The 72,089-nt window shown below is 40.0% G+C and overlaps 4 protein-coding genes, 2 long non-coding RNA genes and 1 pseudogene across 6 annotated transcripts in view; 4 read left to right on the top strand and 3 right to left on the bottom strand.

Annotated features, from left to right (window-relative positions):
* LOC121053232 overlaps nucleotides 1-2,519 on the top strand; it is a 4,616-nt pseudogene extending 2,097 nt beyond the window's left edge.
* A 123-nt stretch (nucleotides 2,520-2,642) lies between these two features.
* LOC102712208 lies at nucleotides 2,643-4,372 on the top strand. Its single transcript, XM_040529080.1, has 3 exons — nucleotides 2,643-3,221; nucleotides 3,335-3,505; nucleotides 3,963-4,372. Exons 1-3 carry the CDS (start codon nucleotides 2,687-2,689, stop codon nucleotides 3,983-3,985), a joined length of 729 nt encoding a protein of 242 aa, XP_040385014.1. The 5' UTR covers nucleotides 2,643-2,686; the 3' UTR covers nucleotides 3,986-4,372.
* A 23,983-nt stretch (nucleotides 4,373-28,355) lies between these two features.
* On the bottom strand, nucleotides 28,356-29,620 carry LOC102713679 (TPD1 protein homolog 1B-like). The gene is made up of 2 exons (XM_006662872.3): nucleotides 29,492-29,620; nucleotides 28,356-28,954 (listed from the first exon to the last, which is right to left on the bottom strand). The coding sequence occupies exons 1-2, from the start codon at nucleotides 29,550-29,552 to the stop codon at nucleotides 28,614-28,616; spliced, it is 402 nt and encodes a 133-aa protein (XP_006662935.1). The 5' UTR covers nucleotides 29,553-29,620; the 3' UTR covers nucleotides 28,356-28,613.
* Nucleotides 29,621-39,420: 9,800 nt separating this feature from the next.
* LOC107305271 lies at nucleotides 39,421-42,343 on the bottom strand. The gene is made up of 4 exons (XR_001551406.1): nucleotides 42,229-42,343; nucleotides 42,030-42,161; nucleotides 40,359-41,945; nucleotides 39,421-40,285 (listed from the first exon to the last, which is right to left on the bottom strand). It is a non-coding gene; the product is annotated as an uncharacterized LOC107305271 (long non-coding RNA).
* A 1,143-nt stretch (nucleotides 42,344-43,486) lies between these two features.
* Nucleotides 43,487-46,003, top strand: LOC102711926 (monosaccharide-sensing protein 2-like). Its single transcript, XM_015842299.2, has one exon. It carries the CDS (start codon nucleotides 43,599-43,601, stop codon nucleotides 45,843-45,845), a length of 2,247 nt encoding a protein of 748 aa, XP_015697785.2. The 5' UTR covers nucleotides 43,487-43,598; the 3' UTR covers nucleotides 45,846-46,003.
* An 8,828-nt stretch (nucleotides 46,004-54,831) lies between these two features.
* On the bottom strand, nucleotides 54,832-59,287 carry LOC107305289. Its single transcript, XR_005812784.1, has 5 exons — nucleotides 58,779-59,287; nucleotides 57,981-58,443; nucleotides 57,086-57,268; nucleotides 55,834-55,919; nucleotides 54,832-55,177 (listed from the first exon to the last, which is right to left on the bottom strand). It is a non-coding gene; the product is annotated as an uncharacterized LOC107305289 (long non-coding RNA).
* Nucleotides 59,288-67,657: 8,370 nt separating this feature from the next.
* Nucleotides 67,658-72,089, top strand: part of LOC102711653 (stemar-13-ene synthase-like) — a 6,438-nt gene continuing 2,006 nt past the window's right edge. The window contains exons 1-10 of the mRNA XM_040528537.1: nucleotides 67,658-67,711; nucleotides 68,013-68,298; nucleotides 68,538-68,718; nucleotides 70,302-70,519; nucleotides 70,670-70,790; nucleotides 70,889-70,986; nucleotides 71,091-71,302; nucleotides 71,388-71,500; nucleotides 71,588-71,683; nucleotides 71,862-72,077. Of these exons, the coding sequence (XP_040384471.1) occupies nucleotides 67,658-67,711; nucleotides 68,013-68,298; nucleotides 68,538-68,718; nucleotides 70,302-70,519; nucleotides 70,670-70,790; nucleotides 70,889-70,986; nucleotides 71,091-71,302; nucleotides 71,388-71,500; nucleotides 71,588-71,683; nucleotides 71,862-72,077 (1,595 nt within the window). The remainder of the gene's footprint in view (nucleotides 67,712-68,012; nucleotides 68,299-68,537; nucleotides 68,719-70,301; nucleotides 70,520-70,669; nucleotides 70,791-70,888; nucleotides 70,987-71,090; nucleotides 71,303-71,387; nucleotides 71,501-71,587; nucleotides 71,684-71,861; nucleotides 72,078-72,089) is intronic.

Here is a 72,089-nt window from a genome sequence, read left to right as displayed (position 1 = left end):
CAGTTAAGTACTTATCTATTGTTTTAGCTGAAGGAAAATAGAGAGATGGGCATTGGCCAGTGGCAATTGTCAGCTATCTTAGAGAGAGATCGGGAAGAGAGGAAGAGGAAGATGCTGTGGCCAGTTATTTTTTACTTTTTCTGCTGACTAGATTGCCAGTTTGCCACGTAAACGCTACCTACATGAATACTGAATGTTTTGATAGTTGAGGGCATTTCAACCTGATATTACAAACATGGTAGTTGAGGGGAGTAACCTGGATCATTCTTTCTTAAAGATAATGTACTATACACATATGAATATGTCAAATTTAAATAATGGAATCCTCTTGTAAAAAATGCAACTCGGGGTTCTATTCAATCCGTCCAATATGATCCAAGATTTGTGCAATGGATTATTTATATAAATCTCTGTCTTGTGCCACCGTCTAGCACCGGGTCTGGCATATAACCCCATGTTCATTATTGCCAATACAAAATATTGACAATCAATGAATCAACATATTAGTTTGCATACTTAAAAAATTATTCCCATACTATTGTTGTTCTTATTTAATGGATCAAGGTGACTATATTGTGAACTGATCATATTTGTATAAATTCTATGATTACTACAGGAAAAGTTGAATTTCTAGTGGCAATGGTAGGTCCACCTTTGACAACTTTTTGTTTATTGATTGAAGGATATCATCCTTGGAGTTAATGATCCTTTTTGCACATCCAGTGGCTTCTTGATTGCATAATAGTTTACTATTTTTCATAATTCACATGTAATTATTTTGCATATTGGTCTATATTAGCTATATATTTGATACAAATAGATGTACAATGGATTACTTACATTCTGTTCTCATTGTTGACTTGGTGCAAATTCTATTCATGTTTTCTTGAATAGCATGTGCCACTAGCTCATTTTTGTAAGAAGCAATAATTATTTTTCTTCGAGTTCAGAATGTTTGGTATTAATAAAAATACAAAATGTTGTCACAATGAGAGTTTTTCTAAACTTGTATATATGAAAATATAAACTACATATATGGGTAGTACTAAATAAATTTATGGGTTTAAATTGCCTTCAGGTTGTCCTAAGTGAGGTCGATGAGCCTGAGATTGAGGCGCTAAAGGATATTGGAATGGAGATAATCGAAAAATGTGATGGTTTGCCACTTGCTATCAAAGTTATAGGGGGCCTTTTGTGTAGGAGAGAGAGAAATGAAGGTGTTTGGTCAGAGATGCTGAGTAATTCCACATGGTCAATTGATGTAATGAGCGAAGAGCTAAACTATGCACTGCACCTTAGCTATGAAGATCTCTCTCCTCATTTGAAGCAGTGCTTCCTGCACTACTCACTTATCCCTAAAAGTGTTGTCCTTGGTTCTGATACGATTATTGGTATGTGGATCAGTGAAGGACTTGTTCTTCAAAGCACAAAAGAACTAGAAGAAACAGGAAGAGATTACTACAATGAGTTAATCATGCGGAATCTATTAGAGCCAGACACAGATTATGTTGATCAATGGCATTGCACAATGCATGATGTTGTCCGCTCATTTGCTCATCATGTGGCTAGAGATGAAGCATTGGTAGCTCAGAGTGAACAAATTGATACCAGTAAACTTCATTCACAGAAATTTTATCGTTTATCCATTGAAACTGATGAATTAGAGTGGAGCCTTCTAAATCAGCAAAAATCACTGAGAACAATAATATTTATGGGTGACATCAAGCTTAAGCCTAGTGATTCATTAGGCAACTTTTCAAGTCTGCGGATTTTGTATATAGATTCTGCAAACCTTGTTCATCTGGTTGATTCTGTGTGTCAACTGAAGCACCTAAGATACTTGTCCATAGCAACAGATGAATCTAGATTGCCAGATGACATTGGTAAGATGAAGTTTCTGATGTACATTGACCTTGATGAGTGCACAAATTTGTTGCAACTTCCTAATAGCATTGTAAAGCTAATACAACTGAAATATCTAAGCTTTACTGATACAAATATACATGTAATTCCCAAGGGGTTCCATGATCTGTCAAGTATTCGGCAATTATATGGTTTTCCAGCTCACATGGGCAAGGGTGGTGTTTCATCAAGAGATTGGTGTAGTTTGGAAGAGCTAGGGCCTCTTTCTGAGCTCAGGAGGCTAAGACTAAATGATATGGAGAATGTGTCTGCAAGCTTTTATGCTGCAAGGGCTTCACTTTGCAACAAGAAGCATCTGACCTATTTAAAGTTATGCTGCACTACTAGACTGGGAGATGATGGGTTGGTCAAACAGGAAGGTGTATCTGAGATGGAGCAGCAGCTGATTGAGGAGGTGTTTAATGAGCTTTGTCCTCCACACTGCTTAGTTAATCTCGAAATTTCTGGATACTTTGGATCTTCCCTCCCAAATTGGATGATGTCATCAATATCCGGAATGCCTCTTAAGAGCTTAAGGTATCTATTTCTTGATGACCTGGCTTGTTGCACCCAACTACCTGATGGTTTGTCTCAGCTCCCTCATCTGCAGCTCCTAAGAATTGATCGTGCTCCAGCCATCAAACGTGTTGGGACAGAATTCCTGCAATGCCATCATCACAGCCATCCTTCCCTGATGGCAGATGTGTTTCCCAAGTTGCAAGTGCTAAGGTTCTCAGGGATGGTGGAATGGGAAGACTGGCAGTGGGAGGAACAAGTAGAAGCTATGGCTGCCTTGGCTGAGCTTCTGCTTGACCGTTGCAAACTGAGGTGTCTTCCTCCTGGCCTAGCCTTCCATGCAAGGGCTTTGAAGACTCTAGGTGTATATGAGGTCCAGAAACTCAAGTCTATTGAGAATTTCGATTGTGTTGATGAACTGTCTGTTGGTGAAAACCCTGACCTGGAGAGGATATCTAATTTCTCCAAATTGCGGAAGCTTGAGATTGTGCTCTGCTCGAAAATGGAAGTATTGGAGGGTGTTCCAGAACTCAGAAGCCTCACACTCGAGGATTACAGTATCAAAGCACTCCCTGGTTATTTCCAACAAGTAAGCATGAGGAATTTGCTTCTGGATTGCAGCTTTGAGCTTCTCAGTTCCATAGCCATGGGAGATACCGGTCCTGAGTGGAACAAGATAAGCCATATTCAGCAAGTGAAGGCCTATGCAGATGATGGAGACGATGAAAGAACATGGTATGTCTCCTACACACGAGATCCCTACAGCTTTGAGACAAACATCACCGAATCTTCGAAGCCCACTGGTATATTATTTTTGGGTTGCTTTGTTCATTTAGTTTATTTTTCTTAGTTTGCTTTGTTGATTCAATCTGTCATCTGTTTGTTAGAGTGGAAATTAATTTTCTTGTTTATATAGCTTTGCTGCATCAGAATCAGAGGATGAGAAGTAGTATGTTCTCACAAGAACGACAGCAGATGTTGCAGTTATCTAGGAGAAAGGCTACGATGATGTCCCCATGCTTACAGAGAAATAGGCGATTGTTGGGTCAATCTTCTCATACCAGATGCTCGGAACAAAGTTTTACAGGTATTTACAGGCACTCTGTTACCAGGCTTCCATTATTCTAACTGTTCTTATTTTCAAGGTTTGGTTGTAGAATGCCTGTTCCCCGGCGTAAACTGAAAAGTTTAATCTATGATAAAATGAAAAATAACAGAGGTATATATGTTGACATTTGTCTTATACATGATACCTTAGATAAATCCAGGTAAATATAGATTATTGTTAAATCATGAGTTGGGCAAAATATGTCTGAATGCATCAACCGGCAATAAGATGGTGATGCAAAGTTGCACAAAAAAAAACCCCCATTAATTCAACTCTTAAGTTACTTCCAATAAGTATATATATATTTTAACGGTATTTTCTACCACTAGCTAGGATGAAAATCCCTTATGCCTCTATCTGGATCATTCAATAGCATGACTAGGATTGATTATCTACACCAACAACATAGGTAAAAAGAGCTGCCTTAATCTCGCAGATTCCATGATCATGGAGGGATGATTCAAGTAGCGGGAAATAATGGAGTTGGAGTCGGATGGGGCCACCATCTACTGCTTGTTGGAGGGTGACTAATTCAGTTTTGCGAAGAAGGAAAAAAAAAACTCTGCATTTCAGTTCAGTGACCTTTTCGCTATTGCAGTTTGCATTTTAGAAACAAATTAAAAGGCATGGGTGTAGAGCTGGCTGTCCTGTCCCACAGGAATCAGATTTATACCCATCTACTTCAGAGCTTACCCTATATGTTGCCTACTTCCTGTCTTTCTTGCATCAATGTTCTTCTGTTTATGTTGGGGGGAAATGGTTTGTGATTATATACAGGTTTTCTTGCTGAAAGTGCAGCTGTTCCTTTTGTCTCAACATTGGTGTCGAAATGAACACTCACTAATGTTGCCGAGCTGTAAGAAGCATGCGTTTTATAGCTGTTGCATAATCCTGCTGCTGATCTGCTCCTTTTCCGTTCATATGAAGAATCTAGAAACATGCTTTCCTTCTCCTCAGATAGGTCATGCATTTAAAAAAAAAGATATGTATATGCAAAACCTTGAATGATAAGTTATTAGTTATATATGCCTTGCATCGACTCAAAAAGTCCAAACGCCTATAGATTCAGCTTAAACATTAGTAGTTTCTGCTGTTGCCTGTTGAATTTTGTTTGCAGTGTGTTTGTATTTTATTAAATTTGTAGAGAAACGAGTTTGTCTTTCAATTCACTCTCATGCCCTCTGTTCTGCGAAATGTACATTGTATAAAAAAGGATATTTGCTCACATCTACATTTATATATGTACACATTAATTAGAAAAAAAATGAATACATGTTCGGTGGGCTGTCTTATCATGACTACATATAAATACATTTTCTTAGTTCTTCTTAAAAAAAAGTCGTGTCCATCTTTTACTATCGAGTAAAACATATTCTTAATCTAATTCCAAAATTCAGAATTAACAATTAGCAGGATGTAATTGGGATGCAATCTTCTTATAATCCCAACCAAAACTAGCAACACATTTATCATACAATTAACTTAGGGGGTGATTGTTTGACTTTTTCATTGGGAAAACCAAACGGTATATTAAAAAATAATTTGTGAATAAAATATTTATATACGTATTTTTAGCGATCTAAAAGCTAACAGATAAAAAATCTCTAAAATCAACTCTAAATTTAAGGATTAAACTTCAAATTTTGGTTTATAAATATAAGCAGAAGCGAAAAGACGATGTGTCAACATTTATTGCATCAGATCAGAGGAATTTGTGTGTAATATATGGGCTAGTGATTAGTTTATCTGGACAGCCCGAGGAAGTTCTCAAGTAAATCAGAGCAAATTTTAAATGAATCTAGCCAACTATTCCTTCTGTTCTGTATTATAAGACTTTCTGTATTTATCTAGATTTATCCATGCATCAATATATATGTTTTGTATATAGTCTAAATTCATTAGCACACATATGAATCTAGGCAATATTAGAGAGTCTTATAATATGGAACAGTGGGAATATGTCAGACCGTCTTTATGAATCTTTCCTATAGTAAGTTTCATAAGAAACCACTCCACTTTTAGATGAGACCGAATTATTATAACATAAGAAATCCACTTTTGTCACAACCCGCCTATTACTATTATTAATTTTAAATTTAGGACACAATTCTTTAAAGTCAGGGGGGTTGCACATGTTATTGGATGTAGCTATATAGATACTACCGTTAGTGAAAAGCAAGTATTTACTTCGTTTCAGATGATAAGGCGGGTGGTTGTTTGAGTCCTTTGTGGAAAAAGCCAAATGATATATTATAAATAAAAAATAATTTGTGAATAAACTTTTATATATGTATTCTTATCAATCTAGAAGCCAATGCTGAAAAATAAACTTCAGTAAAAAAACTTAACATCAACTCTAAATTTAAGGTTGAAAATTTAATTTTTGACATGTAAGACTAAGCAAAACCGAAAAGACGAGGGTGAAGATGTTCTCGGACGATAAGCTTCATCTTCCCAAGTACTGCCTTGCTGTCCCAGTGACGAACACAACTTTAAAACAGATAGGACGGAATATTCGATTAATACAACTAAACACAACACATACTATCGACTTGGAACATCTATCAAGGAACATCTATCGACTTTTGATGGCATCATCCACTCTTTTCAGTGTTAGAAGGAGTTGTTCACCAAATAGCTTCTTCTACATATGTGTAGAATGAAGGATCCCTTAGAACAAAGTGTTTTTGATTGGTTATAAACTTTATAATTTTTGAGTTGTTGAGACCCTGCAATTATCTTGTAACGTTTACTTAATGAAAATTATTGACGAGCAAAGCCATGTTAGTCTTACTGGTCAAAAAAAATATCTTAATGTCTCCACCATATCTTCATGTTTGGTATGTTTCCTCATTGATGTCCTAATATTTCTAACATCCTTTTACATCCTTTTTTATGAATGGTATGTTTTGTAATGTACGATGCAAATCACCCAAAGTTGATAATTATCTTTTGATATGCTGCTATGATATCTTAAGAATTAAGTTTAGATACATACATTGGAGGTTGATTATGTTACAGATTAGTAATAGTTACAACCCATTTGTCATTTCGCTTTATAATCATCATCCGAGCTTTGCAACCTGTTTTTCTTAGTGATTCGTTTTCCTTGAGCCACCGTTAGTACTTGATATCTGAGAAAAATTCTTGTTCAATCACTCTAAATGACAAGCAAATTCGTACATGTTATACTTTTTTGTTACACGACTTTTTCTGGTGTTAGAGACCTTAGTGCCAAAACCCCAACTCTTTGCACAGTCATTATAATATTTTTGAACTTTTTCTTTTGAAAAGAATTCCATGCCAACATGAGCCTCAACAGGTTGTGATTAAATGTCTTGACGACAAGTAAGCGCGGTGGCACGGAGTTACCGCCACGACGATGAGAAACATGAGGGTAAGATGGTTGGCGCAGATGAGAAATACGCCGTGTTTTATTGGTTTATTGTCAGAATTGGAGGTGCGGGTGATGATCCCATTATATTAACGGGAACGGTAGGGTACCAGCCCCTTAAAAAATATATTTCATTTCTCTATGTATCCACAATCTAGAATTTTTTTTAGACAAAGGAAATCCTAGTCTCTGCTTTAATAAAAGCTAAAGCATATGAGAATATCACGTATAATAATAAATAAAAACTAATTAGTATGACATATAAAATTTGAGTTTATTTAAATTTAATATATAAAAGAAATGAGTAAACATTATTACCAAAAAAGAAATTAAATGAGAGAACATCGTACAGAGATATTCTCTACATAAATGACATCTAATGCTAAACATTGGATATATCTTAAAATGCAGATTGACATATATAAAAATTAGCCCATGCAAATCTACTTCTTATTAATTATAGAACACAGAAGATATATATACCCATATCATATTTATAGGAGCATCCATCTATAACTATATGTCTATATGTTATTAATTGCATACCAATATTGCTAGTTGGTGTAATATATATATATATATATATATATATATATATATATATATATATATAGAGGGGAGTTTCAAACAGAACATCAAGTTTGGTTAATTTCCTTCACCAACTCAGTAGTCTCCATCTGTCACCATTCTGATAGCCAGCCAGCAAGCTCCATCGATTGGTAGCTCATTTGGCACCGCCGAGATGACGTGGCGTCGCAGAGCAGCGCCTGCTGCGAGGCGGTGCGCCGGGTGCGCGACAGGAACATGCAGTGCGTCTGCATCCTTCTCTCGCGCGAGAGCCAGCGCACCAGGAGCCTCTACAGCGAGGAGAAGATCCTGCGCCTCGAACGCCTCTGCGTGCCTCCTCCGCCTCCTACCGCTTCTGCTGATGCTCATCGTCGCCACGTAATACTCCCTCAGTTCATTTTTATACGATATCTACTTGACTTTTGAATATATACTTTTGTCTTATTTAAAATTTTTGTCGAAGAACTATAAGCCATGCTTACGGTTTTATAATAATAAATCATGTTATAACAAAATAATTAATAATTATATAATTTATTTTATATTAGACGAATGATTGAACATGTACCTAAAATAGAATTTGCTGATCAATTTTGATATGCTTGTAGAGTCCGCCTCTACTCGTTCGGATAAGCTATAGTAAAAGGGAGATTAGTTCATCATGCTTAATTGCTTTTCTTTTTCTACTCAGGTTATGGCGTGATTTGTTTAGGGATGCCTGTGAAGAGATAACTGTAGTTTGGTGGGAAGATGATCAATGTAGCTAGCTATATACCGGGAGTTAATAATGAGGTTGTGATCGGCATGATATTATTGTGAGATGTATCTTTGATAAGGAAATTATAAGTGTGTGCTCAAGATTTCTAGTAACGAAATATTCCCCCCATTTTGCATTATTATCTATCGTACCACATCAATTCAATTTCAATGCACCAACAATGGCTATACTAATATTTCAAATTTTACCAAACACATGCTAACCATCTCACCTCTAAGCATATGTATGAGAACCTTACTATTTCTATTCTTTTGAGTATTCTTGTCTGAAACATGTATCATATATTTGACATTCTGTGACTTTAAATGAAAATGCCACCAATTGCGTAGTTCTATATCTCATTAATATCTATAACTTTGATATGGGGTATGTCTCCATCTATAGTTGTTTTATAAATTCAAAATTATTTTCCTTAAAATCTCATATTAACACGTATTCAACCATGTAAACAATCTCAAATGAAAAATAGTGTCATACAAAGTTGTTGATCTAGTTGACGTTTTTGGTATAGGTCATTCCTTCATTTACGGTCATTTGAGAAATTCAAATTTTGTTTTTCAAAATAGATCCTATCATTTATAACGCATATATATTCGGGCATGTAAACGATCTGAAATGAAAAAAATGTTAGTTATGAAGATGTAAATCTCATCGAGATCTATTTTGATATAGGGAAGGTTTCTTTATAAGTGTTTTAAAAAATAAATATTTACTCATTTTTAATAGTCCGTAATTGTGCTATGACCAGTCATAGGTGATTTCACACTTCTGTGATGGATCGTCTTCCATAGCCATATGTCCAACGGAGTACCTTTTTACGGTGTCAAAGATGAATCATCTTAAATGGGTCATGTGGACCTACTATGGCCGCGTACGGCGGAGCAGCTAAATGATGTATTTTTTGGAAAAAATTTCTATAGAAAAGTTATTTTAAAAATCATATTAATCTATTTCATATTTTTTAATAATTAATAATTAATTAATCATGTACTACTCTATTACTCTTCTTTCCGCGCTGGGTAAGTTAAGTTACCTCCTCCCCCACCGAACGCCGCCTATATATGACCGTTCACAAATGTCTAAATCTGTAGTACAATAACTACGGCTGCGTTTGGCTCTCCCCTTAACTAGTCCAGATTCTCTTGTTTTTCACGCGTACACTTTTTGAATTACTAAACAGTGTGTTTTTTAAAATTTTATATAAAAATGTTGTTTTAAAAAATCATATAAATCTATTTTTATTTTTATATTTAATAATTAATTAATCATGTATTAATTTATTATCATGTTTTCCACGTCGGATAACCTAGCCAATACCGAAGGCGGTGAACCGGCAAATCTAACCATTCGATTTGAGCAAATTATTTTAGCCGTGCTCACCTATTCATTTATTTTGCCCAACTCCTGCAGTAGTGACATCTTACATGCCGTACAACCGTGAACTCAGTACAACTCTAGCACTTCAAGGGAAGCACGGGCACACACAAACCACACATAAAACATCATACCCATCCGTCTGCAATTTTTAACTGGTAGCCCTTCTAAAAAACTTTAATTATAAATAGACCCTTAAAACACTTTAACAAAAATAGATCTTTTAGCTCGGCGTCATCGCCATTGGCATTATGGTCCAATGTCTCGGCACCAAAGACGATGACGTCAACAAACTTGGCCCCCAAGATAGCTAAGTCATTAACTTAATATAAAGAAGGACGGTGCCAATGACATTGGCACCGAGGGTCTATTTGCAAAAAAATCAGGAAAAATGATATATATTTTAGAAAAAATATTTACAAATAGGTCCGTCCTCGGTGCCAATGTCATTCGTGCCGAGTATTTATTTATCAATATTTTTTCTTACGGATTAATTCTTTTTTAGAAACTTTTTTGCAAATAGGTCATTGGCGTCGATGTTATTGTCACCGTTTATTCAAAAGGACCAAAATGTTTTGCAAATAGATCCTCGGTGCCAATTTTTTGGCAAATAGGTCCTCGGCACAATGATATTGACGTCATCTTGTTCAACGGTGGTGGATCATGTGCTTATAATTTTATAGGGTACAATGCATCCATTGCAATGCCGCACACCCCATTTGAGGTCGACGACGGCACCTCATACTACATTCTGATGTAATCGTCTTGCCCTAGTACTCCCACAAGTTCTTTATGATCCAGTACTTGGTGAAGACACTCTAGATTTATCCCATTGTTGAGATATGTGCCATATTCTCATGTGAAGACACCCTGGATTCATATCCAAGTGATATATGATGACAATCTTAATTTTGATCTTTAAGATTCCATGGTCACTTAGACACTCAGTCAATATGTGTAGATCGTCACTACTACAAGAACCCACTTGGGTGCTAGTTGGCGCTGCTTTCCCAACTAGCACCCAGCAGGAGGCCCCAATCACCTAGGTCATTGTGGCGATGTTGGTAGCAACGTCATCGGCCGAGCAAGCTCCTCCGCTCACTTGAGGCAGAGTGGGGCGGTGGGAGGGAGTGGGTTAGCCTGGGCTGGCTTACAACATCTCCAAGAGAATAACTATCTCACTTGTCATAGTTAAATTTAGTAATTTTGCAAAAAAAATGTCCTCCAAAAGAGTGGTTATTTGACTTACCATGTTATTTGAATAGCTAAATTTAAGTCCTCAATGGCTAAATCTAGCAACTCATTCTCTCAATAGCAAAACTGCTATCCGTGGGTCCCATGTGGGTGGGACCCCTAGTCATCCTCTACCAGGATTTGGAGAGTGGGGATGAAGAGTTTATTAGAGATATTCTTAGAATTCGAGTTAGTCATTTTCTTGGAGACGCTATTAGGCCGGCTTGGAGACGCTATTAGGCCGGCTTGATCTGGGCTAGCCTAGGCCACAAGGAGGAGGAAGGAAAAAATGAGGAAGGAAAACGGGAAAAATATCAAGGGGAAAAGAAGAAATGGTGGGTTAATTGGGCTGAACAGGGGAAATAGGTCGGTAACAAAAGGTGGATAGGAGGCCAAAACCCGACGATGGAGCGTACTCATCCATGAGGGTTTGAAGTGGAGATTTGCAATTTCCGAAGGGAAAACCATAAAGAAAACGGACGAAAGAATGGAAGACTTTATAAACTGAACGAAATGAAAAGTTTGACGCGAATTTTCAGAATTCAAAAGGAAAGGAAATCGGTCATGATGGCGAGGAGATCGAGCTGACAGGGGCCACTTGGGTTGATGCAGGGCGCCGTGCCATACGATGACACGTTGTTGGTGATGACAGCAAGGCCACCAAGACAGCTCCTGACGGAGTCACGGAGATGGAGTCAATCTTCAACATGCTCCGTCTTGCGAAGCACGAGTCGGTCTCCCAAAGCAGGCAAAAATAGGAATTTTTTTTGAGAATTAATATTATTTTAATAAAAAAATCATAAAATTAGATAACATCTATGAAAAATCATAAATTTAGGGTCATGTGGGGAGAAGATCAGACTAGACCACCAGCGTTGCAATGCGATAGGGCATGTCGAACTCCCCTGTTTGATAGGGAGGCAAAGTTAGACAAGCCCGGCTGGCTCAGCAGTCGAACGGGTGGTGGGCCCTATCGAACTCCCTCCGTTCGATAGGCCCCAGTCAAACGTCCACCATTCGATAGATCCCTAAATATACGATTTTCCCTGATAACCTCTACTTTTGTGATTTTTTATTAAAATAATATTAATTTAAAAACTTCAAAAAATAGTGAAGATGCTTGCCTGGGACACGAAGTTTAATTGCAAGTTGATGTGTGCCGCTAGCATGACGAAGAAGGTAATAGATTGGGGCTACAAGCCAACAGGCGATGCCCGAGCCGGAGTTACCAAATTGACTTCGCGTGGTGAAGGCATCGATGGCATGAGGGCAAGCCAGTAGGGCCGTGTTCGGCAGCCACCTCTAATGCCCCGTTTAGTTTCTAAAAATTTTCACCCAAAAACATCACATTAAATCTTTAGACATTTACATAGAGTATTAAACATAGATAAAATATAAAACTAATTGTACATTCATGTGAGAAATCGTGAGACGAATCTTTTGAGCCTAATTAGTGCATGATTAGTCATAAGTGCTACAGTAACCTACATGCGCTAATGACGGATTAATTAGGCTCAAAAGATTGGTCTCGCGGTTTCTATGCCAGCCATGAAATTTGTTTTTTCATTCTTGTCCGAAAACCCCTTCTGAATCCGGTCAAACATCTGATGTGACACGCAAAATTTTCATTTTACCAACTAAACACCCCCTGAGTTAACTTACCTTCTCGTTTTCCGTGCGTACGTTTTTCAAACTGCTTAACGGTGTACCTTTTGCAAAAATTTTCTATAGAAAAGTTGTTTTAAAAAATCATATTAATCTATTTTATATTTTTTAATAATTAATCATTAATTAATTATATACTAATTTATTACTATGTTTTGCGCGCACCAAGGTAAGTTAACTTACTCCTCAAACGAGCGTGGCCTAGGTGGTGCCTGAGCCAGTGTTGGCGAGATGACTTGGTTTGGTCGAGAGGGCGCCAATCGTGTGGTTCTCTTAGTGACAAATTTGTTTATGGAGGTTTTCTATTTTTTTTTTGTTACTCTTTACCGTGTAAGGTCAATCCCTCTCACAGTACTCTCTGAGAGAAGAGGGGTAAATCTATTGTCACTCAGCCGTAAGAGTAGAAAAATGTTAAAATTTTCTGGTTTATATGGTTTTAGCGAAATGACGATCATCCGCCCCTTTTTCATGGAGGGGACTTACTCCATGCCTCCATGACTGTCGACGATGTCACCGGGAGGGGCGCTCGTGCGGCGAAGCGCATCGCGCCACGTCAAGCCAGCCTCCGGTCCATGGCAGAGGGCTGTAGCTCAATCTTCTTGATCAAGACCTATCAATGGTAAAAATCTGACTTGCCATAAAGAGATTTATGCGGAAATAGAGAGAACGAATAAGGCAAGGTAACTGTTGTGGAGAGAATTGAATTGTGGAGCCGATGGAAGCTCATTCGGTCTCAAAAGAGGTTTCTGTAAAGAGCCAGAAGGATTACATGCCAGAGAAGATTGAGTTGACTTCTGCAAATTTATTTTTGTTTTTTTTCCTTTTAGGAATGAATTTTGATTAGTTGCTTGTAACCAAGTTTGACCTTAGATAGACCGAGAACATAAATATGTTTATCTACTACCTAGGGTCCCTGTAAGACACCAGTTAAATAATACAACTTTTGGTACATCACCATCTTGGTAGTAGTTTTCGTCGGAGCGAGATCTTGCCTAGGCTCCATCGGTTTCGATCTCCAACACTTGAGTGAGTTCTCGTCACCGAGTCCGAACTTTGTTGGTTGCGTCCAATACTCTTATCAAACCGGTGTGGTTGCTACTTACTGGATCAGATCAATTTAAGTTACCATTGTCTCTGAATTGTTCTAATCAATTACTTTGTGTAATTTATATTGATTTTTATATTTACTATTTGCTATCATCAATCCTATACTGTATTAGTTAAATCCAATCTATTAGATTGCATTTACTCAAATGTTTTTATCGGAATAACTTATCTTGCTTATTATTTTATTGGAGATCCACCCGATAAATTATCTTGTTATCTTGTAAAAATAAGCTATTCTCATTAGATTAACAAATAGTAAAAATCTACTAAATGTTCTATCTATTTTTACTAGTATAATCTTATACTATCTCGTTTAAGTCCGATCTATCAGGATTATTCTTAATAGGCTAAATTGAGCATTCTAGCATACTTATTAACATTAGGCAATAGCTGATATGATGGTTATTCTTAATATGATAGATATGATATTTCATATATTTAAGTTAATTATTAATTAATCACATTCGATAATTTTCACAATATCTAACAAGTTCAGTGCTTTCACATTGATGTATTATACCGTTTCTAGATCAATCGGTTAGTACTCACACCAACATTCATCAACCAATCAGCTAATTGATCCAACCAAATTGTTTCTACCTTTGTTGTTATTAATTTGCGTAGATCAAATTGATTGGTTCGTCTCAAATCTCAAACTTTAGGATCTGCACTAGAGCGAAGCAAATCTCTCAAGCCTCTAGTATGTTGGTGTGAAATTGCGTCAGCAAGAGCACACCGGGGAGTACGCATTTGTCGCCGATCAAAGATGACTAGTGGAGTGAAGCAGGCCTTTCTGACACCAAACTTGATGCAGAGGAGGGCTAGGCCGAGGTGGCAGTTTGCCAAGGAAGTGAACTCCATCACATAAAAGTTGATGGACATGGCTGTAAGCTGCAGGGAACCACGAGCAGGTGTTGACGGAGACATCGATAGATGCCATATAGATGCCATTTGATATGCTGAATCAATCCAGCCCCCTACTTGCTGCACTAACCGTCGATCCAACTAATCGACAATATGATTTATGATGTGCACTAAATTATATAGAAGAGGGTGACATACACGAGTTAGACTAGTTTAGGGCCTCATCGAGAGATAACATCCTAGTCTAGTGCTTAGATTATATTGAAAAGATATAAAGCAATATGTAGAATACTGTGTATCATCCCTAGTTTTAAGTACCCAACTCCCTTTTACATGCTAACGGGCCAAGAACAAGTGTATCTAGGGTTTTCATAACCAGCCGAATAATAACCGATGAGAAACCTAGATGGAGATAACCTTCCACATAGGCCTAGCTAATAATACAAGTAAAATAGCCAGGTTGGGCCTAATTGTCACACCCCCTAAAGACAGGCTATTATAGTCCATTGCTTTCATACCCGGGGCCCATGTACACTACAAAACATTTGAATAAAAATTAATGATACCAGTAACTGCAAGGGAACGCGTTATACCTGTGTTAGTACAACAGATATCAACACATGGAAATTAACAATCAAAGCTAATTCCTAACATATTCATAGAGTTTTGAATCAAGAGAGTGCTTCCATATAGATACTGTCATTTTTATAAATCTAGGCTATAGGTCAAGAAGCAGACAATACTAGGGTTCTATGCAGACTGCTAGGTGTACCTCATCTGATGTAGCATGGGAGCTGATTCACCAAGTGTTGTTCTGTTAATTTTTCTTTGTGGTTGGACATTAGTAACATTGGCTATCTATTGTCTTTGCTACGGTAGAATGGCTCCTAATACATCCAACCAACAACACCGAGACTAGCTATTATATATCTGAAATGCCACAATTTTCTTGCGCCTAAGGTACTTAAGTTCAAGTGATATTCTACAACTTCTAGTTGGATGGATGTCCATGTTCTCCAGATGCCTACTATCCCCAGATATGATTCAAGGATCAGTTTCTGTTGTGATTTCATGACTACACGATAGCTTTGCTCATGTCCAATAATCCTGAAGATATTATATATATGCATATGTCGTTATTACTTCCCAACCAATCAAGTACATGGATACAGTTATGATCACTTATATATGTTTGGTATGGCCTCTAGATGCATCATAGCACCAGCTAGCTAGATCAATTCTTGAACTCACTGATTCAATGAATGGCACGCATAATGAGTAAGCCAGGGTTCACGTTTTCTAGAAGCAATTACAAGCTAGGATCAAATGGGTTTTTACAAGCAATTACAAGGCTGCTAGTTATGTGCTCTACTGCTTGCTTTTTGCTCCCCTAATCCCAAACTCGACATAGCATATATTACAGCTGATTTTTGAATCCTTTAATTATCTGGTGATTTCCTTGACTTCCACTCTTTGCGATATCATAGGATGTCTCCTAATGCATGGATCCAACATCAGCACAGTCTCTTCATGCTTATCTAGAATGTAACAAGGCACGGATAACCATCACATGTCATGCAACTCTGCGTTGGCTGGTTGAGGATGTTCTCCCAATGCCTGCTATGACTATGCCTGACATGAAAACATGGTTGCAGTGGACCAGTAGTTGTTTCAGAACTGCTCAATGGTTTCGGGATACGTCTTTATCCTCCTAATACATAATGGATTCTTCTACTCTTTGTTGGTTGTCTGGCCAGGACTCTTTGACAGCGAGTAAAAAAGAAACAAATGTATGCGGCTCGCTGAATAGTTTTAATGCTATGTAATAGTTAATGGACGTTAACTATATCATTTGATGGATATTGATACACTATATATATATATATATATATATATATATATATATATATATATATATATATATATATATATATATATAGAAAGCCTCTATCTTAATGCCTCCAATACATGTGTACAGGAACACAAATAAGTAAATTGAAGGTACCCTATACAAAAAGCAACAAATAAGTAATAATTTGAATATTACATACAAACACACACTCACATGTTTGGGAAATGTAGGTTATAAACGGTTGAAACCATCATGTAGAATGAAGTAGGGTTTCCAATTATCATATTTCTTTCTCACACCCTTTCACGGACCTTTATTTATCTTCTTTGGCCAACACATTGGATTCATCGAAAAATATCTGGATCCTATTGGAGCAGTCCCGCATGATGAAGTGGCATATGTCCTAGGGCAAGCTGTTAAACGTCTTCTTTTTCATGTGTTGGGATCATTGTAATCTATAGCACAAAGTATTAGTTATATATATCATTAGTAAGTAGGTATTAGTATGAAAAAGTTCTGTGCAAAGCTACTACATGGGTGCATATTGGAACATACTTTCTCGGGGTTGTCACGTCAGGAAATTCACAAAACCAAAATTCTAGGCAAAATTGCATTTAATCCTAGTGTAGAACCAGCCCGGTTTACATAAATATCGTCTTACATAAACAAATAAAATAACATATAGCGGAAATAAAAGGGAACATATATTTAGCGTGGAGGGCATCTCAATAGGCATCCTTGATGGTAGTTAAACACCTAGTCCTCCGAATGACCACCATCTGGCTTATACTTCCCTAGGGGAAAAGAGGTAGATCACTACATTGAAGACAACCACCATAAACATACCAATTATGCAATCAATGCAATAGGAAACAACATTTAAAAATATTTAGTTGGCTAAAGAAAATCATGGAGTAATTATAAAAAATATTAATTCAACCACTGGCCAACGTTACATTACGCTGCACTAGACCCAACCATCTAGTAGTACTGCGCTATAGCATGCAACACTAGCTTCAACCACTTATCTAATCAAGTTAGTACACCATTTTAAAAATTAGAAAAGATGGGACCAATCATGGCTAAGCTCAGACCACCCATAACCGCAGACACAACTATTTGAACAAGTTTACTATGGGTAGATGTGTACAACTTTATCCATAAGACACAACCAACCCACATTTCCATACGCCAACATGCCACCATGGCATTTGGATAAGAGATTATGATACGATCGTCCACATAACCCCCTTCTAACCATCCAAACCACGCCGAGGTTGCACCCTCTACACAGGAACACCCTAGTGGCACACTACACCCTTGCATGACGGTAGATTCGCCAGCCGATCAATCCTTCTCTAGGTCCACCCAACTCCATCACATATACCCTTACCGTGGTTCCTATAAGAGGAAATAACTATACTTTTAATAAAGTCGTTGCCCATTCTGGCTTATAGCGTTGCAACAAGCCTAAACCGCTGTCCAACGTTACACCATACTACAACCGGGTCAACCCTCCGTCCAATGTTACACCACATTGCGATAGACCCAAATCACTACCAACGTTACACCACATTGCGCAAGGTCAAACCAGTTTCAAGATTAATCAAATTATTAAAGGGTTCGACTAATCTCAGTGAGTCTGTCAGATCGCCCCATAACCGCGGGCACGACTATTCGAATAGTTTTACTCTGCAGAGGTGTACAACTTTACCCACAAGACATAGTTCCACTACACTTGAACATACGTCGGTGTATCACCACGATACCACGGAAAGGAAACTATGATAGGACCTGTCACATAACCCTCCCTATTTAAGCGTACCGCACTTCAGGTTTCACCTCCTTTACACCAAGTCGAGCAGTCCCCTCTTGTGCCTTGGTGAATCCGGAAGCACCAGATGCTTCCGTTACACCACGATTGCCCGTCCATACTCTATCACCCCAACCCTTGCCTTGGTACATCAAATAGTTCGAATCCATGCTTCAAATCCCACCTTACCCATTTCGTCATGTGGTTAGTACGTGTAAGACTTTCAGGGTTTCCCGAGAACCGGTCCCTAATTGCCATGGGTTCGACTCTTAAAACCATGCACCCACAGCCCACCATAAGCAATATTTAAGTTGTATTGAATCCACATCAAGAGAATAATCATGATCACAACCATTAAAGGTCTATCAAGTCTAGTGGTAATTAAATGATAACTGGTGAGCTAGTTGAACTAAGCATTACCCTAGCCTACTTCTAGTCAAATTAACCCTGGGATGACAATAACAATAAGTAGGAAACAAAGGATAAATAAAGGTAATTGCTTAATAGATATATAGATAAACAAGTAAGTTTTGCATAAGGTAATGCATGTTTGAATCTAAAGTGGGTAATTTTATAAACATAAGATCAATATGATCAAAGATGGGTGCCACTTGCCTTGCTCTGACCCACGAGGACCTTCGGCGACGACTTCAAGGACGTTCGGCGCTACGACGGGGTCAAAACCTACGACAAACAAAGCAAACAGGCAAAAGAAAGACTATAAAACTACTGAAACAGAGAAAAACTTTTTTAATGGATTGTTGACATTTTTCTGGATTTAATGAAATTTCAATGGACTAAAATGGAGACTAGATGAATTAGTTATGGAATTTAGAAGTTTTCTAGGTTTTTAAACTAAACAGGAAAAAGTTCTAAATTGATTTATTGCACCATAATTGGAGGAGCTGACGTCAGCACAGGAGAGAGAGGAGGCTGACATCCAGAGCCCATAGGGGAAAGAGTATGACACGTGGGGTCCACTGCTCGGGTGAGAGAGAGGAAGGGAGGCTGACAGCCTGGCCCCATGGGTCAGAGAGAGAAAGGGAGAGAGGGGGACTGACGGATGGGCCCCACTAGTCAGGTGGGAGAGAGAGAGCTTTGAGCGGGGCCCACAGGGAAGAGAGTAGTGGAGGAGTCTGACAGTGCGGACCCACTAGACAGAGAGGGAAAGGGAGGGAGAGAGGGGAATGTCAGGCGGGGCCCACATGTCGATGAAGCAAGGGATAGACTGTCACGCCCAGAAATTTACACCAAATTTCTGAACAATAGCATGTATTAAATCTCGGTCCATGAATCAGCCCGAGTACACGCTATGACAAATCAATACACATTTCCACGATTTAAAAACAAATAAAAACAATTGTCTATCGAAATGCACCGGAAAAGGAAAACAAACTAAACCATCTAATCTTCAGCTTCAGCTGGCGATGACGGCTCCACAGTACAGGCATTCTCGACGGCGTACTAAACCTCACTTCAACCTTGGGAAGAACCTTCTTCTAACTTCTAATTCAGGGTCTGGCACTTGCTCTGGTGAGGGAAAAATTAAGCAACGCTAAGTACAAACCACCGTACTTAACAAGTAACACCCAAGAGAGGAAGAATAATGAATGCAATTGGGTAACAAGGATAGGCTAAGATTAAATTGCACAAAGCAGCAATAATTTAGCAAAACAGTAAATAAAATAGACTGAATAAAAAGTAAAGTAAACATTTAAAATAATCATACGCTGTTCAACGTTACACCACATTGCAACAGGCCTAAACCGCTGTCGAACGTTACACCACGTAGCGACAGGGTCAACCCTCACCCAACGTTACACCACGTTGCGACAGACCCAAACCACTGCCAACGTTACACCACGTTGAGCAGGGTCAAACCAGTTCCAAGATTAATCAAGTTATTGAAAGGTTCACTAATCCTAGTGAATTTGTCAGTTCACCCAATAACCGCGGGCACGGCTATTCGAATAGTTTTACTCTGTAGAGGTGTACAACTTTACCCATAAGACATGGCTCCCAAGCATGTTACCATGCCCCAACGTATCAGCACGATACCTCAGTACGGAAACCATGATTAGACCTTTCACCTAATCCTCCCTAGACAATCGCACCACACTTCAGGTTTCACCCCCTCCTTTACACCAAGTCGGGCAGCCCCTCTTGTGTCTAGGTGAATCGGGAAGCAGCATAGGACCATCGTTACACCACGATTTCCATCCATACTCCATCACGCCCACCCTTGCCTGGGTACATCGAATAGGGACAAGCTAGACTAGAAGTCTTACCGTTGCCCATTCTGGCTTGTGGTTAGTACGTATAAGATTTTCAGGGTTTCCTGAGAACCGGTCCTTAATTGTCATGGGCACGACTCTCAAAACCATGCACCTACGGCCCACCATAAGCAATATTTTAGTTGTCGTTAATCCGCATCGGAAAATGAATCATGTTCACAACCATTAAAGGTTTATCAAAGTCTAATCAATAATTAAATAATTGGTGAGCAAGTTGAACTAAGCATGGCTAAGCATTGTCTAAGCCTATTTCTAGTCAAATTAACCCTGGGATAACAATAACAATAAGTGAGAATCAACGGATATAAAGGTAATTTGCCCAATAGATAAATAAAATAAATAGATTTGCATAAAACAATGCATGTTAGAATGTAAAGTAGGGATTTTATAATCACGGGATCAATATGATCAGAGAAGGGTGCCACTTGCCTTGCTCAGACCCACGAGGAACTTCCGCGATGACTTCGGGAACGAACGGCGCTGCAACGGGGTCAAAACCTACGACAAACAAAGCAAAACAAGCAAAAATAGGCTATAAAACTACTGAAACAAAGAAAGAAACTATTTTTAGTGGATTCATGGCATTTTTTGGATTGACTGAAACTTGAATGGACCTAAACGGAGACTAGATGAATTAGTTATGAATTTTAGAAGGTTAATTGTGTTCTTAAACTAAACAGAAAACCTTAATGCAATAATTGCGTAATTAACTGGAGGCACGACGTCAGCACAGGAGAGAGGGGGTCGGCTGACGCACTGGTCCCACTAGTCAGCGAGGCCCAAAGGCTAACAAAGGGGGCCTAAGGGAGAGAGAGAGGGGAGGCCGGTCGGGTGACCGGTGGGCTGGGAAAACGGAGAGAGGGGGAGAGGGGACAGCGGCTGACGCGTGGGGCCCACGGGGAGAGAGAGAAAGGGAGAGCTGACAGAGCGGGCCCAAAAACAGTGAGAGAGGGAAGAGGGGCCGCTAACGTGCAGGTCCAGGGTGGCATAGAGTGAAAACAGTGGAGGGGGATGAGGTGGCTCGGCTGAACGGAGGGGAGCAGGCGGCGGTGTGCGGCAGCCGGTGGCGGTGGCAACAGCAACGTGACACCGGCGGCGAGCGGCGGAGCAGGAGAGGCGACGGCCGACTGGCGGCGACGTGGAGGGTGGCAAAATGACGGCATGACGGCGGCGCATAGAGGGAGGCGACTAGCGGGCGGCGCGGAGGACGGCGACCGGCGAGCGGCGGCGCACGGAGGGCGATGACCGATGGGCGGTGGCGCGCGGAGGGCGATGACCGATGGGCGGCGGCGCGCGGAGGGGAGGACATCAGCCGACGGCGCGGGGCGGAGACGACGATGACGTGGCGAACGCATGCGCACCCTGGCAACGGCGCGGTCGCGTCGGCGATGGTGAGGCGAGGAAGACGGCGCCGGGACGGACGGTGGCGATGGCCAGACCGCTCGAGGGCACGACTCGGCGTCCACGGACGGAGAGGAAAAGAGAGGGAGGGAGAGGACGACGACAGCTTACCGGCAGCGGGGACAGCGGCGGCAAGTCGGCGTGGGCCGAGGACAAGTGTTGACGGCCAGTGGCGAGGTAGATCGGCGGCGGCGACGGATATCGCTCGGTGGCAGAGACGGCCGGGCGGCGAGATAGGAGCGGGGCGACAGTGCGAGAGGGAGATGAGGAAGGAGAAGGAGAGCGGGAGCTCACTAGGCGAACGGCGACGGCGGTGATGGCATGAAGACGACGACGCACGAGCAGCGATCGGCGTTCGGTGGCGCGGGGACAACAGCGCATGGGCGACGAGGGCGGCGAGGGCGAGCCGCGGTGGTCGGCGACGTCCCGAGGCGACGACGGCGTCGGGAAGACGACGACAACGTGCGGTGGGCGGTGTGGAGAGGAGCGACGAGGGTGACGCGAACACGATGCGTGTGCAGGCATCAGCGTGGCACGGTCGGCTCGAGGAGGTGGCAAAGCCGGCCGACGACGGTGGCATCCGGTCGAGGGGGGCGAATGATGGTCGGTGACGACGATGACGGGAGAGAGACGCGCGGCCGAGGCGGCATCGGATCGGTGGGGGCGGCGGAGAGAGGCAGAGGGCGGCGCAAAGGGGGAGCAGTGGCGGTGCTCCCAGGGTTTTAAACGGGGAGGCTAGCGCGGTGACGTTGCGCTTAGGGCGGACCGGCGATTAGCGCGGTGGCCAGGATGCGGCGCCGGGAAGTGCGGGAGGTGGTTGGAGGTGGGCGTGTGCGTGGACTCGGCGGCCGAGAAAGGCGGCACGGCCGTTAGGCTTGCGCTGCATGGGCGGGGCCGACGGCTGACGAGTGCGTGAGGCGAGCGGGCGAGTTCGGCCGGAGGAAGGGGATGACAGGTGGGGCCTCGGGTCCCACCTATCGGGGAGAGAGGAGAAGCCAGGTGGGGGAGGCGAAGTAGACCTTCGCGAGGGCAAAGGAAAAAGGCTGGTGGCCCAAGGGGGTGGAAGAGGAGGGAGGGGAGTGCTGGCGAGCGGGCCCGGCCGAGAGGAGAAGCAGGCCGAGGGGAGGTGGAGTGGGCCGAGAATTGGGCCGACGGAGAGGAAAGGGGAGGAGGGGAGATGGGCTGAGGGAAGTGGGCCGGCTGGCTGGGCCGGCGGCCTGCTGGCCGGGAGGAGAGGGAAAAGGACTAGGCCGAAGGAGGCGATGGAGACTTCAAGCGCGGGTTGGGCTGCGGCTTAGGAAATTTGTGAACAGGACGTGTATTTACATAATGGAACTAAGACGTGCACGAATCAGAGATTCCCACGACGAATCGGATCCGAAACACAAAACCGTGAACTGTTAGCGGAACAACGGCAGGAGTTAATGACCCGTTAAATCGAGATTTAATGACTCGCTAAACTGGAAACTAAACAACTTTAACGTTAAACCAATCTACGTATGAAATTAAAGTCCGCACTGTAGATCAATCTCATTTAGCTAATTAGATTAGAAAATCTAAGCAATTACACGGTAGATCAAAAATAGATTGATTCGCATGAGTAAAATGTACGCGAACCTGAGATTTGGTGGAGAGATCAGTGACGAGTTGCGGCTTTTCCTCACTGTTGGGCTAGGAAACCTAAACGATTAAACGGTAGATTAATTTAGATTGATTCGCAAGAATAAAATATATGCGAACCTGAAGATCGACGATGTATTAGATCGGCTTTCGCTGCTGCGAATAGGGATGCAGCACGGCTGCTAGCGGCTTGCTGCGCAGCGGCTGGATAGGGGGCGGCACAGCTGTAGTGGAGGTGCAAGAGGCGGCTAGAGATGCACGGGAGAAGGGGACGGGGAAAAGAGGAAAGGTTGTAGGGGTGTATTTATAGGGGAGAGCTAGAGATAAATCTAGTTATCCATCCCCTATTAAAAAGTAAATAGATAAGGTTTCAAAGGAATATAAATTGGAGTCCTAATTTATTAGGAATTGATTTTACCATGAGAGAGGTGGAGATAGGGCTGCCCACGGTAGAGGACAGGAGTACGACAGGGGGAGAGGTGGAGGTGGAGTGCGATCAGGGGCAGGGGGGAGGAGATCGTGCTAGGGAGAGGGGGAACTGCTGGGTGCGGCCAGGGAGGAGAGGTGAGATGGGCCGTGGCCTTTTGGGCCCAAAACATGAGCGAAATTCGGATTTTGACCCGAAAACGAAAACCTATGGTTAATCAAAGAACGAAAGGATGACCGGGTGAAGGAAAAGAAAAAAAAGGGAGGGAAAAAAAGAAATTGCCTCCAATTTTGCCGATTTTTATTAAGTTTATTTAAGAAAATTTTATTCTCTGAAATTTAGATATAAATCTGGTAAATAATTTAAAATGCTTTCGGGACATTTTAGAACATCCAAAAAGCTTCCAATTAATTAAATTAAATTTATTCACTGAGTTTTCTCTTGAACTTTAATTAACAAATTATTTTTAATGCATTATTTAATTATTTCTTGACTTGGATAAAACTCAGGGCGTGACAAATCTACCCAACTTAAACAGAATCTCGTCCCCGAGATTCGGAGGAGCTGTTAAAGAGGTGCAGATAAGCAACCTACAGTTGGCAGAGATGGCTCGGTTTTCTTCACTTCGAGTTACACCGGTGTTGTGGCGGTTGTTGCCATTCCTTGTGTTGAAACTAAGCATAGGGCTTTTCTAAATTAGTCGGCTGTAATTTTCTGATCTGGATTAAAACACTTAAAAGAGCACTCAACTCCTGGTGGTACAACCATAACGCCACTACTTGTCATGGTCAACCACTAACCCCAAAACAAACAAACCTACACACACAAAATACCGAGCAACGACTAAGAAGACGATGCTAGCTAGGGTAACGCCTACGGCTCGGAAACAGCCGCGACAACTGAAAGAGCGAAGCTTGACTCGTGAACAATTCCGTCTTCAACTTGAGAGCAACGCTTGGAGTAGCGAAGACCTGACTCGTCACCTCTGGTAGAACTCGACTCTTTGGTCTTGACACTTGGTCGGCTGAAGTTGCTGACGACTTCTGCGACGAAGGCACATGTTACGTCGATGGGATGACACACATCTATAGAGATCAAGGTTTGAGAACCAAGGGATAGACAGATGGGGCCCACGGCCCACAGAGATGTGGTGATCGGCAGGTGGGCCCCACCGGTCATAGAGAGGAAACAGGGGAGGGGACGGGGTGAGTTTGGCTTGGCCGAGGGAGAGGCGGTGAGCGGGCAGCCGGGCGGCGGTGGCTAGGAAAGGTGGCGCACCGAGCTGGGTGGCGGTGGGTTCGTCGTCGGCCGGCGTCTAGGAGGGAGACCGAGGCGGCGCCAAGTGGTGGCATGCGAAGAGGAAGCGAGGAGGAGGGGGGAACAGCGAACGGCGGTGACGGCCGAGGAGGGGAAGGGAAATAGGAGCTTATCAGCGGCAGAGGCGACGACGGCGGCGGCGAGGCCGTGGCGACGACGTGGACCCGGCACAGGGTGAAGACAGAGGGCGGCAGCGACTCGAGTGGGCAAAGAAGCGAGCGGTGGCCGGGGAGGAAATTTATATAGGGAATAGGGACGTGGTGGTGCGAGCGATTTGCGTCGGAGATCGCGGGCGGTCGGTGGCGATTGCGGTGGGATTAGGCGGTGGTTTCAGAGGGATTGGTGGCTACGACGGCGCGCGGAATGGGCGCCGGCGATTGTGGGCATTGTAGGATGGTGGCGGGATCATGGGAGCGGATTTGGCGGTGGTGATTGCAGTAGGCGGCCGGCATGGGAACGCGGTGGCGGTTGCGGGATTGGTGCGGCGAACGCGGCGATTGTGCGCATGCCGGCTCAGCGCGACGAACTCGGTGGCGACACAGAGCTGGCACGACATGGCATTGGCGGCGCGGTGGCGGGACGCGGGCAGGCGACGTGACGGGTGCGTCCAGCGCAGCGAGGGCCCCGGGCTGGCACGGGTGAGGCGAGGCGGGGCCACGCGGCGAGGTCGCGGGCGCATGCGAGGTGGCGCGGCAGAACCGGGAACTCGGCGTGGCGTGGTGGTAGCGGCCTAGGATGGCCGGTGTGGCACGCGCGAGCGTGCTGTCGGAGGAAGACAACGGGCGGAGGTTAGGGATGATAGGTGGGGCCTCGAGTCCCACCTGTCAGGGAGAGAAGAGACCGGGAAGGGAAGGGAACCGGACTCCGGTCGCGAGGGAAGAGGAGTTGGGCCGTGACATTCGGCCAAGGGGGGAGAGAAAGAGAGAGGGAGAGGGTGGTGGGGTGCGAGCGGGCTAGAGAGGGAGGTTGGGCCGATGGGGAGGAAAGAGATGGAGGGGAGGTGGGTTGGCTGGCCCAGCCGACTGGAAAAAAAGGGAAAGAAAGAAAGGGAACAAGGAAAAAAATTCGGAAAAAGAAAGAAAATGAAGGGAAAGGGAAAGAGGAAAAAAAGAGAGGAAGGAAGAAGGAAAAAGGAAAAGAAAAGAAGTTACCTCTAATTTTGCTAATTTTATTAGGTTTATTTAAGTAAATTTTATACTCTGAAATTCAAGTTTAAATCCTGGTAATAATTTAAAATATTTTCGGGACATTTTATAATATCCAAAAGCTTCCAATTAAATAAATTAACTTATACACTTGTTTTTTGTTGGACTTTAATTAACAAATTATTTTTAATGTATTGTTTTATTATTTTTAGCTTGGGATAAAACTCAGGTCATGACCAGTGGGGTGACGGCCGACGGCTCTGGGAAGGAAAACAGCCGCGCGCGGCGGCGGTTTCTGCGGCCGGGAATGGCGGCATGCAGCAGTGAGGGCTAGGACGCAAACAACTTGGCGGCGGAGGCAGCGTACCGATGGAGGTGAAGGCAGCGTACCGACGGAGGTGAAGGCAGCGGCGGCTAGCTGGGCCGGAAGGCCGAAGTGGAGGGGGAAGAAAGCCAAAAAAAAAAAAAAAAATCCACTTGACGTCTCCCTCAACATATTGTCCAGTCAGTTTTTTATCCTGGATGGCAAAACCGGATACAACTGGTCCCTGAACTATCAAAACCGGCGCAAAAGAGTTTCCTCGGCGGTTTTGAAGATAGTTTTGGCTAACTTGGCGCCTACATGGCTAGTTTAAATAGGCCTCCATCTCACGTGACAATGATATGGCGCTTGCGTGGCTATTATATATCAGAAAAACAGTGGACCCACCTACTAGCTGCACATAAAAATGATTTAAAAATGGCAGGCTCACCTGTGTAGCTGACAGTGGGCCCACGTGTCAGTTGCACATAAAAAATAATTTAAACATGATTTATATCTATTGGGTAGCGGACTGTGGGCCTTTTTAAATCATTTTCTGTGTGCAACTGACAGGTGGGCTCACTATTCTTTTTTATATAATTGCACATTAACACCATGTCAATGCCACGTAGGATGGAGACCTAGTCAAAACGGCGCCAAGTTAGCCAAAGCCACCTTCAAAACTGTCAAGGGACCTCTTTTGCGCTAGTTTTGATAGTTCAGGGATCGGTTGTATCTGGTTTTGCGGACCAAGGACGAAAAACACACTGGAAGATAACTTGAGAGACCTAAAGTGAATTTATTCAAAAAAAGGCACAAGCCAAAGATTATTATTGAAATGGAAAATTTAGGGAAATTTGATTATGGCAGATATTAGTGGACTTCATAGAAATTCAAAAGATAAATCTAAATAAAATTCTTATAGCCTTGTAAAAGTGTAGGTTTTGGATATAATTTGTAGAAAATAAATGGAAAAATTTGGAGAATGTTTATAAATCGAAATTTATCAATGGGGAGTAAGAACCAAATTTAAATAAAATTTCAAGGAAATAAGGAAATTAAATTGATAAGAATCAAAAGGAGTCAACTATAGAACTTTCCGCAAAAAAAAAATCTTCAGAAAATTTGGAACTTTCTGAGTCTCTTACACAACGGGAGTGGCGTGAAAAATGGCGTGAAAAACAATTCATATTTTATTTAATGTTTAGATTGGTTTATTTTTTAAAATAAATAAAGGCGTTGGAAATAAAAAAAAATCCTGTTGCATATATAACGAGTACCGGGGCATCACCGAGTTAAGTCAAGAAAGTCAAAGGCAACTGTGCAATGAGAACTAACCTTTTCTGAGGTTAGGCCTTAGGCGGCACTCTCTTTCTGGCCTTTGATAAGAAACAAAATTGTACTCCCGATACTAAGATTAGTTTGGACTTATGGATTTTTTTTAACTCCTGGTAATATCGGATGTTTGGATATTAATTACAAATATTTAATATAGACGGATAATAAAACTAGCATAAATAAAGACAATTTTATTAAACAAATTTTTTAAGCCTACTTAATCACGATTAACGAATGTTTATGGTAGCCTCACGTACACTAATTATGAACTAATTAGTTTCAATAGATTTGTCTTACGAAATAATCTAGTGTATGAGATGAGTTTTGTTAATAGTCTATTTAATCATTCAGATAGAAACCAACATTATTCAGCTTGAATATATACATCTTTATATATCACAGATATTTAACTACACATGTATATATATAGGCCCAACAAGCTGGACGCCATCAGCTCATGCAGGAATAATTCCTCATATATTCATTCCTCCTACACACCATGTAACACATGTTTACATGCTCACGCAAGAATTATTCCCTCCAAGTACGCTTTGCATCTGTACGCAAGTGTAGGCATCTAATCCATCCAGTTCTTAGCTAGCTAGCACACTGATCTTCTTCCAGGCTCGCCGGAGTGATCTGGAAGAAGTGGTCCCAGGCGTAGCGGAAGGCGACGGTGGCCATGCTGGCGATCGGCCCGCCGCCGTTCACCAGGTAGGCGCCGCCGCCGTCGTCGGCCGCCCGGAACACGGCCGGGTCGACCTCCACCGTCGTCGCGAAGCCGCCGCCGTCGAGGCGCACGTCCCTGACGCTGCAGGGGCACAGGTTCTTCACCCGCACCTCGAACACCGTGTCGCCGCCGCCGGCCGGCTCGCCGGTGTTGATCGTCTGCACCTCGATGCTGCTCGACGCGGTGCAGCGATCGCCGGTACTTGTCCCTGACCGACGTGGTCAGCATGCTTAGTGCGTATTCATGTGATTCAACATGAGTAAGATGAATAATTGTCTGGAAATAAGTAAAATTCTGCATTTTATTTGCAACTATATTTTGCATTTGTAAGATGTGGTTTGAAAGATTCATTATAGCTAATTGAATCTAGGGGTTTCGCAGGGATCATTTCCGACTGATATTTGTGAAAAAGGAGTCTGAAGATGGATTTGTTATGCCATCTGTCATGCGCGTATATGTAAATTGAAACACATTTTGAAACATTGAAACATTGAAACATCATTTTGAAACATTGAAACACAGACACTTCAAGGTAACATATTTACACACAATTTGTGGACTTTTTCACCTAAAGATTAAAGTTAAAAATATATTTTAGAAAAATGAGATTATAAACTTATATTTATATAATTTTTACAAAAAATTCATCGCTTAGCCATTCGAAAAGCGTGTATATAGAAGCTGAGAAAAAAAATCTAAAAATAATCAAGAAAAAGAACATGGCTTTAATTACATGTCAACTTACCCTGAACAGAGATGATAAGGACCAAGATGAGAGCAGGCAGAAAGCTGAGAGCAGTGGCCATATATGGTCTTCCTTTGGGAGACCAGGAGACTAGCTAACTACTACTGGTAGTGTTTTCTCTGTTTGTTGGTGACCTGGTTAACTTGTGATCAAGTTCTTGCACGGCCGTGTTGTATTTATAGAGACAGGATTAGGCCAGGATCAGGGAGCTGGATTTGGAAGAATAATCCGTCATAATATATTGGCATATATATTTGTAGGCCGCTTTCTAGGTTGTTCCCATGCATTGACCCCATCTTTTTCATATGACCTACACATCAACTTAATTATAAAATCACAAAACAAAGCACAGCACTACTTTCCTTAACACACAAGTGCATTGATCTCTTCTCAATGCAGGAACAGCACATGTGCATTGAAACTAGTGAAAGGGGCCAGCCAGATTAAAAGGTTGCTTATACCTTGCTTGCAGCTTATTTTTCGATTCCAAACATGTTTTCTATAAGACATCGGTTAGCCAATTTTGTACGCTCTGTTTATATGTCCATAAATGTTGTTCTAAATATAATTTATATTATTAAAAATATGTTATTTGTAATTTTACATTACCGTCAGAACAGTACTGATCGACATTCTATATTTATATTGGTTATATGGAACTTATATTAAAGGAATTAATAGCATGACAGCACTACTGATGTTTCCTTCCATTCTGGAAATAAATATTTCATCGTAGAAGAATAGTTTGAATAGTCACAGCTAATTAAACATAGGCTGCGTTCGCCCCCCTTCTTAAACTTAGATTGCCTCGTTTTCCGTGCGCACGTTTTCCGAACTGCTAAACGGTGTATTTTTTTTAAAGTTTATATAGAAAAGTTGCTTTAAAAAATCATATTAACAATTTTATATGTTTTATAATTAATGATTAATTAATTATGTACTAATATATTAATTGTTACGGTTTCCACGCCAGATAACTAACACACCCATCGCTTCTGAAACGAACGCGGCCATATATATATATATATATATAAACATGTCATAACCTAGGAGACAAAAAGAATGGATTCACTCTTGCCTTTTTTTTGGTGGAATTAACTAACAATTTTCTTAACCACGAAGGAAGTACTTCATAATCAATCAATTTCTTTAACTAACAAGTATATATGCACGTGAATTGCATTATCAGGCTTTCGGTTCAGTATCTAGCTAGTTCGTCCAAAGTCCAAACACAAACAAAGAATTTAACAAACATGCATTATCATATTATTTTCGGAGAGGGATGAGATAGAGAAATTCGCAAGTAAAAAATACATTCCTCCTCTTGAAATCATCAAATTAATGTTGACTTAATTACTTCTTGATTTGCATGCAGTAGAGTAGTATCACGTTTAATTTACATTATATAGCCACGCCGAAATCTTAGTAACATATCTAAATCAACTTTACAACAGACACATAAATTTCAATTAAAAGAAGCATTGCAAGTTTGCAACTTGGCATTTAACTTTGAACCAATTCCTTAAGAGCTACATCCCTATGTAATTTAATATGTAACGTCATTGCCATTTTAATAAATGTTTGACCATTCATCTTATTCGAAAAACTTACGTAATTATTATTTATTTTTTAGTTGTCAGAATTATTACTAATTATTAATAAATTATTTTAATTATAATTTAGATTTTCACATATTGACACATAATTTTTATAATAAAAAGAACGGTCAAACATGTGCCAAAAAGTTAATGATGTTATCCATTAGAATTCAGAGGAGTAATTACGAAGAACGTGGTATGAAAAACATGTACTAGGCGTGCATGCGAAGCATCATCAGGTATGTATAGCAAAATGGTGTTCTCGCAATGCTGTAAGGAAAGAACGACAAATTAAAGTAAGAAAACAAGTTGATGTTAAAAAACTTGAAAGTTTATGGTCTACACAACTAATTATATCATTTGTCTTGAGGCACACTTTACTTCACTTGCATTGCGAGTGAGAATGCTATCTGATTGTTTAAATTACAAGCAACATAATCACCACATGAGCTACCTTTTGTATACAAAGACTAAAATGGATATGTTCGAATCTGTTCGAATTTATACCCTTTTCTTTACTTTTCTTGGTCTATATATTATATTGAATACGTATATGTACATGCACATGCACCATTACAAATCCGGCACATTTCTTTTTTATCATCTCTCTCTATATATATAATAGATGACCGCACAAGTTTCGGCGCATGGCCCATAATCCCGGATATTATAATTCATAAAATTGCAACGCTTGTCGATTAAACTGGTAATTATAACGAAAAAAAGTATAGATACAAATTATATATGATCGGTCAAAGAATTTATGAATTTCATATGTAAATTTACAATTGATAATAAGGTGTGAATCCAAGAATAATAATGGGTCACGTGCGTTTTTTATTTAACTCTATAAACAAAATTTTGGAGTTAGTGTCACGTACCATTAAAAAAAAACATAGTGGTTTTGCACTACTTGAACCATTCGTGGTAGAATACTGATTTGATTTGTAAGCAACCATGTGACCTATATATATACACTAGCACAGTATATGCTATCTGTGATGGGCATAAAGATACATTTGTGATGGACGAGCAACTGATCAGCGATGAGTGATCAGTGATAAGAAAAAGTATCGGTGATGGTCCAGCGCCCGTCACCTATGGTAACATTTTTGACGGGCCAAAACATTAGCCCGTAGCCAATTATGCTTGTGACCTGTTAAAGATATATCATCCGTAACGGGTCAAAACATTAGCCCTTAGCCGATTATGCATATGACTCGTCAGAGATATACCAGCTATAACGGACCAAAACATTAGTCCGTAGCCGATTATGCATATAGCACGTTAGAGATATACCATCCGTGACGGGCTGTAACTTAGTGCATGCCCGTTACGGATGCTACGATTAATCCGATCCTAGTGCTATACATTGTGTTCAACCAGTTTTTTTCTAAGTTTGTTCGATCAGTGCCAATAATTGTTCTCACATATAAACATCTTCAATATTATCCATGAATGGATTAGGTCGTCTAGCACTCTGCATCGTTGACGTACGCGTCAACTGTTTCAAACCGAGATTTCTGTAGGAGCGAATCTATTTATATATGTAGGACAAGGCTGTACTGATTAAGAGTATATATTCTGATTCCTGACTAGTACATATAGTTCTATTATTGACTACACTGGTTGTAATTCTCGTTGCAGTACTGACAACCTTTTGTATTGAGATTTGCTCCGATCTAACAAGTACTTCGAGATATCGATATCTCGTGATACTGAATCGTTTTTCACTATTGGATCTAGCTCAGCATAATATGTATTGTTACATCTAATGATCATAAATGATTTGGTACTGTGAGCAGCTGGTATCTCGAGATTATAAGTATTTATAAGTTATTTAGTAGAGATTAATAAAGATAAGAAAAAACTATAGTGCTTCTTAATAAATGAGGAATTGATAGGAGTGGGATAGTAGGTAGAGATAGATTAGGAAAGTTTTTTAAACGAAAATTGATTGATGGGATAAGTAGCAGTATTAATAGTGGCTACAAAGATACATATTTGATACCAGATTTAAATCCTCGACATAATTATATTTTAGAAATGTGGGAGTGAAAATTATTTTGTTGCATCCCACTGGTTCGGCTGAAGTTGATTTGTTTGTGCTCGTGAAAGATAAGTATTTGATGATAATCATGAACCGTTGTATTTCGGAAGACTACGTGTACATGCGTCGATAGACTCTAAATCAATATACATTTCTTGAAAATATACTTTTTCATATAAGCTTTTTTACTATATACTTAAAAAAGTATCTCTAGATATCATATTTTTTAGTGTAAAAGTTTAATACACTGTACATTAAGATACCAAAATTTTATATCTTAAGATCCTTTTCAAGGACGGTAAAAATATCCTTCACATGCACCCCTGAGCTGCATATGCGATTCATTAAAAAATCTGTCTACAGACTACATAAATAGGCTTATTTTGAGGCGGTTGGCTGCCTCTGGAAAACATATTTCCACAAGTGATCGTCCTATATCATATCCATGTATAAATAACATTATTTTTAGGGTGTTTGGGAATTGATCGACCGCTCTACCTATTTTTCTTTTCTCAACCTCTCGCCTCTCTCAACCCATCCACATCTCACTCTCGTATAGCTATACAACTTATCTCTCGCAAATTTCAGCTGAAACTTTTTAATCTTAAACTATATCCAAATTCAACTACTTCTTCCATACATATACATTCCCTGCATATGACATGGAATCTTCACATCCATTTGTACTATTCTATAGCTCTAGTATACATGATCTCCTTAATTATCTATACCTCCGCTTCTCCTAAAACTTGTCCATGGAAAATTCCATGAGACATCACCATCAATAATCCAAAAGCTTCAAGACGTGCCTACACATAGATAAACAAAAAAAACCACATCAAGCACAAATTCTTTCACAGCTTAACTTACATTAGCACATAAACAGTATATGATATGCATATGACACACCTAGAAGCCTCGCTTGTCCATTAAAAATTCCACAACCAAAAAACAAAAACAATCCAACATCAAAATTGTTGTGGATAACACCAGTCCGACCACCGGGCTGGCCAGTCTTACCGGCACTGTTCATCCGGTCATAGTGGGTCACTATTTGCAGCACTAAAAAATCATCAAATCATACTGGGTCTCTATCTCAAACCATGTCAGCAGAAAAAACTTCTCATATAAAGAACAGTCTTTCAAGCTGACTCTTTTACAAGCTAATTAATTCCCCGTTCAAATTCCATCTGATAAGCGTCTCTGATGAGAGTCAGCACACGTACAAAGTAGATTTTCTGGTTGTCTTCTCTTTTTTTATACGCCAACCGTTGATGTTTTGCTGACTCCATGGAAAACAACTAATTTTCTCTCTCCTATCCACTCTCTCGCGTCTCTCTCCTATTCTCTTTCGCGTCCACGAGCATGCAGCGATAGAGACGACAATGAGAAACTTTTGTTTGTATGTGCCCAAATAAGCCGTGCCGATTGATCATCACTTGTATTTAAATGGAGACAACACAATGATTTCACACTTTCTACTTTAACATTTTTACTGCCTACCCCCTGATGCAAACGAAACTACACTGCCGCTGGTAAAACAACAAATGCTTGAAGTTCATTACAAGTTTTTGACAGAATTCCTTTGATGTTTTCTCCGAAATTCAGAAGAAGAAAAAAACCGGTGGCCATAGCATTGTTTCAAGCTTCATTAATCCACAAGTTATCTAAAAGCACGAGTATCACGTAGATATATATAAACGAATAGTGTGACAGAGGATAATAATGTTGTTAATTTTTTAGGTTTGTTATGGTATCACTACCAAGTGTCTCTATCTGTAAAGTTGTTTAGCAGCTGCTAGAAGCATCGATTCCAATTCTACGAAGATTATTATCTGTTGCTGCTTTTAAGACCTGCTTATGCGATTGAAATTTCATCCATATTCGAGCTGATCAGCTCTTGTTTTTCGTTGGAAAAACCAACGCCGACGTCAAGATCAGTCTCCTTTCTCTTTTCGGGAGCAGAGCTTAAAAAGATGGACAGTAACGATCGCGTAATATCAATTTATCGGCCTCGTCATCGAAAGCGGTTTCCAATTGCTCGGAAATTCTCAGCTATATGGGGGACTTTGATGGTGAGCAAAAAGAATTGATCAAGAAATTGGTAAACTTTCGCATGATCGATGGTAAAAGAACGAGAGTTCGTGCTATTGTTTATAAAACTTTTCACCGCCTAGCTCGAACTGAACGCGATGTAATCAAACTTATGGTTGACGCCGTAGATAATATAAAGCCAATATGCGAAGTGGTCAAAGTAGGAGTCGCAGGTACTATTTATGATGTTCCTGGGATTGTAGCCAGGGATCAGGAGTAAATTGGTAGCCACACAGACTACACAATTAATTTTGCATTTATCGATACAAATACTGCAAAATTATCTCTTTTCGTTGTTTCTGGGGGCGCTATACATCTATGCGTGATGGCCTTGTGCCCGATTAAGATGTTTGTACATTAGTGACCTTTGCTGATTTATGGGGATGATATCCAATAGAGATGAGGCTTTAAGCCCATTTGAGATAAGTGATACCATGCTAGTGCGAAGGTAAAAAAATGACTAAGTTGCGCTGGAAAATTTTACTACAACGTTTGTCCTTTTATATTCAAAAACGTGGTAAATAAATTACGAGTACAAATATTGTGCACACGAGAAGATAAAGCTAGTAAACATATTACTGGCAGTAATAGTATCACCTATATATATTTATTTGTTTGGCAGTAATGGTAATTTTTTTATGTCAAAGTACAACGAAGGGGAGAAACAATAGTAGTGAATATTACACTTTAAGAAGGTGGTAAATATTTTATTTGTTGATATGGGATTGTTGTGCGCCGATTAAGAGAAACACTCGTGTGTCCATAAGAATGCGTAGTAGCCTTCAAAGAGCACTGTTTAGCCTCGAGACTCACCCCTTTCTCATCAACATCTCGACTTGACTCGCCCTTTAAAGTAAGTATAAAGGGCTTAATGGACAAACAGGATAGGCTAAAGAAATGCATGAGAGAGTTACTTCCCTCTTGCAAGACACCCAACTAGAAAAGTAAATGCTTGAGAATATTAAAAAAAAGGAGGTAATAAAGGAAAACATAGAAGAGGAAAAAAGGAAAAAGGGAGGAAGCAGCTCTGGAAATAAATAAATAAATAACAGAAAGGCAAAAAACAAAACATGGAAGTGGCATTAGGAATAAAACTAAAAAATATCTAACTCCCTCGAACTATTTTTTCCCCGCGCCTTAACCCTCTAAACGGGTGAAACCGACTTATTTTACTGCCTAAAAGTATTTTCTTTTTGCTCCTGCCCGTATAAGTTGTATTTCAGACTATAATTTGATAAGATGATCAGTGACGTCTCAATATTTTTTTTTCAAAATTAAATATTGAGATGTCTGCCATGTTGGTACGGGTCAACTTACCCCTAGTCTCCCTAAGTGCGTAGTAAGCATGTCGGTATTTGACTACTGGCAAGTTGGTGTATTTTACTACTAGCACATAGAGGTATTTGATTTACCCTTATACTATGCGCATTTCGTTCATGCATATACTCGAGATGCCCAATCGATTGGTTGTATTTTCAGGTGAAGTATGTAAGTGCATGAGGAGATGATGTCACATGAGTAGGGCGTGAAAGGAGGAAGGCCTAATGACGACCAACGAGAAATTTCTTGGCCACTCTTTCACGAAATATTCTCTCCAAGATTGCTGGACTAGCCATTTGTTATTGGCGACAGTTCGCAATTACTGAAATAATACTCTATATTACATATTGATCAAAGGTTATATCTGTAACTTCGTGGAGTCTGGGGCTATAAAAGCTCGTACCCCCTCCATTTAAGACGAAGATAAATTAGATAATAATTGTTAGAGTATTTGAGCATTTCCACTCCGGGGTTCACTTTGGATACGCGAGGGGAATCTTCTCCTGTTGACTATTCATATTCTTGTTTATAACTTTAGGTAACAACAATTTTTGCATCATACATAAAACATCGAGTGAAACTTCATAAAAATGTTGGATCAAACATTCAAACAAGACCAACTCTAATATTTATGAACATACTAGCAAAATATTAGAAAAATGCATACCGAAACATATAAACAACACCCTCTGCAACATTAAAAAATCATTGCAACACAATTGATTTTAAATGTATCTATTTTTAGCTTAATATGATTATATGGCTTGTTGAAAAGGTTAAATGCAAATAATGTAACAATATAGCTGGACCCTAGAATAGATAAATAATTTACGAAAAATATTGAAATTATTTAAATTAATCCATTGTGGTACTAAGGCCGCGTTCGTGGGGGTGTGAGGTAAGTTAACTTACCCGACACGAAAAACGTACTAATAGATTAGTACATGATTAATTAATATTAATTATTAAAAAATATAAAATATATTAATATGATTTTTTAAAACAACTTTTCTATGGAAGTTTTTTGTAAAAAATACACCGTTTAGCAATTCATAAAGCGTGCACGCGGAAAACGAGAGTGATAAGTTAACTTAGAGGGGGGTGAAGAACGGGGCCTAATTAGTGGTTGCTATTATTGCGTTGCATGTGTCAGTGCATGTATTTTTTCTTGTGAGTCAGATGCATGCACTCAAGAATAGCTCACGCATGCCATTTAACTCTACCTCAGCTGGCTTAACTAGAGCGTTTGGTGAATAGCCAACAATTTTACTTGCTGACTAAGTACTATAAGGGAAATTTGGGTGGCAAGACTTATGAGCGAACATGACGCGAGGCCACAAAAAACTTGGATCTGCATATAAACGATTGACCATAAAACCGAATGATTTTTGAAGAAATTTTTTTTCAATATAACAAATAATGATTTCCAGAGACATGTAGCCATTAGTTTCCATATTCGCTTTTATTGGGTTTGACTTGAATATATTAGAAATTGTCTATTTTTATTATGCGTAACCTCTTAAATATATTAGGATTATAAGATTAAACAATGAACTGTTTTTGTCAAGCCATCACGGTGTTCACATAACCTATTTTTTTGCATTGTGGGGGTCTCATTTAAGTCAACCTGCCCTAGTTTACTTAAACTAGGTGATGTGAGACCAACAAACGTTTCCATTGAGTCAGCAAACTCTCTAAGATAAAAATGTGTCGACCTCTATTTTCCATGTTTATAAGCCTCATGTGAAAATTCTTATACAACAGAGGTGTAACAATCGACTCCTATACAAACATTTGCCCAACAAAATAAATACTTTCCTATTTATTTGTTGCTGTAAGATTTGATGCACAAATAAGTCTGGTTTAACAAATACTGCATTGCTCATTACTGCATTTTTACAAACACACTCTTTGCGATTGGGATATATGAGGAAAATTTTATCAAATATTTCAGAGCTATTTTGAGAGTAATTTGTTTATAGTATTTTTGTATTCTCATCTCTATCACCCATAATTTGCAGGTAATAATAATTTTAAAAGTGTGGGATCTAAGTAAGCTAAAGCTTTTGAGTAGTGTTATCTATTTCAAAGATGATGTTATCTATGTCATTCCCTGGCAAAATCTTAATCATGAAACTCTAGTCATTCATAATTATTGGGTCAGAGGGTCGTTGTCTACTCGCTGGATTTCTCACTATTAGTATTGTGGCTTACTCAAATATTGCAGCGGTCAAAATTGATTATGGTGTATAGATTACTATCAAGGGTTGAAAAACCGCTATTTTTAAGTTTCAACTATTCAATCACAGAATGGCCATCAGAAATAAACAAATCATCACATGTTTGTTTGAGTGAGAACAAATGTGTAGCTTTATGTATGAATTGTTTTCTTTTTCTACTCAACAGTCTTGCTACTGTCCTGTAATATGAAGGAAGTCATTTTGGGATCTGATGTCTGCAACTAGTGTGCTAGGATAATGTAATATGTAAATTGTGAAATGGTGGATGTGTGCAAGTAGTGTGCTAGGATAACTCAGATCCTTTTGTAAGTTGTACAATGTATTACATGGTATCTGAAATACATATAGCAAATTCAGTGTGTTCTAATATACACAGTGGTAGATGTTCTAAAGAAATCATGATTGTTTCTAAATCTCTTATAAAAATAAAAATAGAATATTATGTAATCTGATATCTTGAAGGTCGAATCTAGAGTGTGATGCGTAGAAACTGATCATACTCAAACAGTAAAGATGATTTCAGATCTCATATATAGCTACAAAAATCCATCCAAAAAATCCTGCAACATAGTAAAACAGTATAGCTTCATGTACACACCTAAATCCATCCAAAAAATCCTTCTACTTATAGGTTACATCAAATGTTATTCATCAAAATATAACTTTTTAGCAGATAAAAACAATGTTGAATTTTGTTGAACTCCAAGTAAAAGACTTGTATATCCGCCTTGGAGATGAGGAGGAGCAATGGTGGAAGATTGCCCACACACATAATTTCCAAAGTTTGACACTATACTGTTATCTTCAGTGGAACCAACATGAATTCCGTGTGTCAAAAATTATCAAATTATTGCTTGTAAGTAAATAAATTATGAAAAGAGAATTATCAGTCTAAGCAATATGTCTTACATTCAGCACCATCCTCTATATTTTCTGCTGTACTATTTGCATCTTTTCCTATAGATTAGAAATATAAGATAAAAGAGGGCAAAAAAAAAAATCAACTAGAACAACATATAATGAATAAGAGCATCACCTTTCTCTGGAGCACCTCTTGTTTTCTTCCCTTTCTTCTTTTCGACGACATCTTTCGATCGTCTACTCTTTGGGCCCTTCACCACCTGAGGAACTCTAAACGATATTTCACCATTTAATGTATGTCCAACACAATCAAATGAAACTACATGAACCTCATGGGATTTTTCTTGCATCTTGATTATAGAACTATCTACTTCCAAGTCCAACTTATTTATGGCTTGTTCTAAATCATCAAGAAGTTCTTTTGATATGGAACACTTCAATGCCATGGATGTCGCCTTTCGAGAGATACGTGCAGCATGTATCTTCAAAGTTTCCTTCTCGCTGCTTCCTTGTTTCTCAATAGAAAATCCTCTTTTCGCATATTTTGTCCATCTATTGAGTATATATTGAGATGACAAAATGAAAACATCATTCACATTGAGGACTCTAAGGGCATGCTTGCACAGTGTACCTATAAGACATGGATGCATTTTTCAAAAATTTGTAATAGAAACTATATTGCAATTTACTAAGTGTATACATACCAACGATTCATACTTTCTACAAGAACATGTAATTGTCACATCTCCAGTGTTGAATATAATTGTTGCTTCATGAGCAGACTCCATAGGCATAACCATAAAGGTCAAGATTGACCCCTCAGTTTGTAACAATTTACATGACAATGAAAATTGGTTTTTAAACTCTTTTTCAAACTCCAAAATACATCTGCCTCGTATATGATTTAACCGCAGTCCTCAACATAGGTAAATTTTGGGTGTAAGTTATTGGATTCAAGTGTCGTGACTTAAAATCTGCATCCAACTCATTTTCCTGGAGACTGGTGGCAACCTTCTCACATTCCACAAGGAGTTCCGATAGACCGAGTTTCCTACGAAACCTTTTGTTGGACACATTATTCATACCTTCGCTCCTTTGAGTCGAGGTCATATCAGGTGTAAAAGAGTCAAGGAAGACAATAGCCCACTTCCCCCCTCAAATTATAAAGATTTGACATCCATGCGTTCTCCTCAAGCTTATATTCACTTAACAAGTCATGCCACATCTTATTGAAGTAATCCTCTTATCTATCTTCATAGACACATCTCTTAAAATCAGCTAGAAACTTATTTGGATGCTCATGAATGACATGACTGAGATGTTTTCCCCCATTTAGATAAATTTGCCACAAGCAAAGACGATGGCTTGTACTTGGGAATATAAAAGCAATCGCTGCTGCAATAGCTGCGTCTTGATCAGTGAAAATTGTGCTTGGATGCTTGCCGACATTGCTGTTAGAAAGGTTTCAAATAGCCAAACAAATGATTGAATACTTTGATTAAAAAATAGGGCAACACCAAAAATTATTGTCTGCTTGTGATGGTTCGCCCCAAGTAGTGGAGCAAAAGGCATTTCAAACTTATCAGTATCAAAAGTGGTGTCAAATGACAGGGCATCACCAAAGCATGCATAATCCATAATAGGTTGACCATCTGCCCAAAAGAAATTAGCTATCCGTTCATCTTCCTTGTCTATTTGAATGGCATAAAAATGCAGGATCCTCAATCTTCTTATTCTTGAAATATTCTACTAGTGCTTGTGTGTCATTCGATTCTAAGTACTTCTTGCGCTCACGACCTCATTGTTGCAATCCATCTTTGAGAATGGCACTTTGTCAGCTCCTCCATACCACTCCTCCATTAACTCATACACTTAAGCAGGCTTCATGCCGGCTTCCCGTATCTGATCAATTAACTGCCTATATGCCTCTACAACACGTCATTGGGACCTCAACTTATGCGACTTATTTGGACTAACAAGATAATGATTGTGTTCAAGTACAACGTTTTGAACTGTCCAAAATCCACTTCGACAAACACTAAACTGAACACAAGCATTGCAACCCGTTCTAGTAGTGTCATGTGATGACTCAGTTTCTCGTTGTCGCTGGTTACAACAAACTATATATTCTTATATATAGTTCCATCTGATCGACGCTTGATCTGGCTCTTTCTGACACTGGACCCAATCTTTCCAGCATAGGTGTTATACATCTCACATGCTTTGTTCTCTGATTCAAAAGCCATTCCAACACGAGGAACGATCAAAGTTTGGGCAAGTTTATCATCTAACTGTTGTACGACAAATTGAGAATTAAATTTATATTACCACAATATGGTATATTCTACTTGCACTCAAATTTATTATCATGATACCTTATATGGTGCTTCATCTGCCACTTCTTCATGTTCTGTGTAATGGAGTCTGCTGGTATCGGTGTTATCATTATCATTGATAGTGCCAACAAAACCTACTTCCATTGTCATTTGCTCGGAGTTTTGTGTAGTCTGTCATATGGCCACCGATCAGTGATATCAACCAAAAAAGAATGACAATCAAAGAAGGCAACCATACCTGTATTTTCTTCTCTCCACCACCATGATGAGCATCGATTGCAACGTCCACATGTGTGGGTATAGAAACCATGGCGTGTGCTAGGGCATGATAAGACAAGGGCAACACAACCCCATCAGCGGGATCCTTGTCATCGCCTTGTACCATGGTGGCTGCAGCAGCGATGGGATCCTTCTCATCGCCTTGTACAATGGTGGCTGCAGTGGTAGTTCTTGTGGCGATGCCGACGGCGGCGGCATCCATGATTGGTACAGCCCACGGTGACGTAGAAAGATAACCCGTCCCTCTCATCTAGCACTGATCGTGGTTTTCTTTGGGGTGATCTGATTCAAGCAAGCCGTGAGGGAGCAAGCCACCCACGAGATAGCAAGCTAGCCGTGGTGAGCGAGCCTGGCTTCAGGCTTCAGATCGCACGCACAGGACAAAGCCGTTTGCATCTCTCCGTTCGATCGCTTTTCTGCCCACGCGTCAAAAATCTGGAGACGGGCTGTACGATAACTTTGGGTAACAACAATTTTTGCATCATACATAAAACATCGAGTGAACATCATAAAAATGTTGGAGTAAACATTCAAAGAAGACCACCTCTAATATCTATGAACATACTCGCAAAATATCAGAAAAATGCATACCGAAACATATAAACAACACTCTCTGCAACATTAAAAAATCATTGCAACACAATTGATTTTAAATGCATTTATTTTCAGCGTAATATGATTATATAGATTGTTGAAAAGGGTTAAATGCAAATAATGTAACAATATAGCTGGATCCTAGAATAGTAAACAATTTACGGAAAATATTGAAATCATTTAAGTTAATCCATTGTGTTACTAATCACTGGTTGTTATTACTGTGTTGCATGTGTCAGTGCATGCATTTTTACTTGTGAGTCAGATACGTGCACTCAAGAATTGCTCACGCATGCTATTCAGCTCTACCTCAGGTGCAGCCTTTGGTGGAGAGCCACCAATTTTACTTTCTGACTAAAGTACTATAAGAGAAATTTGGGTGGCTAGACTTACGAGCGAACATGACGCGAGACCACAGAAAACTTGTGTCTGCATATAAACGATTGACCATAAAACCGAGTGATTTTTGAAGAAAAAAAATTATTTAAACATAACAAACTATGATTTTCAGAGACATGCAGCCATTAGTTTCTATATACGCTTTTATTGGGTTTGACTTAAATATATTAGAAATTGTCAATTTTTAGCATGACAATGCATGTAAACCATAAAATTCACTCGAGATCCCAACTGCTCGTAAACAAACCAATAGAAGCGAATAGCTTAGAAACATACACTTTTGTGATTCATGCCATTTGTGTGTGAAGACAGATTGACGACGGCCGGTGATCATCAATGAGGGGCGCCGTGTTGGTGGCTATCGCAGCCGCCATTGGCAACTTGCTACAGGGATGGGACAACGCCACCATCGCCGGCGCCGTGCTCTACATCAAGCGGGAGTTCCACCTCGAGACACAGCCATCTGTCGAGGGCCTGGTCGTTGCAATGTCGCTCATCGGTGCGACGATCATCACCACCTTCTCCGGCCCAGTCTCCGACATTGTTGGACGGCGACCGATGTTGATCGCTTCGTCCCTCCTCTACTTCGCCGGCGGGCTCATCATGCTGTGGTCACCCAACGTGTATGTCCTTCTCCTCGCAAGGCTTGTTGATGGATTTGGTGTCGGCCTCGCCGTCACGCTCGTCCCGGTCTACATATCCGAGACGTCGCCGCCGGAGATCCGCGGGCGGCTCAACACGCTGCCGCAGTTCACCGGCTCCGGTGGGATGTTCTTCTCCTACTGCATGATCTTTGCCATGACGCTGTCACCGTCACCCAACTGGCGCATCATGCTCGGCGTTCTCTTCATGCCCTCGCTGCTCTACTTGTTCGTCACCGTGTTCTACCTGCCGGAGTCGCCACGATGGCTCGTCAGCAAGGGCCGGATGAAGGAGGCCAGGGCTGTCCTCGAGATGCTCCGTGGCCGCGAGGATGTCTCCGGCGAGATGGCTCTGCTTGTTGAAGGCTTGGGCTCCGGCGGTGACACCGAGATCGAGGACTATGTCGTCGGTCCATCCGAGGGCGATGCTGGTGAGAACGAGCAGCCGAGAGACACGGTCACGCTCTACGGGCCGGAGCAGGGCTTGTCATGGGTGGCACAGCCGGTCGCCGGCGGCCGCGGCAGCATGCTTGGGAGCTCGCTGGGGCTACAGGCATCGCGACAGGGCAGCATGTTTGAGCATTTGAAGGATCCGGTGGTGGCACTGCTGGGCAGTGTCCATGAGCGGCTGCCTGAGTCCGGCGCCGCCGGGAGCATGAGGGGAAGCACGCTGTTCCCCAACCTGGGTAGCATGCTGAGCGTCGCTGATAGGCCCGGTGGCTGGGACGAGGAGAACATCCGCCCTCCGGACAATGCCACGGGTGAGGAAGAGGAGTACATGTCCGACGATGGCAAAGACGACGAAGACGAAGGCTTGCAAGCGCCGTTGCTATCACGGCAGAGCACCGAGGTGGAGGGAAAGGGTGAGGCTGCAAGCCAGATGACGATGCGACGGCACAGCAGCGTGACAGGTGGTGGCGTGGAGACGGCGAGCACCATGGGCATCGGCGGTGGGTGGCAGCTAGCATGGAAGTGGACTGAGAAGGTGGGTCCCGACGGCGTGAAGCGCGGTGGCGTGAAACGGATGTATCTGCACGAAGAGGGGGAGGCCAATGGCGAGGGTGGCAACAGGGGCGGCGAGACTCCGTCGTCGCAGTACGTCCATGCGGCAGCGCTGGTGAGCCGATCGATGCTGTACACCAAGGATGTTCTAATCGGACAGAGCCCGACGGAGCCGGCGTTCGCGAACCCACCGGAGGCCGTGGCGGCGGCGGCGTCGTCGGTTCCTGTGTGGCGGGAGCTCCTGGAGCCCGGCGTCCGCCACGCCCTATTCTGTGGCGTCACCATCCAGATCCTGCAGCAGTTTTCCGGCATCAATGGTGTCCTCTACTACACGCCGCAGATACTCGACCAGGCCGGCGTCAGCGTCCTCCTCGCTAGCCTCGGCCTCAGCGCCGACTCGACCTCCATTCTCATCAGCGGCCTCACCACGCTGCTCATGCTTCCCAGCATCGGTCTGGCGATGCGACTGATGGATGTGTCCGGCCGCCGGAGCCTGCTGCTGTCGACGCTGCCGGTGCTGATCACGTCCCTCGCCGTCCTCGTGGTGGCGAACGTCGTCCCGATGGCTACCACGGCGCACGCGGCGCTGTCGACGGGGAGCGTCATCGTCTACTTCTGCTGCTTCGTCATGGGGTTCGGGCCCATCCCTAACATCCTCTGCTCCGAGATCTTCCCGACGAGGGTGAGGGGCCTCTGCATCGCCATCTGCTCCCTCACCTTCTGGCTCGGCGACATCACCGTCACGTACAGCCTCCCGGTAATGCTCAGCACCGTCGGCCTCGCCGGCGTGTTCGCGCTCTACGCCGTCGTCTGCTGCGTGGCGCTCGTGTTCGTCGCGCTCAAGGTGCCGGAGACGAAGGGGCTACCGCTCGAGGTCATCATCGAGTTCTTCAATGTCGGCGCCAAGGCCGGTGCTTTGCCTGACGACGACGACGACTAGTGAAACTTATCTTTGACATGTATTATGTGTCGATCAGCAACTGTCCTCGTAATTTTGTATTCTCAGCTAATTTAAAATGTCGGAATAAATGGACAAGATGGTTATCACCAAAATTAACGGTGGTTTAACTATTTGTTAAATTTTCTCATGGATCTTAATATAACTCGTGTTCCTGATTTGTCCAGTTGGAAAATCATCCGGTCAATTGCACGGGATCAACATGTACATTTGTATTAATTTTTGGTTTGTTAGTTTCTCCTATTCAGTACATGTAATTTGGGTAGAAAATTGAGTTTTGGTGTTCTATTTAATACTTTCTAATCTTTTTTAATCTTATCTAGATTTATATGAATATTAATGAATCTAGACATATACATAAATTAAATACGTTCATCAATTAATAAATTTAGGCACACCTACAACGTCAATAGAACGGAGATAGTATATACTTCCGGACACGCCTACGGATACGGATTGGGCGCCCGATCAGATGCGAAAGATGAGGTGCCAATCCTACCATCTTATTAACTTCCCATTTGTTTACACCGTTTGACCAGTCATGTGCATGGCTGCATGCACAAATAGAATCTTAGCTAGTGGTTGACCAGTCATGCGCACAATGAGAGAAGTGCAAATATGTATGTGTATGGTATTTGTGAGCTTTGAGAAAACATTAAATCATGATTTCTTTAAAATATTTTTCTTATTTGTAATCTGATTGAAGTCTTGTATTTGATGTAATTAACTATTTACAATAATATATCACATGAATGTATTTTGGATCCTGCAGAAATGTGTTTTATGGCATATGAAAAATGTTTCATTCTTCACTGATGGCATTTTCATTGTATAGTACGAAAAATATAATTTTATCAAATAAAACATGAATATCCATCAATTCGAGAACAAAACAAACATAAAAAATACCATACAATTTTGATTCAACACAAACACAAAACATCAAAAATTGCAAAGGAGTACGATTTTACATCTTGTTCTTGCTTCTTTGTAATGGCCATGGAACAATATGAGTGTAACATTTTAATCCAACATAACGGAACATTGAGTTGTACATATTGAAACATCACAAAATACTTGCTAAAAATGTAGCACAACATTTTGGTTTAACACAAGTGAAAATACATAAAATTAACATTGACTAAAACATCAAAACATTGAAAAAATAGTACCATTTCAGAGTACTTAGTGAAATGTTTCAATCAAACACAAAGAAACATATATTTTTATATTATTATATTATAATAATTTGGGATATTGTTTTAATGAGTTAATTACAATTAATACAATGGTTAAATTGGATCATACAATGGATCAGTAGTTGAGAAGACAATATTGTTCCAAGGTTGATAACAATTAACATCCACGCATTAGTGTAAAAAGAGAAGTGAGAAATCCATGCATAGTGATCAGCAAGCAACACACTGGTATATGCACCCAATAAAGTACAACATCCGTTTCACGATGTAAGATGTTTAACTTTTTTACTTATAATATTTGATCATTTGTCTTATTTAAAAAGTTATGAAAATATCATTTATTTTACTTGTGACTTAGTTTATTATCAAAAGAACTTTAAGCATGACTTATAATTTTTTAATTTGTACTGAAGTTTTGAATAAGACGAATGGTTAAACGTTACAACCAAAAAGTCAAACATTTATATTATAATTATAATGTAGAACGGAGTTAGTAGTTGAGAGGGGCAACACCACGTGTGGAGTAATAGAGGTGGAGCATGTAGAGCAGACGAGGTGGAATCGTGCGCTTGGGAGCCATCATTATCTTGTGATTTTTTTAAAAAAAATTGCTTGGTGGTATAAAAGGGAATATAAAATTTTGGATGATATATAAGAAAACCTCAGAAGTTTGCACTAATACTGTAGGTCACCTAATTGTTTTAATACTGTAGGTCACTTAATTGTTTTAATGGAAAACTGAGTGTGCATATGCCCTCCAACCGAGAAATACAAAAGGTTAATGATCACTCTCTCACACACCATAGCAGAAATGTTAAGCCTTGTACCCTTCTTTTTCTTTTTGCCGAGGAAAATCAATTGCATGTCCTCAACACGACATAGAGTGGATTCTTCCATTGGAAATTATAAAGGAGAAGATACGTACGAAGAGCGTGTGATTTTTCTACAATGCTTGGGAAGAACAGAACAATTATTTTTTATTGTTTTGTTTTTTAAGGGTCATACTGAGCCGCGATTAGGGGAAAGCCTAAGAGAAACATAATATTTTACAACAAAGTATAATGAAATAAATACTCCCTCCCTACAAATATACAAGGGATTTTAAAGTATTCTCGGGTGCTTATTATCACATCCATCACTTGTTAACTTAAATATCATACTATTGTACCGCTCAACTACTCGTCTATAAACAACCACTCATTAAGGCGTAGACTAGCCATTTTTATTCTTTTTAATCTTTCTAAATATAAAATATCCAGTATATATTTGGACAGAGTGAATAAGAAACAAATACCGCGGGGACAAAAATCTTTCATAGGCAGCATAGTCTGTTGCCAAACTACTTCAAGAGAATCCAAAACGTATCAATGAAAAGCACCATGTTCGTAAAATGCCATCGATGGATGTAAAGAATCAACTTATCGAAGAAATAAAATAGCCGTCGGTACACCAAATTAATTTCCTGACAAAATATACTTCCAGCAATTGGTTTGACATTTTTTGATAACTGTACCATCCAGAAACAAAATCCTCAAAACTGCAGCCTTTTCTCCAATATTTTAAAAAAATCACCTCACATTATACTTTTTTTCTTTTTTGTCTACGACAGTTGCCCCAGGAGACCTTGGACGCAACCTGGCCCCACTCGTAGGCCCAACATTCACACGACAAGCCATTGGTTTGTCATTTTTATAATCACTAAAATAAAGTTTGTTTTATTCGAATTACCTCATGAGCTCCGCAAATTCTAGATAGTATTTTAGGGCATAAAAAACGTAAGAAAAATATTGCTAGCCATGATTTATTAAAAGGAAAATTATTTTAGGGGCAGCGCTAATGCTAGGGTGTTGACGACGTCGAGGGGGACAAAGGGGGCCTCCGGGGGTGGTGGAGGTGCTCAGCAGCACCGATAGGCTAGGGCACAGCGGCGGTTGGGTGTCGGCGGTGACACCGTGGGACGGAGCGAGTGGCAATGGAGGTGCTAGGGGGCGCATATAACTGAGTAGTGGTGGAGGAGGCGGTTGGGGCCTACGCCGACACTAGAGGGCAACGGACGAGGTGCTCAGAATCTACATATAGGCAGGAGGACGTTGTCGACCCTCTCACCAAAACCTAGATAGTTGTAAGCGTCAAGAGTTCGGACCAGAGGTGGGGATGAGGTAAAAGGGTATACCCAATGGCATAGGTGGGTAATATTTGCTTGAAGGTAGGGTATATGATGTGGGCTAGGGTTCCCGGTCTTCCGAAAGGTTCTGATAAACAATCGATTTGGGCGGAATCGCGACACACGTCGATCCAGCTTCTTGAGCCCTGCAATCGCAGCACCACGTCTCCTCTGGTTACCACTGTGCCGGAACACAGATGGCCTCGCCAAGAAGGCTAATCCCTGTTTGCGAATCGAAGAACACAAACAAGAACAAGAAAGAAAGCAACCAAAATTGCAGATGAATGATTAAACTCACGAGTTGGGGTCTTACAAACCGAACCAGCGGCGAAACTGTTCTTGAAAGATTAATCTAAGCAAAACTCAAATTGATATATATATAGGCTAGAGTCGTGCAAGACCCCCCTGGATGCGTCCCTAATGGACTCAGACATGATACATGGGCAAAAGGCCCAAAGACGGTGACGCAGCACCAGGATAGATTATGGACGCCAACTTGTTCGGTCGATTCCCGTTAACTCGGAAAAATTTCGACGTGGGACCAGATCCATTTGAAAGGTTATCTTCTTAGCTTTCCATCCATATAAAGAACGCCCCAATCCAAGCACGTATGCGACATGGGTGTCCGTTTTAGTGCAGACTGATCGTGGACTCCGAACCGTGATCGAAGTCGAATTGGTTTGGGCCTCCACCTTGACTTGAACGTCCTTCATGATCCTCTCCATGATTCCTAATGATAATACAGTCATTAGGTTGCAATCTATTCTCCAAATCATAGAAAGAAGAACAGAGGAATGAGCTCACCTCTAAATGTAATTGTCGCGCGCGAGCTCTAGTGATTGGACCTTGAATATCCAACAAAGGTGTATCGTGTGCATTGGAAGGAGTGATGTCCTCATCAGTATATTTATATTTTATTGGTTGGATTGAAGTGAAAAACTGGCTTTTGGCTGATTAACATTTCTCTTGTATAAGCATAGGGTCTGTTTGGTAAGGATTCTCTTCCTTGATTTTAAGGAGAATAAGTAAAATCTAATCGTATAAGTCAAATTTTAAATTTTAAAACTAGAATCTGGAGTTTTCTTGATTTTTACATGATAGTGTATTTTCTAGCCTTTTCTTTTATATCACTAAGAAAAAATATATATATATATATATAAATATCCAAGATTATTTTAATTAATAAGTCATCTCGCTTATACTTATATAAAAGGCAAAAAGACAAGGACATATGCTTTTGTTTGTGACTTTAGTAATGACATGTTTCATCTTGATGTCATTGTGATCACTACGTTGCAAGTTGGTCTCTATAAGTCCGTTGTTCATCAAGTAGTGACGGACAAGGATCACCCCATGGGTAATCCATAGCTAGTTCTACTTTAACTAAATGGACTAATTTTTATTTTTTTAAATTTACCCACATGGATCGTCGTGTGCCCATCCCTATCATCAACCACTCTGAATGTGCAAATTTAATCAGCGTACACTATTTGTACAAGAAGGCACGACCACCAATAGGGGTGTATATAATATATTTGGTTGCGGGATATTAGTTTTGGGTGCTTTTATGGTACCCTTTACTTAGAGGCGTAGCAATGTAGTAGGTGCATCTATTACCGTTTATTTAAATAAGTATTTTCATCATTTGTTTAAACAAGGAGAGAGACAAATTACTCTTTCTTTTATTTACTAAGTAGGCTGAGATAATAGGCCCATCGTCTACGGCTGAATTGCACAGCGTCTACCGCTGAACCATAGGGCAAAGAAAGAAAGAGAGAGAACACACCTGGCAACAAAGAAGTAGAACGCACCGATGTTGACGTCAAAAATAATCTGACGTATCACACACGAAGGCCTGAGAGTTAATCTTAGACAACTATATTGCAGGACCTAAATCTTAGAATGCGTGGGCGTGCCAATTAATTTGATCCTACAACTGACAAGATGAACGGTAAAACAAGCCGATTGGCTATTAAGCCGATAAGTAACTGACAATCCAGCCGATCGGACGTTGATGTAGCAGCGTTTAGCCGATAGGCGAGACAATCGGCCGCTGAAAGCACAGATTGGCTAGAAACTTGATAGCAACAGACCCGAATTAAATATTAGACTAGCATAATCCGTCAAGTTACTTATTAACCTTAGTCGATCGGACGAGCCCCTATAACCAGATCGAACAAAACATACATAGATCGGACTTAACCAAGAAAGTATGCAGTCGAGCACGATATAATTATAGAAAACATAAAGATCGATAAGACTAATAAATAAACCAACGAATCACTTGGAATAAATAATTAATCATGTAATATGATCGGCTAGACCCAACTTGCATGTAATTATCATAACTGATGCAACATAAATAACTGTCGATCTAACAAAATCAAGCCGATTGATATAAAAATAATGCAGTAAGGCAACTGGCTACTTTGTTGATATAAATATGATGAACGTGTAGATCGACAAATATCATAGACTATAAACGACTAACAAACGATCAACACCTATAGAATACCTAACCGAGATTAATAAGAATAATCATAGAAAATCGGACCCAACCGAGACAGTTCAAGATTACGCCTAGCAATGTCAGGCTAGATACTGATCTAGATCGCTATCAAGCCGATGAGCCGACGATGGATAACTTGTCGGCTGGTACTCTGATAAAACTATGAGCAAGATACACCAATCTGATATAAACCATCTGACAAATGCAATCTACTAGATCGGACCTAACCGAGACAGTACCAGATTGAATATGTCAAATAGCAAATATCAAACTAATGTAAATTATCCAAAGTAGCCGACCAGATCAACCCAAGATACAAAAGTAACTCAAGTTAAAACTGATACGATAACTAGCAATCGCATAACCAAATTAGAAGATCGGACTGAATCGAGACAATCCTAATATAGCCGATGTGATTACCGTGGCCCAACGGAACGTAGGACTTACCTCTCCGCCGGAGATCGAAGCGATGCAGCCCCGCGTCAGGTACCAAGTTCTGCTGGAGTTGAAACATCGGTTAGGAGGGTGGCGATTCGCCGAGAGTAATTGATCTATTGGTTAATGTAGATAGTTTACAATGACCCTGGGCATACATGTTTATACCCTCGGGCAGACACGAGTCCATATCGGATAAAACGCACAACACCAAATAGATAAAAAGAAATAACAAACTATATCTCTAACATGAAACATGTTTCCTAATAGATAAAAAGAAAACAAACAAGTCCCGATCAGACTCTAACTCTTTTAAAGATAAAACAAAAATTCTAACCAAGTCTAATTAATAGATAAATTTACACCGCCAAGCCTTGGTCTTCATAATTCCAGATAAAATTTCTATCAGCGAGTACACCTTTTCTTATCCAAATCCAACACGAAAATTTACCAAATTTTGGTGTGAACAACCGAATAGAGAGAGGCATCGTTGCTGTCGCCCTCAATCAGCCGCCGGCCGAGCCTCCATTCTTCTCCATCCATAAACACTCACAAATTGCAATAATACCATAATATTTTTTACCCATATTGTCCTTCTACTACACTACTTACATACTCTAGTCACAATACTATCAGTCTACGTGAGTCGTTAGATCAACCTTAATGGATGGCTCATATATAGTGCAGGTACCGTAAAAAATTCCCAGTTTTGATGCAAGACATGGAATGTCAAAAAACATTTATTATTTATCAAGTACCAGTAGCAGTTAAGTCACGGGCACTATTCGTTGATGTATATTTAGTACTTGTCTTGTACGACCATAATTATATAAATCGGTATCTGCAATCTTTAATTATATAAATCAGGAAGGTTTCCTACCTATAGAGATGGCTTTCCATGTACACTCTATTCACACCAACTAACAAGGAAATTGCAGTACATCTATCCGACGAGGTACCACTCGCGTACAACCGCGTCTGCGACATCACTCATTGTGGGCTGTGGTATACTGAGTCGTACGTGTTAATCGGACATATAGCATCGTCTGTTAAATATTATCAAAACATTGTATATATACTTTCAATATGACTACGCACCTATATAAAAAGTATAATCTTTGAGTTCATAATAGATAGGGAGAAAAAAGAATATGTGCATTTTTTTCTAGATCTTTTTATGATATTTTTTAGTTGGTGTGAATGGAATATGCACAAGAAAGTTGTGAGAACAGAAATTGACCAATATATACAATCGTACTTGCTCATCGTCTTCTCCATGCGACTTACAGAACCCTGGATGAGGAAAAAAAAAAGGAAGCACCTGTCTTTCCATGCATGATGTAGAATTTACATTGCTGTGCATGTTGACCAAGTATGCTGGTACTACCAATATTCATGGCGTATGTACTATTCCCATGCATAGACTTTATATCATCATGCATATTGACAAACTGTAACAAAATTACCGTAACATCCTGAATTTCAATTAAGATGTTTTACAAAATAATAAAAACGAAGGAGTGAAAATTTAAGTTCACTAACCGTTGCTCGTATGGTTGATCAGAGACCGTGAAAGTGTAGAGATCATCACAAATAGACTACACTTATTATATATGACCAGTGTTTAGGAGAAGACGTCGTAAATTGTATTGATCTCGACAATGCAGCCAAGGCAATGAGAAGAGATGAGGAAGAATATGAAATTTGAAGTTTTTATGGATTCACGAAATTCACTTGATCGGTCATGAAAATTGGGGTTCACACGCTACAAGGGTATCCTCAAATTAGTCCCTAGGCCCATCCATTTCTAGTACAAATCGAGTTTTTTTTGTCACTAATAGATTAAACAAAAAATTTCCGCCGTAGGATAAAATAGTAAATTTAAATCTTGTAAAATTTCGTAAGGATTCAGGTCAAGTAGTTTCAATAAAGGTTGTAGGCATTGTCATTATTTCTACAAGAACTTATTTTGTTCCATTCAGATTAATTATGGAAATGTCGTTGGCAGATCCGAAAGAACTACGGTTTTCTTAAAAATCTAGGAGAGATTGATCTAGAAGTTTAGTTTAACATAAGAGTTGCACAGAAATCTTTGTAGATCGTCCAGAGGTACTTATTTGTTATTTTCGGTTAAGTGGTTTAATGTTTATAATTAAAACAATTAGAGAACCAGTCAAGCCGGTTTATGGAAATCTATGGTTTCCGAGTATCTATAGATTATATTGAGGGATTATTTGCATAATTAATCTCTTATATATGATATCTCAGGTTTCCTTGGAAGTAGCTTTTGACTGTTATTTTATTACTTGTAACTAGTAATATGGCCGTGCTAATGCTACGGTTCCACGTATTGTCCAGGTTTTGAACAACTTAATTTATCACAACAGGCACAAATTCATAAAATGGATAATTGAGTTATTCACACATCTGGGAGACACATCCTAATTCAGTGGCATGTAGTGTATTCCCTTTAAACTTTATTTAGCACCGGTGTACTTATTTAAACATTCAAAGTTCATCTACTTCTTTGGCTTCCTAACCATTGTGCACAGACCATGCTTGCCTAGGATAAAGGCCTACATTTTTGCACAACACAAGGTCGTGATTCCTTTTCCCAATTCATCTTTTTCATCAAGTTATTGCTTATAGTGGCAAGCAAGATTAAACAGTAAAGCAAGATCTTCGCATGGTTCACAGTGACACATACCGAATCAAATCCGTAGGAAATGGAAATACATTGCCTATAGGCTACAAAACATTCACATAGATTAAATAGTGGCCAATACCGCTAAATGAAAAGATTTAGTAAAACTTAGATCAAAACATTGGTTATAATTAGCAACGTCAGTGAGATTCTTTCTTTCTTTTTCCTGGGTGGACGTTTTAATCACATGGTAGTTCTTACCTAACAGTAAACAAGTTGACTGCAGCCTTCTCCATGCTTTTCACCATTCTTTGTTGATTCCACACACCAAGATATCCCACTTCAATTTTTTCTTCTCTTTTCCTGCGTGTATTTGCGTATGCTGATGTGGTGTTTAGATTAAAAAAATTTTTGGAAGAAGTGTCACGTCAAATGTTTGACCGGATGTCGGAAGGGGTTTTCGGACACGAATGAAAAAACGAATTTCACGGCTAGCCTAGAAACCGCTAGACGAATCTTTTGAGCCTAATTAATCCATCATCAACATATGTTGGTTACTGTAGCACTTATGACTAATCATGGGCTAATTAGGCTCAAAAGATTCGTCTCAAGATTTCTTACATAACTGTGCAATTAGTTTTTTGGTTCATCTATGTTTAATGCTTTATTTAGGTATCCAAAAATTCGATGTGATGTTTTTGGAAAAATTTTTTAGGAACTAAACAAGGCCTGAATGGCCAACAATAGTTAAAGAAATCAAAAGATAAAAGTGTATTTGTAAATGGAAGCTCAGTTAAATAGGCATACTGTTATCTCCAAAAGCTTGGTAGCTATCAGCACAACTCAAGGCCTAAGGGTGAGCTAGGCAGCTAGCTCTATGGTATTCCTGGAGAGTGGAAAAAATAAATCTAGCATGGCAAAAGCCGAGTGCAACTGGCAAAATAAGATGTGGTTCCACAGCTTAACGACTTGCTTAAGATCCCAATGGATTAGTACAAGAAAAGCATTAGCAGACTAACCTGTGGTTGTCTTTGCCAGTAGATCCAACACCATTGCACCTATTAAGTTACTGCCGCCGATAACATTGTCTACCCTAAAAAGAGCACTATGGGAATGAAAAATTAGACAATGCAACACCAATCAATCACAAAAAAGTACAAAGCTAGAAGTAAATACGCTAAAAGATGATGGGGCAAAAGAGCGGAAGAGCACAAACAATCTATGAGAATTATATCGATCTGTAAAAATTGTACTGAGAATACAAAAGAGAGAAATCTGCTCTAAACTAAAACAGACGAAGAATAGTAACCTCTTGCACTGAATCAGAGAAAGTGTTTAATTACCGCCCCGGCTACTTTGCTACCCTTGTTGACAACTGTCAGCATCAATAAAATTTAAAAGGCTCTTTAGCCAGTGGACGACTTCCAAGGATCACATATGTGCTTTAATTTGTCAAATTACCATGTCTAGTAAAAATATTACTCTCAACAGAATTGAATTAAAGTATTTCAATTAGCTACATACGCATGGACATAAAAACACGAACTGGTTTATGTTGGGACTTGTTCACTCAGGTACAACAAACTTCTTGATAGATAAATTAGAATCAGATTACTTCTAAGCATATTCCATTTAGTTTCAATAGTTCAGTGATGTTTCTTGACTATTTTAGATTTTAATCGCCTAATTTACAGGCAGGTTTCATCATATTTCAATCAGTTTCGATCAGCAGAGTTATTCTGAATAATGGAGACTATTTTGTCATGAATCCTAACACAGCTGAAATCAAATTGCACGAAATGGTGTCCCAATATATATACTCCCAAGTCCCAAAACTAATTTGCTACCAACACACCAGCTTAAACTCCATTTAAAACTTCATTTCACACTCATGACACCCCTGATTTCTTAATTCTGAGCCGCTAATAACATAGATATATACTCCCAAATCTAATTATTTTCTATTGACCTGAAAGTTGCTATTGGAATTTTTCAACTTATTATACTATGGGATACATATCAATTGTTGATATGGAACTAAAGATCCAACAACTGAAGAACTTGCCAATTGTTTGTGACAATCCATATTGATTTCTGCCATGAATGCGATTTCTAAATAAAGGACCCTCGCAAGTTTTAAGATCATATGCCACCAAACCAATGTTAAATTCGTCACCGGATGGTAATATTTAGACATATATGCATACTTATTGTATTTTTCTCCAGTGAGAGTAGAGGCATACCTCAAGTTATTAGAACAGAGATATTTACCTGTGTGCATTTGGCTATCTGTCATTTGACATTGCAAAGCACCAAGGTCACTTGATAACTTTGCCCAAAAAAAGTGACTGGATCAACATCTGAATATTAGTCAGGAGGCAAGAAATAAGAAATTTCATAAGCTATTATTCCATCCTTGTTGAATTTGTAGACATATACCTCAATAGTCTGACCCTGAAATTGTTTCAAAAGCATTATAGAGTGAGAATAAACTTTGCTATAGACATCTGTCTTGTCATATATTTTTATACTCTGAGCTTAAGAAGTCATGATTGTTGATATCACAATCTTAACTTCTTGAATTTCTTCTTTAAGGCCTTTGGAAGAACAAAACAAAATTGGTCAGATCTCTGTCGATCTTACCGTGATAAGGAAAAGAAAAATGCCTTGATAGAATATAGTTTAGAAATTTAGATAATGAACTTCTATGATCGGTAACTTCTTGTTTATTTGCAAGATTGCCAGCAGCAAAGGACAAAAAAAAGGGAAACCAAATTATTATCTGCAAGATTTCGCTCATAAAATCTAATTGATCTCTTTTGTTTAAAATCTCAAGATTTCTTATTACCAAGAACTCTTGCTAAACATATGCCTATGGGAAATGATTTATAGCTGAAACAAAACTGTTAGGACGTAGGAGGTAAGTTAAATTATGAAAGTTGCCACCTGATAAAATCATTTTAAGATTGCAAAACAATGTTGGACACAACATGCTTAGAATTAACTGTATAAACCCTCCATCGACACATTCTTTTATGTTTCTAGTTCTATGAAGTCACTATTTTGTGAGGTTCAAGTGTTTTCATAGGTGCACTGGAGAACAATCACAAAAGAATGAAATTTTTAAGAAATAAAGCAGATAGAAGAGCAAGTCAAATAGTCTAACCTGCTTTATGAAATAGCCAACAACATTGTTATCTGCATGAGTTAAGAAATGAGTGAGCCCATCAGCATCTCGAGCATGTTGCTTCAGGTGATTCATTAATCTGTCCCATAGTCGTTAACTTGCTCATGAGCAGTAATTGCAAAAAAGCTATTTTCCCAAACCTTTGGCTACAATTTCAAAACCTGAATTAGGACAAAAGCATATGCAGCAGAAAGGGACATCTCTAGCATGCTGCACAGCGTGACACAATTGAAATAATCAATTGCCCAACAAACAGAAAAGTTCAGTCTGTGTCCTACAACATAAGCTTTACTGCTTTCAGATCACAGAACAATAATTCATGATTGAGTTCTAACCGTAGGGACATTACAGTGAGAATAACCTATCCATAACAAGACAAACAATATACTCTTTGAGCATGTTGGGAAGCTACCAGGCAAAGATATTCTTCAAGCCTACCAACCTGGGAAAAAAAAAACCAGCAGTCAGTAACAACTCACGGGTTGTTTGGGAAAAAAATAAAGTTAGCGTATACACCAAATCATATGTTCATCAACTCCATCATTAGAATAATACAGAAATTTCAGTCTCCCAGCTTCTTCCTGTAAAACTTTAGCAGAAGTCACAATTTAAATTCGACAAATGGAAAGAGAAATGTGGAAATTTAAAGCCTAAGCCGCCTAACCCACAAACGGCCTAGCATGCATCATCATAGCGCAAACCAATCCTTGCAAAGGTGGCAACAATCACAGTTAAAAAGAAGCAAATTGGGGAAAAATTGTTTGGTATTATTATTACCTGTAGTTGTGCATAGCTGAGGTGTAGAAGGTACTGCATTTTCCATCAATGCAATCGCCGGATTTGGGGCAGGAGCATTTGTTGGTGCCAGCGCTGGTCGGGAGAGCCTGCTTGGGCACCGGAGGTGGGTGCCGGCCGGGAGTGGCGGCGGTGGCCTGCGTTGAGCGCAGGGGGCGTCTTATGCCGGGCGGTCAGAGCAGGGGGGCAGCTGGGAGAGCGGGCGCAGCGCGGCGGCGTCCGCCAATGGCGGTGGCGTCTTGCGCCGGGCGGAGGCGGCGTCTTGCGTCGGGCGGAGAGCCTGCGGCGGCGGTCGGAGCAAGGGGCCACCCAGGAGAGCGGGCGCGGGCGTGGAGGCGCCCGTCGACGCCGGTGACGTCTTGCACCGGGCGGGGGCGGCTTGCGCCGGGCGGAGGCGGCCTCTTGCGTCGGACGGCGGCGACGTCTTGCGCCGGGCGGCGGTGGTGCTGGGCGGCTTGCGTTTCGCGGCAGTTTCGTGAGAGCGTAGTCAGCGAGAGCGTAGTTAGGAGGTGTACTACGTAGGGAGTTGTTTCAAGATATTTTGCTCCATTGGATATGCATATGGAAAATGAATCTACTAAATCCTGTATATATTTGTTGGTGTGGCTATAAAAAAATTTCAACTCTTCCTTTTTTATATTAGTATACCTTTTTTATATTAGTATAGAAGATGTATGCAATGTTCTGGTGTCACCGGTGTGAGCGTCAGACGGCAATACAGGTTATGCCAAGTTCATCACAAACTTGTGTAATATATATGGAGTGAATGAAATGCCATGCTATTTATATTCTATTAATAACATATAATTATTTATGTGATTCTACGTATTATTGAATCTCATTCCATGATATTATTCTGATTAAATTTATTTATTTTTCAAGTTGACAATTTATGGTGTGTGTTTTTCACGTTTCATGTTTCCTAGTTTTTCTCCGACTAATTAAATCATTGGAGTACCATGCTTAACAATTTGTTTTTGCATTTGATTCTTTTTCATTTATGATCCTAGCGGTAAGTGCTGCTTGGCTTACCGGTAATGCTAAAAAGTTGTGCATATCTACCAAGGAGGGGAACTAATATTTTATTGAATCTCATCTGTATTCAAATCTGCCTGTGATGGAAACTACTGTTAAGTTGAACCTGTAGTTTTCTCAATGAAAGAAAATGTTTTCCCATTTTCCCATTTATTGTGAACTATTATACATATGGTTTTTTATAGTTTGTGCTTACTAATTATTTTATAATAACCCAGGTGTTTTATTTGGTTTTATGCATGTACAATAACATATTGGCATGGCAGGAATTAGACCTTTTACTTCCACAATTAAGCAAAACTCTAACTTGAGTTTTGTTTCATTATATGTTAACAACTTACCTCATGACTAGATTGTCCTATTTCTTAATTACTGATTGAATGAAATTCCTGGTTTTAACTATTTTTTAAAGATGACTGTCCTGGCTGTGACTCAGTAAAAGTTCATATGTAGTGGTTTTTGTGTATTTTCGGTAGTCCCATAGGTATGTGGATACTTGGACGTTACAGTTGGTACTAGAGTGGGTGGCGTGTTCATGGATGTGAAATGATAATTTGACCAATAGATAATTCTATAATCTATTTTTTATTGTCTAAAAAATAAATGTCGTACTTGTATGTTTACTGTGTGAAACTTGAAATAGTCTTAAAGAAAAATATTCTTGTGGGCTACCTGAGTGTGGGCAGTGGTTTCACCTTTTCAACTAGGCTCAAACCGAATAAAGATTGAAATTGTTGCTCATATTTCAGGTTAGTTGGGTATTTTGGCTACTAGAGACACAAAATCGATTGACCCAAAATAAATTCGGGTGTTTATACTTGAAACCAACAAATACAGTTCTAGCATTGGGGTTCGGTTCTTTTGGGTTTAGGATCGGTTTTTCCAGTTTAGTCTGAGTCTCAGGTTGTGTGCCAAGTGTTAGTGCCGCCCACTAAAATACATTTTCGCAAGTGGCTCGTGGGGTGCGACGTATGTGAAGATCTTTGTAGGCGGTGGGTGGGGTGTACCCCCTGTAAAGATGTATTTTCACAAGATGCTCCGTCATGCATAGGTCCGTCACATTGTGCTATATCTTGGGTGATCCTCACGAGTATCAATATATGTTATCATCTCCGGTATCCCAATAAGTAGCAGGAGCACTTGATTGCTAATTATGTCATTTAATTCTGATATTAGAAATGGACTCGTGTGCAATTTATTTCTTAACCCAGAGCCCACTATATAGTCGATCATTTCCTAGTGCAGAAACACCAATTAACAAGCACTAGCGCAAGGGATACATGTAATTAGTTAATGGGCTTATCAACAAACCCTTGAATATTAATTGCAGGGCCTTTCATAAGAGAAGAATTAGATACGGCATGCTAAGAAATTATGACATCCATGACGTGATCATTATATTGTCATACCATGTGGATGGGCGATGGGGTGCTCGATGGCTGTGGTCAGCATATGCAGCAGTGATAGAAGATGGTTGTTAGTGCCTATTCCATAATCCACATATATGAGGGTATATACTTTTTTAGTTTTACTTGAGAACTCGCAAATATGGGGTGTAGCCAATTTTAAATTTTATTGACGACTACAAAAAGCGATAAAATATATATCTGGTATCAAATGTTTCTGTATGTGTATATGTGTATGTGTATATGGTTTACAACCCATGGTTAGGCCATGTTGTCAACAAGCTGAACCAATATATTTGATTTCTACAACTCCTGTTTATTCTTTCCTACTGACATGTTCTAAAATTGTTGATTTAGTTTTCTACTATTTCTATATAACTACAAGCAATGAACAAAAATTACTCATATAAAGGAGCAGAGATGTGAGGCCAGGTCATCGAAAAGCTTACAAATAGATTTGATAGATTCCTTTTTATTCTGGCCTGTTGAGATTTTTTCGAGTTATTAATTTGTGCGATTTTCAAAAGAGAAAATTCGTTATATAGCACAAGTGGGATTCTGGATTCAAGAAATACCACAAAAAAATTGCCGCTCCATCTTATACCACAGGTCACGCCGTTTTCTTCTACTTATCCTACAACCGTGAGCTACTGACATCTTTTTGTGTTTGAGATGAGCAGGGCCGGCTATAGCAAAATAGTCTGACGAAACAACCATAAGCTAGCCGCAGGTGATACACAAACCAGGGAACACACATGGGATGGGATGGAGATCACAGGGCCGGTTCGGCCACCACCTCTAAGTTAACTTTTCTCCTCGTTTTCCGCACATACGCTTCTTAAACTACTAAACCGTGTATTTTTTATAAAAAATTTCTATAGAAAAGTTGTTTTAAAAAAATCATATTAATCTATTTTATATTATTTTAATAATTAATCATGTACTAATTTATTACTATGTTTTTCGCACCGAGGTAAGTTAACTTATAAGACCTCAGACGAACGCGGCCTTACATTCTTTGACAACCTTAGTTAATTCGTAAATTTTTTTAGTTCAAAACTTTATAAAATGTTAGCTTTTGCTCATTTTAAACCCAGCCCTTAAATTTATACTATGCGCATCTAATGCATAGAGGATAGAAATACCAACTTTCAATCAGTTGTACAACAGCAGCCCAAAAATGTTAGTTGGGATGGTCCGTGTCACTTGTGTTGCTACCAGCCGCGTGCCCGCCCTTCCCAAATTTCAACTAGTGTACTAATACATTTCCTCACAATTTGACTTGTGATCTAACTGGGCAGTTCAATTAATTCCATATATGTGTGTGTATATATATATATATGTAAGCAAAACGGTCCATAGCAGAATGAAGCACCAGCAACAGGTTTTTGTTTCATCCACATATGCATCTTTTCTCTTGCTCATGAACGGCTGTCCTCGACGCTGCCAAGTTTTGCCTCTCCTGCCACCAACCTGGTACGTCCACTTTCCCTTTTAGTATCCGAATATTCACATGAAACTTAAATCGTGGCCATGTTGAACATATGTAATAAATACCCCGTGCGCAATAGAAAAATGAAATGAATTCAATGCACTGCATAAACAAATTCTGATAGAAAAGTTATTAACAGCATTGAGTTTGTGAGGAAGTTATTTTTGGATACGAGAAGTAACTGGCAAACATCAGTCCTGCTCTTGTAATCACCGAAGAAAAAAACAACTTTTACTTCTGAAGGATGCACAGTATTTCTCCTATGTCCCAACTAACTAAAAATTTAAAGCTGTCATCTCCTTCCGTCCTTCGTCTCAGCAAAATAGCAGTGCACACGAAAGCGAGACTGGGCCTGGAAGGGCAAATACAACGGTGTTGTAGACCGTTGTTATCTTTCATAGACAGCTCGTACAATGACTTATCTATTTATTTGTCTATAAAATATTTAATTTATTGTTTGACACATAAATCAAGGTAATCAATAATACTAGTGAATAGACGAGACGCGATGTACAACAGTGCTAGCGATGTTGGTTTGGCATTGGAGAACGCATCCCTGACGTCTCTTCGTGAAGAGACGTTGTGGTCGTCTGTTAGATGAAGAGGGGGTTTTTTTTTTACAAATTTCGTAACATACAGATGGCTTAAAGATAAGCGTCATATATGCCCTAATGACAAGGTGAAAGGGCTAGGGAGGCAATATGAAGTAGTTGGTGGCACTAATGATCGGATGTGAGTCTACGATGAGATCCAAGTTAGGATTTTACCCAAAAGGAGCGGTGGAGGATGGGGCAGGCGAATGAGAGTTTGATGGCCTCGCTGTGGGAGAGTATTTTACTTGGCTATGACAAGAGAAGACAGTTTTCGATAGGACGCTTTTATCGTATCTATTACTTAGCGTGTATTATTGTAGTAGATAAATTTATTAACATTGATTTTTATTGAAATTTTTGCTATTTGCTTAAGTAATTAAGGGGATGGTCAAATTAATCTTTTAAATTAATTGGGCTTATTTTGGAAGCCTAACATGCGCGCAGTGCGTTAAACACACACGCAAAAGGAAAGAAGAAACGAAAAAAAAAAAGAAATCAGACGTCGTTGCCGCCGCACCTATTTCCTCGTTCCCCATCACATCCATCCAGCTCAGGCACCACCTCCATCCACGATTTTTTTTATTTTTTAAACATTACTAATAAATAATTTTATTACTAAATCTCTAGAGAAAATATTTCCACCGTATGAACCTTTTGACCACGCCATCACTATTGACGTGGCGAAATGGTTTGCCACGTCATTATCAGTGGCATGACGGTATTGTCTTGCTAAGCCACTGACATTCGCATAGCAAAAAGGTCCAGTTTTAAAAAAAATTAGCCCTGTGGTTTAGTAATAAAATTACTTGCTATTACTAAAAAGGTTTATTTAATAAAAAACATTTCTCCATCCACCGCCCGCTCCGCTGCAAGGGCCATCAGTTATCACCAATTGGGCTTACCTAAGCTACATTGAAGAGAAACAAATGGACATGCCTTTCATCAACCGCATATTCACATGAATACCATGTTTTTTTTTCAAAAATACCCTACTACTACGCAACTGCAGAATCTAACGGGTGCCACCTCGTTCATTCGATTTGGTAGCATGGACGGTTCACGTCTATCGAAAGGTACTCTAAAAAATCCTTTAAAAAAAGAAAAGAAAAAGGAGGCAACTTCAAATCAATATGTGCTGGTGAGCTCAACGAAGGTTTTAGGATCTTCTCAAAAATTGAGGGTTTCAGGTTCCATTTTGTTATGGAAGTTTGGTTTAATTTGCATATAGGTGGATAGTTTTCCCGTGATTTTGGTTTGGTTTACCTATTTGCTGTTTCCCATAGAGTCTAGTCTGCTGCTTCTTGCTAGAATATTCGGAATCTACAGCCACACTAGATGTGAGGCTGGAAAAAATCCCACGACGCGTGTTTTTAATTGATGGATGACAAAATAATTTGGTACCATTAATAAAAAAGTTAAACAATTTTGAAGAAGGTCTTGTTAGTTTGCTACCGGGTTTAATAATTCAGCCCCGAAAGCACTCCATACAAACCTAATACAAGTTAAAGTATGATACTTTGAAAAAGAACCTAGAAGGAAGACTTAATTTGGTTGTAGTTTCTTCCGCATGCACCCACTGCAACCCTCCAGCGAGTGTTGCATGTACATGCTAGCTGGTTTAAGAAGAGGCATGTCGATCATCCTCTCACCCATACCAACGAGACCCGGCAAGCTAACTATTGTAGCCCGCTCTAGCTACGCTTTCCTCTTGGGTACAGTAATAACTCCTGTACAATACTGTTTTATCCTAGCTTTTTAAACTATGAATTCGATAGGATAGAATTAATCTTGAGGTGTGCCTACGCTATCTGACTCAACCATTCTAGAGATGATATCTACTGTCTCCGTTTTATATTATAAGTCTTTCTAGCTTTATCTAAATCCATTTATTGATGAATGTATATAATTTATATATGTGTCTAAATTTATTAGCATCTATATGAATCTAGGTAATGCTACAAAGACTTACATTACGAAACAGAGGGAGTATAATGCATGATTAGTTGTGCATGTAGGTATTAAGTTTTTACTCACAAATGTTAGAGATGATAATTATCATACCTAGGCCGCGTTCGGCGCTCCCTCTAATTTACCTAAATTCTCTCGTTTTTCACGCGCACGTTTCCCAAACTGCTAAACAGTGTATTTTTTGTGAAAACTTTCTATAGGAAAGTTGCTATAAAATATCATATTAATCTATTTTTTAATTTTTATAACTAATAATTAATTAATCATGTACTAATATATTACTACGTTTTCACGCCGGATAATATCCCCCAGCGGAACGTGGCCTCAGTACCAAAATGTACCATGCCTATCTACGGTAGCAATTAACAGACAAATACCTATAGTTACCATGATAGCACATGTATAAATAGGTATCATGATGCGTAATATAGACTATTGTACCAATCAATATTAGATCCAATACACATAAATATCATACATGGCACATGGGTTTAGGTTTGTTACCCATAGATACCAAATTACTTGGCATTATGTTGAGAGCCCAATATAACACCGTAGCATTCAGTGAACATAACTTGATGACATACATTCATATACCATTTTACTAGCCCAATCCCATAGGATACATCATGACACATCTAATGTGTGAGAATATGGCACAGGCAGGGGCACATGGGCCAATTCAATAGGTGCAAAACATCTAGAAGAATTCTCTATTCTACAAGGTTAGTGGATTATATAGGTCTTCACGTCTAGCCCCAACTCATCATTACTGTCGTGGATGTTGCCACATGCCCCCACTCATCATCAGCGTCATCATCGCTCAGGTGAAGGTCTAATCTCATTTTGCATATTGGGGTTACCAGATCTCACTGTCTCCAAGATAGCTAGAGATTTGGCTACCCCAAGGCTAATGTGGTTATATCTACCTTCCATGTTGGTGTGGATGATTATAAATAGTGGTTCACATTCATGTAGAGACTAGAATTGCACATGGACACACTAATACGATTAGGGCAGTGTCAAACATTTGAGTCTAGGACGCATAGGTATTTCTAATGAGGGGCCACCTACGCTGGAAGTGGAGGGAGAGGCTACTAACGTTGGGGATAGGTAGGGTACGTGGTGGCCAGCAAACTAGAGTTAGTGGTGATAATTCATCGGTAGAAGTTTGTTACTACAAACAATCATAAATGTCATGCATTATTATGAACAACCAACATGATTATCCTCTAAGCACGGTAAATCTACAAGGACATAAGTAACCATCCTCACACATACACATAGGACATTAACAAAGTATTTTACCCGAGCCATTGCAAAGGACCTGTTATACATATCCTGTTCCATTCCATAGTAGCGAACTCTAATACATGGTATTTTGTCTATTGAACTCTACAAAACTCTAAATACACTGTAGTTTCAAACAGTGTATTGTTCACCTAAGTGGCAGGACGGTTAGAAAATAGTTAAATAAAAGAAAATGGGCTATGATGTCAGTGACAAGTTAAGTTGTTCATAAGAGCCGTGTGGTTTCCCCGAGTTTCAGTATATGGTTTAATGACCCGGTGGCGAAAATAATACTTTTTTGGTGGGTGCCCAGACTAAGATAAATGGATTAAATACTCCCCAATTCCAAAATAAATAAACCTAGTACTAGATGAGATATATTATAGTACTATAAAATGGACAAATCTATGTTTAGATTCATGGTAGTAGGATACATTATCCCATGCATCTAGTAGATTTGTTTATTTTAGGATGGAGAGAGTAGTAGACAAATGCAAAAAATGTAAATGATTACATTTGAGGTATCTACATAAAGTGTAATCATGATATTTTAACCATGTAGCTCCTCCTTCTATTTAGCCAGCTTGAGCCCACCGTGGCCCCTTGTTGGGATCGCCGCATGCGTATGCAAAGTATATACACTAGATCTGTGTCTTGTATACTCAACTATGGTTGAGTTTGAACCTGATATTTCGTAGAGTGGTTGATAGCTCTTCTGCCTATATTAATTACCAACTTTTTTATAATTTATACAATTATTATATATATTATTTCTACACTTGCAATATGAGAGCAATTTTATAGTATTGACAAGATAGTAGGAGGTACCAAAATTTTAGTATAAAATCTGGTACTCTTGATACTAGAAGGTAACAAATTTTACACTAAAATTTTAGTATCTCTTGTTACCTACTTAAGCACCATAAAATTGCTCGTATCATGATATCCCCTGCGAGGGTTTAAAAGAGTTTCCGCCTGCAGTCTGTTTGGAGCTGTTTCAAGTCGAGTGGCCGTGAACGATGATGCTGAGTTCCACCTGCCCTGCCGGACAATTGTTAATCCCTCAAGCTTCACCCCATGGGATGGGGCCAAAGAGATCCATCAAACTGCCTCCTCCTGTGGTCACTAGAGGTTTTGTTCATGACTTTCACGTTAATTAATCCCTTGCTGCTGCATTTTATTGTCCTAGTAAACCTTGCCGCTGACTGCTTTTCCCGCCATTTATTTCGAACAGCAGCAGCAGACGTTAGGACGATTAATAACTTGGAAGCCAAGACAAATGCAGGAACAATCCTGCAAGGCATGGTAGTACACAAAATGTGGTCCATTCTCACTTATCTAACCGTATACACATGCATATATGTATGTATATATATGTGTGTCGATCCAATAATTAATGCTGAGTTCATTAATTTTGATGAAATATACACAGCACAGAGACGAACTTCAGGCAACAGTGAGGAAGCAGCTGCGGGGAGGAGGCGAGCCATGGCTGTCTTGGTACGACACGGCGTGGGTGGCCATGGTGCCACTCAGGGGCTCTCCCCAGGCTGCCTGCTACCCACAGTGCGTCGAGTGGATCCTGCACAACCAGCAGTACGACGGGTCCTGGGGCCAATCGTCTGCCGGTGCAGCCACCAAAGAAGTTCTCCTCTCAACGCTGGCCTGTGTTGTAGCCCTCAAGACATGGAACGCTGGCCCCGATCACATCAGGCGCGGTAAGAAACTATTCCCTCGATCCATTTTGTAACGTAAAACATTTTTGCTATGGCTAGATTTCATATATTGATTACATTATATTCTTTATATATATATGTCTTTTGTTAGTATCGATATAAATCTTGATAACGTTAAAAGGTCTTACATCATAAATGTATATACCACACATTTATGTTGTTGCTGTTTGAGCTTGAGGCTTAGAACATGGATTTTTGATAGCATGGAAAATGGTTGACAGGAGTGAATTTTATTGGAAGAAATTTCTTGGTCGCCATGGATGGGCAAAGTGTCTCCCCCGTGGGATTTAACATCACCTTTTCTGGTTTGCTTAACCTTGCTATTGAGATGGGTCTGGAATTCCCTGTTATGGAAACGGACATCGATGGTATTTTGTACCTCAGGGAGATTGAACTGAAAAGGTTAGTCCAAATGTAAAACTCCGAGGACATACATCTCATTGCTGGTAGGAAAACTGTGTTTTACAAGTGATCAGTATGTTATAAGCAAACCATCCTTGGCCCACATCCTCCCTCTTATGATTATGTTTATATGTAAGTCAAAATTTTAATTTTAAACTTTAAATTTAGAGTTAATTTTGAGATCGTAATTTATTTTTTTAGTTTTGCTTTTAGATTATTTAGAACACCTGTAGAAAAGTTTACCATCAAATTATGTTTTAATTGTTAACAATACGTTTCACCTATTGAAATCAATGGTATTTTCTACAGGTAATTTGAAAACCTCCATTGGAAAATTTTCATAGAACTGCCTATAAAAATTAATTTATAATAGTGGTATTACATTTATTTTCTATTTAGCCACCACCTCTGTTCGTTTCTACAGAGTGTTATTGGGATGGAGATAGTCTCTAATACACATGTTTTATGATTCCTTCCGGAAACTATTTAGTTATAAAAAGAGCTGTTTTAACATGGTTAAAAAGCCAAATTTGCTACAGCGCATCGGAAAACACGTAATTTGCCGGTGGACATCGTAAGATTACAAATTTGCTGTAGGTCATCACAAAAGTGTGGTAATTAGCTATAGGTCACTCCGGCCAATTTTTTACTATTTTCGGAGTCAAAAATACTAAAAATGACGAGATTGCCCTTGGTGGCCAACCTATTATGTGCCCTTATCGCCACTGGGTCGTCACTGTCGCCGCCTGCCCACTCGCCCTGTAGGCTAGGGTTCGGGTGTGGTGCGGCGCTAAGACCAACTGGGTCTGGTTCGACTTGACCCCGTCGACATAACGGGTTGGCCGCCTAGGGCAATCTCGTCATTTTTAGAATTTTTGACTCTGAAAATAATAAAAAATTGGCCGGGGTGCCCTATAGCTAATTACCACATTTTTGTGGTGCCCTGTAGCAAATTCGTGATCTTACGGTGTCTATCGGCTAATTACGCGTTTTTTCGATGTCGTGTAGCAAATTTTGCCTAGTTAAAACATAATCTCAATATACCATATTTTTCAGTATAAAAATTTAGTAACTCAAGGTACAATGTGCCTTGAGATACCAGAATTTTACACTAAAATTTTTAGTACCTCAAGTTAATTTTTAAGGATAGTAAAAAAACTATTATAAAAAACCATAACAAACATGAGGATATTAGTGAGTTCTCAGATAAAATCTATTTATCTAACAGGAAGTACCCGAGGTACCAGTACTCACGGCACTAAATCGTCTCTTACCATTGGATCTAGTTAAGCAGGATAACCATTGTAGATCCAACAATCAGAAATAATTTGGTACCTTGAGGTTACCGGTATCTGAAGATATTTTTTATTGTACTGGGACAAATCTTATTTCAGAATGAAGCTATTATAAAAAAGCGTACGATAGATTGGTACTATTTAGTTCCGCAAGTTAGCACAGCAGCCTGGAAAATACTTGTTGCAAACGAGGTTTATCTTACTTCTAGAGAGTGAATGGCTGTAGTGACACTTTTATCCTGCGACAACCTCGGTCTTCTTGCCTTCCTCAAGTTAATCTGCAAACAGGGATGGCGGTGGCACAGTTGCAGCAAAAAAAGCCTTCATGGCATATGTGTCAGAAGGGCTTGGGAGAAGACAGGATTGGGACCTTGTGATGGCATATCAGAGGAAGAACGGCTCATTGTTTAACTCGCCTTCCACCACTGCTGCTGCAGCAATCTACAGCCGCGACGACAGAGCGTTTGACTATTTGGGTTCACTCACTAGCAAATTCGGTGGCTCAGGTGCAAAATGTTTTACATTTGGTCCAAACAAATGGCCAAGAATGTGCCATATGGCCTCGCGATAGAAAAGAAAGAATATAACATAGGGCAACCAGCAGGAATATATATGAGATTTCAAATTGGAGTTGTGTGCGTGTGTTTTTTTTTCAGTGCCGGCGATATATCCAGACAATTTATACTCCCAGCTTTGCATGGTGAACACTCTCGAGAAGATGGGGATATCTTCGGATTTTGCCTATGAGATACGAGATATATTGGACATGACTTACAGGTATTTGCAAGCTGCAATCCCTCATGATAGCAAGCCAGGAATTTGCTGTATCTCTGTATACCTGTTCCTTTATGTTCATGATTCTGGTCTGCTTGAAGGTGCTGGATGCAAAACGAGGAAGAAATCATGTCGGATATGACGACGTGTGCAATGGCATTCCGCCTCCTTCGTATGAACGATTATGATATCACCTCAGGTGCTTGCACACAAGTTTGAACATCATTTATGTTTGCTTGGGTTCAGGCATAAAACTGTTACTTGTTTTGAAATTTTAATCATCACCTTGGAACTGCTGAACAGATGGAATGGCTCAATTTGCTGAACAATCCTGCTATGATGATTCAATTCATGCATATCTCAACGACATTAAGCCTTTGCTGGAGCTGTACAAAAGTTCACAAGTTTGCTTCTCAGAAAATGACTTGATCCTACGAAAGATTGGTTCTTGGTCAGCTAAAGTATTGAAGCAGAAGCTCTCCTCCAGAAAGATATCAAAATCATTAACACCAGAGGTAATTAAGTACTATCACATTATGAAGTGTCAGAAAAACAGGAATCATTATTTTCTGTAAGCACCATGCTTGTCCTTTTGTTTAGGTTGAGTATGCCCTTAAATTCCCCATCCACGCAAACGTGGAACCCCTAGAGCACAGAGGGAACATAGAACGATTCAAGCCAAACAGCTTCCATCTTTTGAAATCAGGATACTGGTAAATTAATATCGTCTCCTCAGGGATGCTGCTTCATGTTTTTACTAGTATTAGCCTGAACTCTAAACATATCATATATTGGATCAGTGGCTCCGGTGCAGACGAAGAAATTCTTGCCTTGGCTGTTGACAAATTCCATTCTGCCCAGGCTGTTTACCAACAGGAACTTCAGTATCTCGAGAGGTTTGTACAGCAATCTAGACCGGCTATAGGCATCTCTAGTTTAATTAAATAAACTGGACTATAAGTTCTAAATCATTTGGTCAGGAATTACTAGAGGGACAATGCATGCCTAGCAGTTGGGACATCTGCAACCAATTAATGTTAATCTGACAACATATATGTATATGTATTACAACAGCTGGGTGGCAGAATTCAGACTGGATGAGCTGAAATTCGCGAGAGTAATGCCGCTGCAGTCGTTCTTGTCTGCCGTTGCCCCGTTGTTCCGAGAAGAACTGTCGGATGCCCGTGTTGCATGGGCCCAGAACGTCATACTGACGACCGTCATGGACGACTTGTTCGACGGCGGAGGATCCATGGAGGAGATGACCAACCTGGTCGTGCTCATCGACAAGTAATAATATAT

The sequence above is a fragment of the Oryza brachyantha genome, chromosome 11 (genome assembly GCF_000231095.2).
Source record: "Oryza brachyantha chromosome 11, ObraRS2, whole genome shotgun sequence".
Classification (NCBI taxonomy): domain Eukaryota; kingdom Viridiplantae; phylum Streptophyta; class Magnoliopsida; order Poales; family Poaceae; genus Oryza; species Oryza brachyantha.
Note: the sequence above shows the minus strand (reverse complement) of the source record. Positions and strands in the feature narration are given on the sequence as shown.

Coding starts and splice junctions, on each gene's coding strand:
- LOC102712208 (XM_040529080.1), top strand. CDS start 2,687: ATGGCTGCCTTGGCTGAGCTTCTGCTTGACCGTTGCAAACTGAGGTGT. Junction 3,222..3,334: donor CGAATCTTCGAAGCCCACTG/GTATATTATTTT, acceptor TTGTTTATATAG/CTTTGCTGCATCAGAATCAG. Junction 3,506..3,962: donor CTCGGAACAAAGTTTTACAG/GTATTTACAGGC, acceptor TTAATCTCGCAG/ATTCCATGATCATGGAGGGA.
- LOC102713679 (XM_006662872.3), bottom strand. CDS start 29,552: ATGGCCACTGCTCTCAGCTTTCTGCCTGCTCTCATCTTGGTCCTTATC. Junction 28,955..29,491: donor CCTTATCATCTCTGTTCAGG/GTAAGTTGACAT, acceptor CACGTCGGTCAG/GGACAAGTACCGGCGATCGC.
- LOC102711926 (XM_015842299.2), top strand. CDS start 43,599: ATGAGGGGCGCCGTGTTGGTGGCTATCGCAGCCGCCATTGGCAACTTG.